The sequence below is a fragment of the Choristoneura fumiferana genome, chromosome 2 (genome assembly GCF_025370935.1).
Source record: "Choristoneura fumiferana chromosome 2, NRCan_CFum_1, whole genome shotgun sequence".
Classification (NCBI taxonomy): Eukaryota; Metazoa; Arthropoda; class Insecta; order Lepidoptera; family Tortricidae; genus Choristoneura; species Choristoneura fumiferana.
The window spans coordinates 22,725,114-22,795,872 of NC_133473.1; the positions used below are offsets into that span (position 1 = coordinate 22,725,114).

Sequence of the window (70,759 nt, forward strand, 5' to 3'; positions counted from 1 at the left end):
GCTATTAATTATAGATCCAGTCAAAATAGCATTGAAGTCTAGAAGGTCACAAGAAGAAGGATTCTAAACATTTTTTGTGAAGTAATAATGATGATGATGATGATGAATAAAAGAAGTAAACAAGATGAAGTCTAATTTTTGTTTATTTTTGTAAGTAGATTAATATGTAACACAATATTAGTAGCAATTTGCTACATAATATTAATTCGATTTATATTTATACATTTTAATAACTTGTTTCATGGACTTCATCCACTCTCATTCCCCGTTTAAAAATATTGTACTCATAGCTCCTTCTATGAAGTTCACCTTTTTTCCATTCCCAAATTTCATCAAATTTGTTGAAACTAAAAAATATTTATAAAACCTCCATTTTCTTGCCAGAAAGTTGTTTACCTCTGCCTCTTTATGTATATATTTATAGGAAGACTTTTCTGCGTTTGGCAAAATACAATGACAAGTCAAAAAAAACGTCCAGCGGCGGTGTAGCGGTATAGCACGCGGCACGGAATGCCGAGGACCTGGGTTCGATTCCAGCGCTGGTCTTTTTTCTGTTTTTCTATGAATTTATATTCAGTTGTATTTCTATATTGGGTTTTACGGGATGAAAAAATACACAAAGATTCCAAAAAACCAATCTTAAGTCAAAAAAGCAATTTCTTTTTCCCGCGTAAAGCGGTGCGCTCAAAGTTGCAACACTACATCGGTCTTTCTTTTGTGCAGAAATGCTTTACCCTTCATAAGGCCCCCAAACAAATTTTTATACGGCTCCGCCAAGGCACGCTAACGCCAATGTTCCAGTACCACCTGTGCGACATGCATGTTTTTAATTTTTATCACATTTGTGAGCAAGAGTTTATTAGGTACTATTTGTAATTCAAAATTGCCTATACGTTTGGCGCAGCTTGAGCAGACTCATAAATTTTCACAATAACTGAAATGGCTTTTTTGTTTGTATTCGCCAATCAAACACTGTATATCCCTCCTATTTTTCCAAATGTAATAACTTATTCCCTTTTCACTTCCAGTCATCTCCAGCAGTCTATTGCCTCTCACCATTTCTTCACCTGTGTCCAAGTACAAGCCAGCAGAAATGGAGGAAGAAGATATAGCCTCAAACGTGCCATCACCCGCCATGTAAGTAAGACTCCTTGGGCCTAGCTGTAACCTAATGTTGTTTACTAAAAACTATTGGAATGTTTTAGCTCTGTATAAAAACGACTTATCAATCATTGTGATGTCACATGACAGCTGTCAGTGTTTTTGACTTTTTGCATCTTGTTATTGGACGTCCTTCCGTCCGCCCTCTTGCTCTCTGACTCGCAACTCTCGCATCGTGATATTGTATTGTCATAAAACTTAATCTGTTTGTATATGGTTAATCCTTATAACATTATTAAACAGCAAGTTCATCTTTTTGATCTCCGTGATTTTACTTGCTGCCGCTACATCTTTTTTCGTTCCCTGGATCCACGTACTCTTGTAATAGGTTATGGGCCCAGACCTCGCGGTTAGAGAAGAAAGAAGCCCGCACTCATACACGAAGGATCATCATCAATCATGGATGAAAATGGTGAGCACATTTCTAATCATTCCAACACGAACGTGCAAAATTCCAACACGAACGTGCAAAATTCCAACACGAACGTGCAAAATTCCAACCCTAGTGGTGTGACTAGTATGGTGTATGGCGGTGTGCAGATTGATCGATTGGATGGCGTGTCTAACTTTACTTCTTGGAAATTCCAAATGAGGATGGCATTAACTTTGGAAGGCTTGTGGCCCTGTATCGATGGTACTGTGGATGATGCGGCACGTGACCAACGTGCTTTGGCACGCATCTGTTTGGGTGTAAAGCCGTGCTGTTTCCAGTATGTGCGTGACGCGAAAACTAGTAAGGAGGCTTGGTTAAAACTCAGTACCGTTTTCGAGGACAAAGGACTTTACCGACGAGTCCTATTGTTACGTCAGCTTCACCGAGTGGATTTCAGCAGCTATACCTCCATGACTAACTACATTGAGGCAGTTATGAATCTCGTTCATCAATTAGAAAGTATTGGGAAAACAGTGGATGACGAGGAAGTGGCTGAATTATTGCTTAGTAGCTTACCGCAAGATTATGATGCTTTAGTTTCTAACCTAGAAACAGCGTGTATGGCGAAGAAGTTGTCAAGTGAACTAGTTAGGACAAGATTGTTGCAAGAGGAGTTGAGGAAAGCTTCTTTGTGTGAAAATGTTCCTGTAGCTGGATCAGCATTTGTATCGAGAGACGGTTCCAAACGCTTGATTATATGCAATTACTGCAAGCGCCCCGGACACATCTCGGCCAAATGTTATCGCCGGAAGAGGGACAGCAAGAACAAAGAAAATAAAACGTCTACTTTCTTCGCTCCTGCCTTCTTGGCACATGACCAAGGATGGTATATTGACAGTGGTGCTTCTACCCATATGTGTAACAATAAGGACTTATTTCATAAATTGAATAAATGTAACAGTCATCATAAAATTACTATAGCAAATGACACCCAACTCCAGTGTGAGGGTGTGGGTGAAATAGAATTGAACACAGCGGTAAGAAAAATTAATGATGTATATTTTGTTCCTAAGCTATCAGCGAATTTACTGTCTGTTAGTAAATTGGTACAGATGGGGCTCACAGTTACTTTTAACAGAGAGGGTTGTTTTATCTTTAGAGAGTGCAGGGTGCTAGGTCAGCCTGTTGCTTCAGCCACTAATAATAGAGGTATTTACAAATTAGATCAGAATAGTGAATGTAATTTTTCGCATCAGGTACATTCTACGCTCCTGTGTCCTAGACAAGAGCAACAGAATGTCACAGATGCAGCTGTGCCAAAATTGCCTATTGAAATATGGCACAAAAGGCTAGGTCATCTTAATTTCAATGATATGAAAGTTTTGCAGAATGGAGCTGCTCATGGTGTTTGCTTTCAGAATGACAATCAGCAGCAGCTACGCGAGTGTGTGGCGTGCTTTGAGGGGAAGATGTCAGCGAAGCCGTATCCAGTGGGCAAGGCTAGGCGAGCCACGCAGCCTTTACAGCTCATCCATTCTGACGTGTGCGGACCCATGCCAGAGGCCAGCTGGGGGAGGCGAAAAGTTTTGTTACCTTCACTGATGACTTTACAAGAAAATCTTTTGGATACCTGATCAAGAATAAAACTGAGGTAATGTCATGTTTTATTACATTTAAAAAGATGGTTGAGAAGCAGCTGGGCTTACCTATCAAAGTGTTACGTTCAGATAATGGGGGAGAGTACTGTAATGCCAAATTTGAACAGTACCTAAAAGATGAAGGTATAATTCACCAAACTTCGGTTGTTTATTGTGCTCAACAGAACGCTGTCTCGGAACGTTTAAACCGAACGCTTGTTGAGAAGGCAAGATGTATGTTGCAGGAGGCAGGTCTCAGTAAGAGATATTGGGGTGAGGCTATAATGACTGCTATTTACATAAAAAATAGATGCCCAACTTCAGCTTTAGCAGGACTAACTCCGGAGGAGAAGTGGACCGGGTCAAAGCCAGACCTTAGTCATCTCCATGTCTTTGGCTGCATCGCATACTCTCTCGTGCCTGAGCAACGACGCCGTAAGTTTGACGCGAAAAGTAAGATGTACATTTTCGTTGGCTACAGTGAGACGTCTAAAGGTTTTAGGCTCATGAACCCCAGTAATCCCAGACAGGTCCTAGTTTCGAGGAACGTAGCTTTTATAGAGAATAAATATTTTAAAAATGTGAGAGATGTCAATCATTTTAATTTAAATGACAGTCATAATTTAGTATTTTATGAGTCTATTTGTGATAATGACATCAGTGATATTAATTCTAGGTTGAATAATATCAATAATGTAGGTTCTTCTGAATGCGCCAAGCTGGATTCTAGTCTTAGTGTTGAACCGAATCTTAGCGGCGGTTGCGTGCTGGATTCTAGTCTTAGTATTGAACAGAATCTTAGTAGTAATTGTGAGCTGAATTCTAGTTCTGGTAATGAGCTGAACTCGAATAGTTCTAGTCATACTTTAGAGCCGAATTCTAGTCCATTGGGTCAGGGATCGCCCAATTTAATTAAGGAGACCACTAATAATGATTTGTCTGTGATTTCAGATTCTGGAGAGGACTACTGCACAGGCAGTGAGAATGAGGCCGGCTCCGCCTGGTCGCCGCAGAGCGCGGGTTCGCATCATGTGTGCGTGACCTCCCCTGCTGGCTCGTTAGAGAAAGAGGACGCGTCACTTGGTACGTCAGCTGTTGACGCTCGTCCAGTCCGTAGTAGTCGCGGTAAACTACCACAGAGGTATGATGATTTTGATGTAGATTTTTCCCTTGCGGCGCAAAATTTTTTATTGGAGGAGCCGCTTACATTTGAGGAAGCTATGTCGAGTCAAAATGCGCAGCAATGGCAAACTGCTATGCAATCAGAATATGATTCTCTCATTAGTAACAAAGTATGGCAGTTAGTAGACAGACCACCTAGAGAGAATGTTGTAAAATGTAAATGGGTCTACAAAATTAAATACAATGCTGCTGGTGAATTAGATAAATTTAAGGCTAGATTAGTCGCTAGAGGTTTCACACAGGTTCCAGGTATAGATTACCATGAAACTTTTTCCCAGTGGTCCGCCACTCAACTATGAGAATTTTATTTTCATTGGCAAATGAAATGAATTTAGACATAAGTCATGTTGACGTCACAACTGCATTTTTGAATGGCGAACTCACTGAAACAATTTATATGGAGCAACCTCCAGGTTTTTTATAGGTGATAAAGTATGTTTATTATCAAAGGGTATATACGGGCTGAAGCAGGCTAGTAGGATATGGAATTCAAAAGTCCATGCTTTGCTTTCAGACAACAATTACAAACAAAGTAAATGTGAACCCTGTGTGTACACTAGTAGATTAGGTAATGATATATGTTTTATAGCGCTCTATGTTGATGATTTTTACATATTTTCTAGTCAAAATAGTTGTATTAAAAGTAAATTATTGAATTTATTGGAAAGTAATTTTAATGTAAAGAACTTGGGTGAATTGAAAAGCTGTTTAGGTATTAGAGTCACCCGTGATAGAACTAAATGTATTTAAAATTAGATCAATCCGAATATATAAATAAATTGCTTTCGAAATTTGGCATGCAAAATTGTAAGTCTGTGGCTACACCTATGCCTGTAAATTGTAAGTTATGTTTTTCTGAAGGTGAAAATTTATGTGATGAAAAATACAATTATAGGCAGTTGATAGGATGTCTTATGTACTTGTCAGTCTGTACAAGACCCGATATTTCCTATGCATGTAGCCAGTTAAGCCAGTATAATAACAGTTTTAGTAAATCTCATTGGCTCGCAGCAAAGAGAATATTGCGGTATTTAGCAGCAACAATTAATTATTGTTTATGTTATATAAAAAGTGATAAATTGTGTTTGACAGCATATACCGATGCCGATTGGGCCAATGATCCCGTTGATCGTAGATCATATACTGGGTTTGTTATAAAGCTGGGGAATAATGTCATTAATTGGGAGTCACGAAAGCAACGGTGCGTAGCTCTATCTTCTACTGAGGCGGAATACTTGGCAATCGGAGACGTATGTAAAGATTTGAGCTTTCTTAAAAATTTCTTAGCAGAGATTATAGTTAAACAATTTGATATGATTGTATTTAATGATAATCAAAGTGCGCAAAGAATCCTAGAGCTCAAAGAATATTGTCACAAACGTACAAAACATATAGATGTGAGGTATCACTATGTTAAAGATCTAATTAAAGATAATGTCATTTCTGTTAAGTATATGCCTACTGATAAGATGTTAGCTGACATATTGACCAAACCCCTTGGCTCTGTGAAACATAGAGACTTTATGAATGCAATGAATATTGTTAACATTTAATAGTTCTTTTGGTTGCATGTGTTCATTAATAGTTTGGATTGTAGTCATGTCTCTTTATACAGTTGATTTTGCACATTGTATTCTTGTGTGGTAGAGTCGTTTTTGAGACATAGAGGGGAAGTATTGGAATGTTTTAGCTCTGTATAAAAACGACTTATCAATCATTGTGATGTCACATGACAGCTGTCAATGTTTTTTGACTTTTTGCATCTTGTTATTGGACGTCCTTCCGTCCGCCCTCTTGCGCTCTGACTCTCGCAACTCTCGCATCGTGTTATTGTATTGTCATAAAACTTAATCTGTTTGTATATGGTTAATCCTTATAACATTATTAAACAGCAAGTTCATCTTTTTGATCTCCGTGATTTTATTTGCTGCCGCTACATCTTCTTTCGTTCCCTGGATCCACGTACTCTTGTAATAAAAACTAGTTTCTATTAAAGAGGTTTGAATTTGGAAACTGTTTTCTTTCAGGTTCACGGAATGTGACGGTAGTTCTGCAGGCGACAGAAGCAACTTTCGGCGTCCTACAAACGGCACCGATATTCGCGGCCTTTAACCTGGGTAATGTTCATTCCCTTATATAGTCAAATAATAATAAGACTTATTATTTGTTCGTAGGGTGATACTATTACCGGTCCGGATAATACCGACCTGATTTTCGTATACATACATGACATACATAGACGCCCATAAAAAACTCATGTCAGTTTGAGTTTGGCCGGTAAAAGTGTCACCCGATTTGAAGACGGTTAGTTTGTAAAATTCAGAATTTCATTTTTATTCTTATCCTTATTCTTATTATTTTTCCAGGTAGCGAGAGCGAAAGTGATGACGCGATGATGATGACGCAGTAGCCCTACCCGTCATCCCGAGAGTATTCAGGGCTACACTGGATACGTCAGAGAACGAGCCTATAGATACGATTCAGCTGCCGCAACAGTCCTCGTTGCCATATCCCACCTTCCCTGCCGAGTACCTTCGTCATCCACACCCTGTTCGAGCCAAACGTTTTTTTGATTTTAGGTGGAGTCCATTTCCAATCCTCCAATTCAAAGTGACTTGAGGAGGGAATTCTTCCAACATCAATGTTTGGTCCGACACTTACAAAACTGACCCGTATGAAATATTTGTTCACATTTGGGATCGGCAGTTTATGGAGCATATAGTCTCGGAAACTAATAAATATGCTCAGCAGTTGCGACCCAGTTTATCCTTAACAACAACATCCGTCCCTCTAGTCGCATATGCGACTGGAAGGACACTTCAGTCGATGAACTGTACGTATTCTTGGCTATAACTATAGCGATGGGTTGTAGCTAAGGGTCAGGTGGTGGATTACTGGAATAGCGATGAGAGTATATTTATTACGCCCGGGTTCCGCTGTACATGAGTTTAAGGCGATTTCAGCTCCTCCACAGATGCCTTCATTTTCGTGATAATAAAGATATGTACAAACAGAACCTGAGTCATTCCGAGGCCAAACTATTTAAGATCCAGCCCGTACTAGATCATTTGAACAGTGTCTTCCAGTTCATATATAACTTGCAACAGAACATTGCGCTTGATGACTCTGTTGCAGTGGAAAGGATGTTGGAGATCAATCAATTATCTCGAACAAAGCTGCAGCTTTAGGCATCAAAACCTACGAGATCTGTGAATCACAAACTGGCTACTTGTGCGGTTTGTGGTTCACGCACGTAAGCGTTCAGTAACAGCGGTTCCTGACTCGGATCCGCTACAAGCATTCATACCGAACCTTGTTTTGACGCTTGTACAAGGGCTCGAGAACAAGGGCCACACGTTATGGATGGATAATTCTATAATTCACCGGCTCTAGCCCGAAAGTTAAAATCGCTCGGTTTCGACTGCGTTGGAACACTACGTACCAATCGTCGGTTTGTACCAACAATGCTGGCAGATGTGACCAGGGCGAAAATGCACCCGGGTGAGATCATTGGCTTGACCTCAGGTGATGTCGATCTCTTGGTATGGAGAAATAAACAACCGAGTGGCGATGATCTCTACGTACCATGGGAACGCTACCGCCGAAATCAAGGGGATACCAAACCAGCTGTGTGCACGACTACAATTACATGATGGAGGCGTGGACAAGAAGGATCAGATGCTGGCTGCATTTCCCATCGAGAGGAAACGGACAAAGGTGTGGTACAAAAAATTGTTCCGCCGTCTCCTGAACGTCTCCGTCTTAAATGCATATGTAATATGTAAGCATAGCAAGCCATTTCTCATCGCTCCTTCCGAATGTCTCTCGTTCAATCTATGTTAAAACACCATCTCCCGGCACTTTCCTCCTGTAACTTTATTGCAAGGCCTGCGAAATGTCTATTCCGTCAGGGACCATCATCTGGCGGAATACGACTTGGACCCGAAGCTTAAAGGCCGAAAAACGGCGACTATGTGTGGTTTGCAAAAAACGGGTCACTACATACTGCGTTGGGTGCAATAAGGCTGCATGCCTGACTCGATGTTTTGTATCTATTCATTAGTCTATTTTTATATATATATTAATATACTCAGTCGCACAAATTTGGCCCACCCTTCATACAAAATTACCGATTTTGCATATACATTTGAGGGCCAGATTTTTTGCCGTTCAGATATTTTAATGTGACAACTTATTTTATTTTAAGTTTAATAAACGTCTTTGGTACGTAGGTACTTGCCTATTTTTATTACCCGACTGCCCGAAGGAGGGTAATGTTTTTCGAGCGTATGTATGTATGTATGTCCATTTCTTTGGTCCTCGCTGCAGCCTAAACGGCTAGACGGATTTTAACACATAATGTATCATTGGATTCGTCATATCTGTCGGAGTGACATAGGCTATATAATATTTCAATAGGGCGTCTGCAAAAAAAAATGGCGGACGAATAAAAAAATATATTGTATTGTAACAATATGGGTATCAAATGAAAGCTAATAATTAGCCCATTCTAAATATAGATGGGTTATAATACTTTGAATCTACCGTTTTCAAATAAATATCAAAAAAGTGTAAAATAAACATTAAACTTAAAAAATCAGAAAACCCGACTGCCAAAACTAAAAGGATGAAAATAACCTAGTGGTCTAGAACTCTGTTAAGTAGCTAATTTAAAGTTCAACAGTCGGGACCCATTTAAATCGTGACGCCCAAAAACTCTTAGTAATGGGTTCCGACTGTTGAACTTTAAATTAGCTACTTAACAGAGTTCCATACCACTAGGCTTATTTTCATCCTTTAGTTTTGGCAGTCGGGTTTTTTGATTTTTTTAATTTAATGTTTTTTGTATAGGTATTGAGTTTTTTCTCTAGTACTAGTGTATTCCTTACATGTCAACATGTCTTCATGAGGGGGCAGGAGAACATGTACGAGTAAACATGCACAATAAAACATTGAAATTTATTTATTTAAAATAACTTCTTCTCTTTTGTCGCAGAAAGATATATTAATTTTATTAAAATCAATGAGTAGAAAAAACCTATTGTTTTTTTACACGAAAAAGATCATACTAAGTATTTAACACTATTTACAAGGTTTATAATACAGTTTAAAATTTATTCACACTAGTCGAGCTTCTTATTATTTAATACACAACATAGGTACGAAGTCCGCCGAATTTCCCGCGAATGGACCGCGCTGACAGCTATTTTTTTTTGAGCCGCGCGCGGCGCGGTGCGGGCAATGGTTTCAGAAGCAAACAGCCAGAACCAAGGAGGATGAGAATTGTTTTTTATTCGAAATACTTGCACAAGTGCTTACATTTCGGCGATATTTTTAGAAGCTTTTCTTTAGCTTGCCCTGTTTGTTTATTTTTTTATTTATTGTTTGTTTGGGCAAATCTTGGAAGCTTCATTTGACCCACTTCCAGTGGTCGATCAACTTGAAATTTGGCATACTTAAGTATGTAAATTTGATTGACAATACAATAATCTGGCATTGACATCTTGGTGGTCTTGCCAGGTTCGTCTCTGCAGGAGGAACTCCTCAATAGTTAATAGCACTGACTTGAAATTTGGTACAGATATGTAGTTTAGACGACAATGCAAGTACAGTCAACAAAAAAGTACATTCGGCAAAAGGCTTGCCTTAAAAATGTATTTTTAACTAAAACTTATTACAATACTNATCGCGCAAATAAAATCAAAGCACTAATGCAAAAGACTACAGTATATATAGGGAGATAGACGGGTATCTCAGAACTTGTATTGGTTTGTATGGAAGAGGTGCCATCTAGTTCTCATTGTTAAAGCTCGCGCCTATGCATGTCTGCGTGCGTACGCTTACGTATACATAGCTATCTATACAATTAATGTTTAATGCTCAGTTATTGCTGGGTAATATAATGCATTACTTCTTTTGTTGAAATAAGTCTGATGAAATTTCCGGTTTCCATACATTGTTCATGATTTCGTATTTCAATAATGTATAGAAACCACAATTTTTTTTAGATTTATTTCAACAAAAGAGTAAATGCACTATACTACCCAGCGTTAACTGAGCATGAAACACAAATTTTATATTAAGTCCTAAATTTCATTCTGTAGATTATCAATATTACGCCTATAGATAAAATTATGTAAAAATGTATGAGATAGTGCAAAATAGAAGAAGACAACTAAGTTCACTGAACTCAGGAAATTTTACTATAAAAATCAGTACTTACCAAATGTTAATATACCACGTATTACTTTTAATGTTCTTACTACTATTTTGCTTAGATCTCTGCGCTATGACGGGTTGGGATAAAAAGCAAGGGAAGCAAAAGGTTTTAATTCAGTTTCATCAATCGCCATTTATTAATATATAAGTTTTTGCAATAGACTATGCATGTTAAGCACAGGTAAAATGTGACTAAGGCTATCCAGGTAAACAATATCACCACCAACATTCTGAACCCACGTTCGAAATCTGTTCATTTCCTTCGCCGGATCTGGGAATGCATGAAGACTTACACCTAAAAATAAAAATGTTATGTTATACTCTTTTTTCAGATTCATAAAAAGCACAAGTGCACACTTGTTCTTACATATAATGTGCAATTGTGCTTTATTCTCATAAAACAAATTTGAACTTGTGCCACAAAAGAAAAAAAAGGAACCCATAAATGATCACATATATGATCCCTTATAATATAGGTATATAAAGGCTTATATGATCTGTCTGTCTTTTAAGACCTTTTTTCTCTGAAAGCGTAGAGGTAGCCTCATCATCATTCCATCTGTTATCCTTAATCAGAGACATAGGGCTCTCAGCATATTTTTCGGCATAATAACGATGTGATACGATGGCTGTGGTGCCAAAAACATTGATCAAAATAAGAAACCCTATTTCAACAACGGTTAATGATTATTATTAACCTTTTAAATACAGTTAGAATGTATACCTAGCGATATCATTCGCCTTTGCCAAGCTTACTTCAATAGGTATTTTATGAGAGACTGAAAGCTCAACCTTACAATTGGTAAACTAATTTATTAGAATGGTTACCTTTCCACTTCTCGTCATGCATCCAGGCACGCAGCAAATGAGAAAAGACATAATATTTAACAATTACGTTCAGTAGATAATAGATACTAAAATCAGTCTATCTCGTCTCGACGCTAAATCAGAGGAGATTTAACGGAGGAGGAAGCACTAAAACACAAATGAAAACCAACTCACTAAAAAAAACGGCAAAAAAAGGTTGGAAAAACTGTAAAACCACAAGTTTTCTAAAACTTTGCAGACATACCGACATTTTGTTTTTTTACCTCGGAAAAGCAATGACAGATACAGCGGGGCTACTACGTAAATCGAAACTCGAAGTTCGTATCGTACGTCCCTCTCACTCTCGCATTAAGTAGTATAAGTGTCAGAGGGACCGCACGACACGAACTTCGAGTTTCGAGTTTCGTAGTAGCCCTGCAGGAGTGCTACCACGAAACTCGAAGTTGGAAACTTCGCCCGCAACGAAAGTTGAACGAAGTTCGTCTGCGAGTGCTACCACGAAGTAACTTCGTTTACGTGTCGTTTGTGTCGAAACCATAGACTACTTTCGAGTTGATCTTCGGGAGGCTTCGTGAATGGAAAAAAAATGGAAAGAACGAATGGATTAATAAAGCGCGTTTCACAATTTCATTTAAAAACCGGTAAAACACCGGTAAATGGATTATTAACTGAAAAAGGACCTAAAATTCCAATAAATAATTCAAATTATACATTTCCAACATTCTGCTTGCTCAAGATATGGTTTAAAGCAAGTTTTTATGCTGATTTCAAGAAAATTTTGTACTTTTCGTGTTCTCACACATTCGTCATACCTAAATGATACAAACCAAATGTCAAACTGCGTAGTTTTCTGAGGAAGTTTTGAAAACTTTTTAGCAAGAGAATTAAGTAATTTTTGTCCATATATAATAACAAGTAATGAATCGTGTGCGACGAGTATTGTTAGATGTAATGAGTTGATATGAGATTTCTCTTAAATATGTTTTATATATGGCGATTATTTATACGAAGTTTGAGGTCGATACCCAGGCGGGGCAGATATTTGTATGAAAAATATGAATGTTTACTCATAACATTAGCTTAGGTTACTTTCGGACTTGGTTAATTGGTGTGATCATCATCATCATCAGCCAGAAGACTTCCACTGCTGAACAAAGGCCTCCCTCTAGAACGCCAGAATATAAATCACAACTAGCCACAATCCACAGTTTTTTTTCCATACAATTGACCGTGATTGACCGCTATCTCACCTGATGTTAGGTACAGATGTCGCCCAAGGTATCTGTGTACTGGTTCAGTAACAGCCTATTCACTCTAGCCTGCAATTCTCACAATGTCCTCAGTCAACCTAGTGGGAGGGCTGCCAAACACTTGTCTTGCGGTTTATGATTGCCACTCGAGAACTTTTCTCCCCCAGCGGCTATCTGTTCTTCTGAGTGATGTGAGCCGCCCATTGCCACTTCAACTTGGATATTTTTGACCTATGTTGGTTGGTATATTAGTAAATTTATTATTATACATGGTCGGCTGTATCATTGCCTTTGCTTAGGTAGGTACTTTATTGATGGTAATGAGCAGAGAGCGGAATTTTTCATGGCATTTTTTGACCTCTCATAGTGATTTCTCACTTATTGACTCTACCTAAATGATGTTGATATATTAGTTTAAATTAGATTGTTTTAAACTTACTTGTATCATGTTATGTAGTTCAGTTGCATTCTTTTTCTGCATACAAATACAAATTGATATTTGGCTGTAAAAGAAGTAGTTTAAAACTGGAAAATATGAAAAAAAAAACATCTATTCCTTTATAGAGACATTAATGGAACAGTTGTTAACATTACAACAGAAGAATTTCAACATAAAATTGGAAAAAAACTGAACCTAAATTAGAAATTGTTATTGCTCAAGAGTTAATTTGAAGAGATTGCTCTTTAACTTAAGGCTGCCTATTGGCCTATTGTTTATAGGTGTACTTTTAATCTTCTTTAGTAGGTACCTGTGTTGTGTATCGATAGATATGTATATCAGAAAACGATAAGTGAGAAGTCACTATGACAGAACCAAAAGATGCCATGAAAATTCGACTCTTTGGTAATGAGTTTATTTTACTTCACATCTTTTTATGTGGCACAGCACATTCTAGCGTCATCAGCTTCCACCAAGCAAATGGAGGTGCTAATTGTTGGCTTACCGAGTCTGTGTTGGTAGATATCTTTAAATTCATACCATCTTTTGAATGGAATCTCCAATTTGAATAATTCAAAAAGTAATCTATAGGTATTGAAACACTCTTGAATATGAAATGATTTATTTGGCTAAGGATTAATACAGAGGTATCTATTAATAACATGGTCTGATATTGGGGCATTTCTATCAACTTTTAAGAAGTAGTTATATGGACATAATTATAATTACAATGGTTGGACATTAGATATTCCTAAGTTTTTTGTAGATATTGATATATACTTTAATATTATAGAACATTTTTTTGATTTATTATTAGAAGTTAGCATATGCAATGAAAGATATTTTGTCTTGAGTTATGGCAAATTTTTTACAAGCTTTTATTTAGTTTCACCTGTCCTGTTGTCTGTAGTCAAATCTTGCAAGTTAAATTTGACCAACTTCCAGTAGTTCCCGCGGGATAGCGATAAACGAATTGTACGCGGGCGGGAAGACGATCCTGGCCGGAACACCAGGATGTCACTACCAGATTATTGTATTGTCAGATTGCCAGATTATTGTTGTATCCGGATTGACTTGAAATTTGTAAATTGCGTGACAATACAATAATCGGGAAGCGACATCCTGGTGGTCCGGCCAGGATCGTCTCCCCGCCCACGTAGAATTCGTTTATCGGTATTCCGCGGGAACTATGCACTTTTGCGGGATAAAACTATCCTATGTTCTTTCCCGGGACGCCAAGACCCAACAAGGAATTTCGTCTAAATCAGTTCAGCGGTTAAAGCGTGAAAAGGTAACAGACAGACAGAGTTACTTTCACATTTAGGTATAATAATATATTTCACATTTAATGTGAAAATAACTCTGTCTGTCTGTAGATTGACTTGAAATTTGGAATACTTATGTAAATTGCGTGTAAATACAATAATCTGGTAGTGACATCCTGTTGGTCCGGCCAGGGTCGTCTCCCCCCCGCGTGAATTCGTTTATCGCTATTCCCGGGAACTATGCAATTTTCCGAGATAAAAACTATCCTATGTTCTTTCCCGGGACGCCAAGACCCAACAAGGAATTTCGTCTAAATCAGTTCAGCGGTTAAAGCGTGAAAAGGTAACAGACAGACAGAGTTACTTTCACATTTAGGTATAATAATATATTTCACATTTAATGTGAAAATAACTCTGTCTGTCTGTAGATTGACTTGAAATTTGGAATACTTATGTAAATTGCGTGAAAATACAATAATCTGGTAGTGACATCCTGTTGGTCCGGCCAGGGTCGTCTCCCCGCCCGCGTGAATTCGTTTATCGCTATTCCCGGGAACTATGCAATTTTCCGAGATAAAAACTATCCTATGTTCTTTCCCGGGACGCCAAGACCCAACAAGGAATTTCGTCTAAATCAGTTCAGCGGTTGAAGCGTGAAAAGGTAACAGACAGACAGAGTTACTTTCACATTTAGGTATAATAATATCATCATCATCCCAGCCTATATACGACCACGCGGGCCCAGTGCGGATTGGATGTTTCCCCACGATGTTTTCCTTCACCGTAAACCTCGTGGTATAATAATATATTTCACATTTAATGTGAAAATAACTCTGTCTGCCTGTTACCTATTAGTAGGAATATTATAGTATATACATATAAATCATTTCAGTGGTTTAAGCGTGAAGCGTGAAGAGGTAACAGATATGCAGACAGAGCTAAGGGTAGTATGGAATACAATTAATCAATCGATCAAAACAATCAATAATTTTAATGAACACATCCGGTCATTGGCTAACGGCGCTTTAAATCGCGTATGAGTCGGTCACGGTCCTCCCTTGCGCGCTGCAGAGCGTCGGCGGCGGCGGTGGCGGGGCCGGCGGGGGCTGCGGGCGCGGCGTCGGTCTTCGGCAGCGCCTTGCCCGCGAGCGGCTCGGCCCGTGAGCCCAACACTCGCCCGGCGCCGTCTCGGGCTCGCAGAGCAGCTGCCGCGCGCCCAGCAGACACCTCCAGCGCCCTGATAGATATAAAACGACACATTATGTACACGTACGTGTATGTCTGGTGGCGTGCCCACGTCAACACGCCGATCTCGTGCAGTGCTCTTATAGTTTACCTGTGTCTGTCTGTCCGTCCATTCGTTCACGACTTAAGTATCTTAGCGACTATAAGAGCTAGAAAGTTGTAATTTTGCATGGATTAACCCAAAAAAACTTTCTTCTTATTCTTTCCTTTTGTACCCAAATAAACATTAAAACGTTTCCGACCATTCGGCCTTATGTGGACACCCATACGCGTTTCATCTCCACTTATGGTGGAGGGTGACAGCCTTTATAATAGTACATTGTGTCTTAAGGGCGGTAAATAACGAATTACGAACGACTCTAATCTTTCGGATACAGTGGCCCTTTACTGGTGTGGAGAAACAGTCGTCGCCGCTCGTCGCCCTCTCCCTCGACGCTCGCACGCCTCACCGGCGCTGCTCTGACCGACTGTTGAGTCACTAGTGCTCTCTGCAGGCGGTGCCTTCTCTCTTACCCTTAACTCAACGGAGACTCCATATCCATCGGACAAGCTAAAGAATTCCGCGTTTTCCGTCTTAGTTGGTCTAAGTATATGACGATGTATTTCGTTACCACTAGCACCTGTTTTATTACAAGCCGTGCTACCTAATGTTGTTGATACTCAGTATTCAGTATTCATTAATTGGCAAAAACATAAGACTTATAAATACTAGTACTTACAGAAATTATGCACCCTGGTAGGGTATAGCCACAATTGTTATGTATGTAATTATAATCTAATTCTATTACACAAGTATGGCACGATAATAATTTGTTTCTACCTAAATGTGTATTAATTTAATATCACAACAAATTTATTTCTAAACAAACAAATAAAATATCTATATTTTTATTCATTTAAAAAGTCTGTGATAGAATAATAAAGTTTTTGTAAAAGGTCTGTTTTTAACTTAGCTATAAATAAGGTATTATTTTTGATATTTTTTGTATTTAAAGGCAATTTATTGTACACTTTTTTGTATACCTTTTCAGGTTGCCAATTTTGTCACTTTCAATAACTCCGATACCAATGTCTCCTACCCCCAGTATCAGTACCTATCCTATTTGTGCCCCCACTAGCCGCTGTATAATTTTGTTAGCTTTTAAAGACCTTAGCTTCCCTATCTGGCCTTAACACTTCCCATCGGGTCCGTAACCGCCCCATGAGCAGCACGGAAGAACTTTCTCCGGTATTGCAGTGTTATAAATATAATAAATCTGCGGTAATATAATAATAATGTGTTAAGTTATTTTAGAACACCATTTTTCTCAATGACCGCTTTTTAGGGTTTCGTAGCCAAAATGGCAAAAACGGAACCCTTATAGTTACGCCATGTCTGTCGGTCTGTCTGTCCGTCCGCGGCTTTGCTCAGGGACTATCAATGCTAGAAAGCTGTAATTTGGACGAATATATATGTAAACTATGCCGGCAAAATGGTACAATAAAAAATTCAAAAATATTTTTTTAGTGTACCTCCCATAGACGTAAAGTGGGGGTGACTTTTTCTCATCCAACCTTGCAGTGTGGGGTATCGTTGGATAGGCTTTTAAAACCATTAGGGGGTTGCTAAAACGATTTATCGATTCAGTGATTTGTTTGCAAAATATTCAACTTTAAAGTGCAAATTTTCATTAAAATCAAGCGTCCCCCCCTTCTAAAATCTAAACCGGTGGGTGGAAAAATTTCAAAAATTCAGGATGGTAGTAAGTAAGTATATCAAACTTACAAGGAAAACTATAACGGTGAAGTTTTCTTGAGAATTATTAGTAGTTTGAAAGTAAATAGCAGCCTAAGGTATAAAATATACCTAAACTTGGAATATTCCGTACAAAATACGAAATCCTTAGAAAAATATTACTTAATTTTTTTGTAATGGCTACGGAACCCTATTTTGGGCGTGTCCGACACGCTCTTGGGCGTTTTTTTTAATGGCTTTCTTAATAGTTTTTACATAATTTTCCGCGATCCCGTTAGAGGCGGCGGTAAATATGTATTCTACTCCATCTGCAAATTGTTTTACCGGGCCCATAATTCACTCAACGTGTCTATGGTAGCCGGCAGCGCGGCTCGTCGGCAGCCGCCCTCCTGGAGGGCGGCCCGCGGCCGGCAGCGCGGCGCGTCGGCTGCCGCGCGAGCGGGCCGCGGCCAGATTTTTCCTAATTTTAATAGACACACTAACAGTGTCGGTCGACGGAGCTCTGCAGTTTTTGTGTAGTTTTGGCCCTTCGGGCTGATGCAAACTTAAACATAACCTTAACTTACCTATGCGTCAATTTAAATTTTAACTACATCATTTTTTTTAAAGTCAAACTTAGGTTAGATTGGTAGTTACAGATGGTGCATGTCTTCCTCGATTATAGCGGCCACAGTAATACATACTTAATATGTGAAACTTTCAAGTGTCTAGCTATTACGGCTTAAGAGATAGAACCCTGTGACGGACGGACAGACAGATATACAGATAGACAGACAGCGGAGTCTCAGTAATAGGGTCCCGTTGAGTACAGAACCCTAAACTGCTATTTACTCTTAAACTACTAATAATTCTCAAGCAATCTTAGCTGCTATAATTTTCCTAGTAAATTTTGATATATTTACTACCATTCTGAATTTTTTCAAATTTTTTCACAACAGTTTAGATTTTAGAGGCGGCGGGGGACTCGATTTCAATGAAAATGTTCACTTTAAAGTTGAGTATTTCGCAAACAGACCACTGAATAGAAAAATTGTCTTAGCAACCCCCCAATGGATTTAAAAGACCTATCCAACAAGACCCCACAATATAGGGTTAGTCGAGAAAAAAAATCACTCCCACTTTACGTCGGTACTCTAAAAAATTTTTTTTAGTCTTTTTTATTGTACCACTTTGTCGGCGTGACTGATATATATACTCATGTCAAATTACAGCTTTCTAGTACTAACGGTCTCTGAGCTTACCCGCGGACAGACAGACAGACAGGCAGACAGACAAACGGACAGACACGGCAAAACTATAAGGGTTCCTAGTTGACTCATCCTCATCAAAAGACGAAAAGACGTCCATTGCTGGACATAGGCCTTGTTAGAAATGTGTAAACCATTCTTATAAGCTTGTCTATGGTTATTGCATGTTGTTTGACAACTGACAACACTAGCGTTTGTCTCTGGCTCTGTCTGTCTTCCTTCCTTATTGACACCGACCGCTCTCGTACGTGTTCTTGATTTAATCCGTTTATTTCCTGATATAATTCGATATTATAAATAATATTCATTTGTTGTATTTATGAAGAATACAGCGTTGAATGAACGAAGTGTGTTATTTATGCGCCACTGCCTCCGTTACCCTGTTTCCACGTCATCCTGCACTGCGCCACATCTCTTCAGGTTATGTTACCCAGATATAACGCGAGGTACGTGGTTTGCTAATATAATTCACAACAAGATTTCGCCTTATTCGCCGAGAAGATTTGAGATTGAGCGAGCGCTGATTGCGCATTTTTGTGAGCTCGTGCATCGTGGCAACTAACTTATAAATCATGCCGAACAACGAGGCTCGCGCTGATGCCGCATCTCGTGCTGCTGCTGGCGTTTCGCCTGGCACATCTTCAACCTTCGTTATTGGTGGTAATGCTTTTAACACCGAAAAATTGGAGGGCGTTGCAAATTATAACGCGTGGAAATTTACAATAAAAAATTCCCTAATACTTGAAGGACTGTGGGAATGTGTCACCGGTACGGAATTGGATACCGTCAAGATTTCAAAAGCACTTGCTCGTATCTCATTGAGCGTGAGGCCCTCTCTCTATCAATTACTTTACGGCATAGAAACAGCCAAAGAAGCTTGGGAAAAATTGAGATCCGTCTTTGAAGACAAAGGTTTATTCAGACGTGTCACTTTGTTAAGGCAGCTTCATCATGTGGACTACACTAAATGTGAGAGTATGACGGCATACATTGATTCAGTCTTCACTATAGTACAACAACTTGCTGACATTGGCAAAGTTATTGAAGATGCTGAAATTGCAGAAATTTTGCTCTCTGGTCTCCCACAAGAATTCGATACGCTTGTGTCGGCTTTGGAGACAGCGTCGATGACCAAAGTATTATCGTCAGAGCTGGTACGAGCTAGACTCATTCAAGAAGAGTTCAGAAGAGCTAACAGCATTGCAGAAGGTACTCCGACGAGTGCACTTGCAGCTGGCAACTCCTATACTAATAATAAGAAAAAGATAGTTTGTCATTTTTGCAAGAAACCTGGCCATACAAAGTCTCGCTGTTTTAAATTGAAACGACAGAAGAAGGAAAGCAAAGAAGAACAGACAGTGTTTGCTTCATCGTTTTTAGCGGCTGTACAAAATAAGAACTTTATTGTGGACAGTGGTTCTTCATCACACATGTGTAATGACATTAACTTAATGAAAAATGTGAGAAACAATAAAGTTTTAATCACATGTGCTGATAAGACAACTAAATTAGAAAGTTCAGGAGTTGGTGATGTACAAGTAAGCATTGATGGTTGTAGTAAAACTTTAAAAAATGTAATGTATGTTCCACAGTTGAGTGAAAATTTGCTTTCTGTTAGTAAGATGTGTGAGAGGGGCATGGTCGTGGTGTTTAAGGATGATGGATGTTTTATTTATGACAGATGTCATATACAGGGCAAGCCCATTATGTCTGCAAGTCTAAGTAAGAGTATTTACAAATTGAATTTTACCGTTGCAAAGGAGCAGTCAATGGCTATCCTACATCAAGTGCAGGAATCACAGACTGCAAAGTTAGCTGATTCTCATTGTGCAAATGCCAATTTGTGGCATTATAGGCTAGGGCATTTAGGTCTCAAAGGGATGTGTACTCTTAAGGAGAGTGCTGCGCGTAACATATCATTTCAGGTTGACAAAGGAGACATCAGTCCGTGTGTCGCTTGTCTTCAGGGGAAGCCTGTGGCCAAGGCTTATCCGAAGAGGTCTATGAAGCGTGCTAGCCAGCCTTTGGAGCTTATACACAGTGATGTTTGTGGCCCTATGAAGGAGATCAGCTGGGGAGGTGCAAGGTATTTATTGACTCTTACTGATGATTTTTCTAGGAAAACTTTTGGTTATTTATTGAAAAAGAAGTCTGAAGTACTAGCTTCATTTATAAATTTTAAAAATCTGGTAGAAAAGCAGACTGGGTTGCATATTAAATGCCTGCGTTCTGACAATGGTGGAGAATATGTTAACAATAACTTTAGGTCTTTCCTGGAGAAGGAAGGCATTGCTCACCAATTAACGGTACCATATTCAGCTCAGCAAAATGGAGTCAGTGAACGTCTAAACAGAATTTTAATTGAAAAAGGTAGATGTATGATGATTCATGCAGGTCTCTGTAACCGTTTTTGGGGGAGAAGCTGTACAAGCAGCTATCTATTTAAAAAATAGAAGCCCTACGGCGGCGTTAGCAGGACAGATACCCATGGAAGTCTGGTCCCAACACACAGTTGATCTTGGACACCTTCGTGTTTTTGGGTGCATGGCATATCATTTGATTCCTGAGCATATTCGTACAAGTAAGTTGAACGCTAAGGCAAAATTATGTATATTTGTTGGTTACTCTGAATTGACCAAAGGATACCGACTTATGGATCCAAATAATCCTAAGAAAATAATTTTATCTAGGAATGTTCATTTTATTGAGGATAAATTTTATAAAGATTTTAAATTTATTGACATGAATAATAATATTAATAATTTAGACTCTAATAATGATGATGAATTGTTGGTCTCATTTAAAGAATATAATAATGAATTGAATAGTATTAGTGATAATTATAATAATGAGATAAATAGCAATATTATTGACAATTCTAGTCAGTCAGATCACATTTCAAGTCCTAGTTTAAATTATACATCAAATTCCAATAAAGATATGAATCATACTTATGACTTTTCGTATGAATTTACAGATGCTGAGTCTGGCGCGGAGAGTGATGAGCACAGCGAGGCAGTGCAGGCCTCTGCTAATTGCGAGTCCTCTGCTGAGGAGCTGGAGAAGCAGCCGGAGCCTCGCAGGGACGCCGCGGCTCAACGGGAGTGTGCCACTAGTCCAGAGGACCCTGTGACCGTCGGCGACCGCCCCATGCGCAGTACCCGCGGTAAACCACCGCTTAGGTATGGCGATTATGAAATCGGTATGTACGCCAGCTCTATATTTGAAGAGCCTCAAACATATGAAGAGGCTACTGCATCATTAAATTCGTCTGAATGGCAAAATGCTATGAAGGTAGAGTATGAGTCACTCATTCAAAATAAAGTTTGGGAGTTAGTAGACAGACCTTCTAATACCAATATTATAAAATGTAAGTGGGTGTATAAATTGAAGCACGATGCATCTGGCAACTTTGATAGGTACAAGGCTCGCCTCGTTGCTCGCGGCTTTAGTCAGAAAGAGGGTGTAGACTACTCGGATACTTTTTCACCAGTCGTGCGTCATTCAACTATGCGTATACTTTTTTCGTTGGCACATCAATTAGATATGTCCATAGAGCACATAGATGTTACAACAGCGTTTTTAAATGGTGACCTGAATGAGAGGATCTTTATGGAACAACCAAAGGGTTTCGTTCATGATAACAGTAAAGTATGTATGCTTTTAAAGAGTCTTTATGGTTTGAAACAGGCGAGTCGCATGTGGAACCTGAAAGTGAATAATTTACTGTCGGAAAATGGATACATACAGAGTAGGTGTGAGCCTTGTGTTTACATTAAGAAAAAGGCTAAAGATCTCACTATTGTAGCTCTCTATGTTGATGATTTTTATATTTTTTCGACTTGTGATACTAAAGATTTGTATGAAATGTTAAATACTAATTTTTGTGTTAAGCATCTTGGTTCACTTACTAGTTGTCTAGGTATGCGTGTAACTAGAAGTAATAATGTTTTAATCTTAGACCAATCTGAGTATGTAAAACGGCTCTTAAAGCGATTTAAAATGTCTGATTGTAAGCATGTGTCCACACCAATGATTGTTAATAATAAACTTGAAAAATCAGACAATGAACCTTTGGATGATGATGTATACCAATACAGACAATTAATAGGCTGTCTAATGTATTTATCAGTTTGCACAAGGCCTGATATTGCTTTTAGCTGCAGTCAGCTTAGTCAATATTTAACTAATTTTAACAAGAGCCACTGGGTAGCTGCAAAACGTGTGCTTAGATATTTGGCAGGTACCATAAATTTGGGTCTTTGTTTCTATAAGTGTAGTAATTTAAATATAACTGCGTATGCAGATGCTGACTGGGGAAATGATTTAAATGATAGAAAATCATATACAGGCTTTGTTGTGAAACTGGGTGGCAATGTAATAAGCTGGGAAGCTCGTAAACAGCGTTGTGTGGCTTTGTCTAGCACTGAGGCAGAGTATTTGGCCATAAGTGATGTCGCTAAAGAATTGTGTTTTATTAAAAATTTCTTGATGGAATTTTTTGATAAACGCTGGGATATTGTTATCTTTAATGATAACCAAAGCGCTCATAAATTGTTGCTAGCAAAAGAATATTCGCATAAGCGGACCAAACACATTGACCTACGATATCACTTTGTTAAAGATCTTATATCTAAGCGTAGTGTTAATGTTAAATACTTGCCTACCACTAAAATGACAGCTGATGTGCTTACTAAACCCTTGTGCAAAAATAAACATCTTTATTTTGTTGAAGATCTGAATTTAAAATGTCTAAGTATGTCTGGATAAATATAAGACTTTTATCATGTTTCTTCAAAATTTAGTGTTGTAAAATGTTTGTTTATAGAGTCTGTATTGTACATAGAGTTTAATGTAGAGCATGAAAAAGTTTTTGCATAGAGTTCAATGTAGAGCATGTAGAATGTTTATGCATAAGTTTATACATAGAGTCTTAAGATAGAGCATGTATTGTATTGTATAAGTATGTAACTTTAGTGCTGTAAGTACATATTAAGCTCTTATAAGAATGAGGGGTGGTGTTAGAAATGTGTAAACCATTCTTATAAGCTTGTCTATGGTTATTGCATGTTGTTTGACAACTGACAACACTAGCGTTTGTCTCTGGCTCTGTCTGTCTTCCTTCCTTATTGACACCGACCGCTCTCGTACGTGTTCTTGATTTAATCCGTTTATTTCCTGATATAATTCGATATTATAAATAATATTCATTTGTTGTATTTATGAAGAATACAGCGTTGAATGAACGAAGTGTGTTATTTATGCGCCACTGCCTCCGTTACCCTGTTTCCACGTCATCCTGCACTGCGCCACATCTCTTCAGGCCTCCCAAGGCTCTCCACTCAGACCAGTCTTGTGTTTCCGCATCCACCGCGATCCCGCGGTCTTAACCAAGTCGTCGCTCCATCTTGTTGGAGGCCTACCGACAGCTCGTCTCCCGGTCCGTGGACGCCATTCGAGAACCTTTCGACACCATCGGCCATCAGTCCTGCGAGCAATGTGCCCCGCCCACTGCCACTTTAATTTCGCAATTCTTCGGGCTATGTCGGTAACCTTAGTTCTACTGCGGATATCATCGTTTCTAATTCTATCCCGCAGAGAAACCCCGAGCATAGTCCTCTCCATAGCCCTCTGAGTGACTTTGAGTTTTCTCATGAGGCCCATCGTTAGCGCCCACGTCTCAGATCCGTTATGTCATCACTGGCAACACACACAGCAGTAGTAGTAGTAGTTGACTACGGATCTTAAAGAAATATCTCGAGGTGAACATTACATACACTAATAACATAATTAATAATACAATAACTTTTAATATATCGGATAATCAACCGATACTTTTCGCGTGTAATCCTGAATATTGCAATAAAAAGGTCAAGAGTATTATGGTGGCTTTCAATTCAACCCACCCATGCTTTTATATTTATCCAAACCCTGTTGGAAGGATGTCCCATGCTCAAGTTTAATCGTAAGCTTAAGTATCGACTTCGAAACTGGCTGCCAGCCGAAGATACGCTGACGCGACGTTTCAGTACCACAGGTTTTCGTACTTCTGGCTTGGTGGCTAGCCGGGGTTCCTTTACAGCTTCTAATTATTACTCTTACAATCACATACCTACCCAACAAGGCGGCCCTTTCATGTGTGCTGCAGAGATTTTCAAAGTGCTTCCTGAAGTTCCTGAGCTCCCCATTCTGCCACATAAAAATGAATCATGCGTCGCTCCACTATATGACGCGTCCACATTTAAAATTGAGTTCATATCATCACATATCTGAAAAGCAGAGAAAATTTTGTGTGGTTTAAATTTTTATATAATACTAGCCTGTTACCCGCGAATCTGTCCGCTTAGAATTCGGTTCTCACTATCCCACTGAAACTATGAAATTTTCCAGGATAAAAACTATCCTATCTCCTTTCCCGGGACTCAAACTATCTGTGTACAGAATTTCATCTAAATCGGTTCAGCGGTTCAGACAAACAGACTTAAAAACCACTACACCTATCTTTTGGCTCTATCATCATGTATTATCCTAATCTAAGGCACTAAATTAGTTTATTGTAGCCCAGATTTGGAAAGTTTGAAATCAATATGAGTTAGAATTTAATTATTTTGACTTCTATGCTTTGTTTACACACATAGGTAGTTCAGAAAATGAGTTAAATTCAAAAGTTATTTATCCATAACCAATACAATTTAAAATCTATGTATTTACTTACCAAAGATTACCAAAATTCATTGCTGTACTACCTACCAACTCCCAGCGACACTAAATTACATGCTGTATCAAATAATTACCTTTTTGTGACAAGGCCTAGCACCTACAATATGATACACAAATTCCATGAAGACAAAAATCATGTTAAATATTGTATGAGAGTAAAGACACTATATGGGCTACTAAAAAAAAAAGGGTAAAAGTGCTTAACTACATATCACTTACCATTATTGTACATAAAGGGAGCAGTAATGGCCCGATAACTGCAATAATGTGGGTGCAATTAATGGCACCACACATCCAGGGCAAATTAAATTTATTGTAGAATCTGCAAAACATACAGAATAAGTAGTCAAAGTCAAAATATCTTTATTCAATTTAGGCTATAACAAGTACTTATGAAAGTAAATACATAAGTAGCATTTGCATGTCATATATATGTGCTTGTGATAAGATTTACTATGGAGATAGCCTGCAGTTAATTTGCATTCCAGAAGTTGTGGCCATAAATCTACTTTGGAATATACTTACATACTTAGTTTTATATATATACTTTGGAATAACTTTTTTAAAATATTTATACTAGCAGCTCATTGAACTAATACATTGTGGGACATTGGGACCCAATAGTCCCTCCCTACACATCCTTGATAATCTCTCCTACCATAAAGCTTCTAAGCTGAAAGAAATCTGGAAAAATATACAGTTGGTTTTTAGGTTGTTATTTCATCTTGCCATATTTCACTTTTAAATATACTCGCTGGCAAATCTAACCACCCTCCTTCCTTAGGAATATGTATGAAGAATGGGCAGTAGATTTGTCGGTGAGTATGTAATGACTCTTTGCTGGGAATCTTATTAATTTCATAAAACTTCTACAGTAAGTATTGTTCTCTTGTGTGGTATGTACAGGCTGCTGGATATAATTGTCTTTGTATTTTTTTTATATTTGTAACCATTTTTCTTGCTTATTAGATAATAGTGAGTGGTCCATATTTATATAATACTACCTGGTGCCCACTGCTCGATCTGCAAAGAATTTGCTTATTGCTATCACGCAGGAGCTATGAAATTTTCATGGATTAAAAACTATCCTATGTCCTTTCCCAGGACTCAAACTACTTTTACATCAAATTTTGTTTAAAATGGTTCAGTGGTTTAAGTGTGTGCATAGAGGTAACAGAAAGACAGACACTCTTTTGCATTTATAATACTAGCCACAGCAACAGCCCGCAACTCCATCTGCATAGAATTCCATGTCCTTTATGGTATTTCATCTAAAACAGGTCAAAAGTGCCACAAAAATTCTAGGCTCTGATAATATTAGTATGATTACTATGGATAAGGGCTTACCTTTATGGTAGGGTCGATTCCACGGCTATTTAGCTTAGGAGGAAGTAAGGGTACCACCTCCGCACAGAGGGCCTTAAACATCTCCTGAGTCAGCCAGAAGGGTCTTGGAAATAAATCAGTCACGGTCTTCGCGTATTTGCCTTTGGCGGTCAGTTGGATATTCAGGTAAAGCTTCTTCCATTAATAAAATCGTTTCATTAGTTCTAATAAAAAAAAGAAACGAATTTTCAAAAATCATTAAAAAAATTTGCTACAAACATGCAACTGCTGTGGAAAATTTCATTCTTGTAAATATCTACTGAGACCGTAAGTCTTCTATCAGTTGTATATTATTCTTTACACAACTGCCCGAAGAAAAACAAGAGTTTTGCCTAGTTTTACGAGACAATTTTACGAAATTTACTGCTTGCGTAGCTTTCTTTAGAAGTGTAATAAACAGGTATTTTAATAATTTCTCATATATTTTCGAGTCAAAGAAACTTCATTTATCTCAAAAGAAATAAGATAACTGTTTAACTAAGAAAATGCTGTTAAAACTGCCAAAGATTTGTATTAAATTAAATAAAAACACAATTACATTGAAAAAGCTGGATCACATCACACTGTCACTGTCACACACAAGTTCACATCAAAACATACAAAATCGTCCACAAGGTCGCTTTTTCTTGCAACATTCATTGAATCGAAGCCAAAACGACAACAATTAGTTATCGTGTGATTTTGACATTTCTACTCGAAAATCTTAACGTCAAAACTCGAAATCGTTGGCGTAGTTTGCTTTTCATGGTAGGCCAAATCCGTAACCAATCTCGAAGTTTGAGTTTCGTAGTAGACAAAACCGCTCGAAACTAGTCGAAACGAACTTCGGATCGAAAACGAAATCGAAGTAACTTCGTGGTAGAAAATCATCGAAACGAAGCCCGTAACTTCCAACTTCGAGTTTCGTGGTAGCACTCCAGTACGGTTGCCCACGCACCGGTACAACCGCCCCGCCCCACCGCCCGAGCAGAATAAAAAAAAACACGCTGTCAAAATTGGAATCGTATTTTTCTATAATAAAGTTAGGTTATGTTATCCCGGAAAATGTTTGGAATCGTCAAGTTTTCAAGACATTTAAAACAATCAAACTTACTGAAAAGAAGCTCTAGATTACTTAGTTCCATCGACTCCCAAAATGTAGACCAAAATCCAGAGAAATTACACAATGTTCCCGAAAAAGGTGGCTTTGCCAAAGCTTTTGACAAACAATCACAAATTCAAAATTCTCAGGAATCTGTGATAAACCACTCCTTTGCATCCCTTCTTCGGAATTCGAAACTTATGGACGTAAGTTCTTTTCTTTGCATCATCATTCCTTCAAAGGTTCATCTTGTGGTTTAGTGTTGTTTATTATTTATTAACAATCACTTGTTATTTTGCAGCTTGGAGATCCTAGTGGAAAAGTAGTCATCGGCAAGATTTTTCATGTTGTGGAAGACGACTTGTACATTGATTTTGGATGGAAGTTTCACTGCGTATGCACCCGCCCTTCTAACAGAGGCGACGAATATGTTAGAGGATCGAGAGTGAGGTTGCAGATCAAGAACCTAGAACTATCGTCTCGTTTCCTTGGATCAAACACTGACCTCACACTGTTAGAGGCAGACTGTAAATTACTAGGTTTAGTTTCCACACCATTACGAACTGTTGCAGCTGAGAAGGAACAGTGAGGTGAGTGTTGACTTGTAAAAATGAAGTTTCTGTAAGATATACAAATTTATGTAATATTATTTAGTTGTGTAATAAAGGCAATTGATTGTTTTAGTCATTTCATCTTTACTTTTGATTTTCATAATAGAATGGTATACAGTAGTGTCTGTACAAAGTAGAGCACAGGGCTAACTGCTATACCATATTCTCTTGCGTATTTTCATGTGTCTGTCCTTGCAGCCTGTGCATGTATACTAGTCTTCAGCCAGTGTGTGTTGCCAGAGATCACCTATGGCGCTTGAGATGTGGTTTTGGCTGTTGGCCTCTTGGTGAATTCAAGTGGCCAAATGGTGGATGCAAGTGGCGAGTTTCACTGTGGCATTCTAAAGGAGGCCTTTGATTAACAGTTGTTGGTATTGGTTGATGATGATGCTGTCCTGTAGCACTAGGATGCAGTAGAATAGTGAAATTCAGCCCACCCCAGCCTAACTATAGTTATTGAGATGATAGTAACAGTTATTCAATTTGGTGAGCCATATCTAATGGTCCATAAAATCAAAGATTTACCTTAAAACAAGAAAAGAAAGATATTTTCCAATAACAACTGTCTTACAAGGACAGGTTTTTTTTTTAAAACACACTGTGCTGTAAAAACATGCCAAGATTAGATTGAGATGGTTTGCTTACAAAAAGGTTTAATTGTCTAATTAACAGCCAAGTCTAGGTGATAAATGTAACACAACATTAGATGTTAGCAAAAAACAGCAAAAAATAATGTTTTTTGTATGGGAGCCCCTTTAAATATTTATTTTATTTTAATTTAGGTATTTATTTTTAAAGTTAATATATAACTAAATGTCTGAATATTACAAGCGTGCTGTTGCCGTTAATATCCAGCAAAAAACCGCAAAAAAATCATGTCTGTTGTTTATGGGAGCCATTAAATATTGACTTTATTCTGTTTTTAGTATTTGTTATAGCGGCAACTTCAGTGAAAATTCAATCTCCAGTGAAAATTTCAACTGTCTAGCTATTACGGTTCACAAGATACAGCCTGGTGACAGACAGACAGATGGACAGTGAAGTCTTAGTAATAGGGTCCCGTTTTTACCCTTTGGGTATGGAACCCTAAAAAATAGGTGATGAAGTAATTTTCTTTTCACAATCTGCCATTTAACTTCACCTAATTTGTTTTCTTCAAATCTTGCAAGTTGATTTTGAATCCACTTCCAGTGGTTGGATTGACTTGAAATGTGGTTTATTTGGTATACATATGTAGGTTGAATGACAATGCAAGTACAGTCCACAAAAAGTATGGTCTGAATAAAAAGCCTGTGTAAAAGTTTGTTACAACTAGACTAGAGTATATATATAGCACAAAAGAGTATTGAATTAAGTGTGGCTGACTCTTTCTTTATAATATTTTTGATGTAAATTGCTAGAACATGGCAACGGTTCATAGGTATAATTTTAGTTCCTTTTCAAATAAAAAGGAGGAGGTTCTGTTCCATGTTTGTATTTTTTTTTTATGTAAGTTCACCGATTACTCAGTCAATTGTGAACTGATTTTCAAAATCCTTTTTTTATTCGAAATAGTACTCTTCTGAGGTGGTCCCATTGTCACCAAGTCAAGATCTGATGATGGGATCCTAGGGAAACCGAGGGCAAACCTCAAATTTTATATGCACACCTATGGCGATTTTTGCATTTTTAGCATTAAGATAAGCATTTACCTACATTCAGAAAGTATCATTTGGTTTTTTTTTTTTTTTTTTATGCGACTGGATGGCAAACGAGCAAGTGGGTCTCCTGATGGTAAGAGATCACCACCGCCCATAAACATCTGCAAACCAGGAGAATTGCAGATGCGTTGCCAACCTAGAGGCCTAAGATGGGATACCTCAAGTGCCAGTAATTTCACCGGCTGTCTTACTCTCCACGCCGAAACACAACAGTGCAAGCACTGCTGCTTCACGGCAGGATTAGCGAGCAAGATGGTGGTAGCAATCCGGGCGGACCTTGCACAAGGTCCTACCACCTGCAAAACCTTGTAAACTTCCATAACTTAACACTTAACATCCTTGGTAAACTGGACCTGATGAAGAAGACTGTTGATGAATATTTTCTAGGTACCTACTAGCTCGAAGTCGGTGACTCAGCACAACCCACCAGGAGGGATTGAAACCCATAGTATGTAGGTGAGGTACAGTCACCAGCACCAATATCTGACGCAACAAGAGTGCATAAATATCTGATACGACTCTATTTCTAGGGCCGGAAGGATTTGTCGGATATTTTTGCACGGTCCGCTGTGACAGATATTAATGCTGGTGACTGTACTACGACTATTGTTCCACTCCTGCTGGCTCGTGCTGAGTCACCGACTTCTTGCTAGTAGGTATGTTCCTAGAAAAAAAAACCAGGGTTTTGTAGAAGGATCCATTTTTTATATTTTTTTTATTTCTTGGAGTCAGTTTTACTTTTTTGTTAAAAAATTTCATCAGCTTTATGTCATACTCAATACAGATTTTTGAAAAGAATGTATTTATCTATTATTTATGGCTGGTCAATTAATAAAGTAGCATAGATTTAAAATTCAACAATTTATTTAATTGACATTACATATTCAGACAACATCTTAAAGACATGTAGAACATTCCAATACTAATTTTCAAACATTTGAAATTCATCTATACTACATACATACTGTAAAATTATTTATTGTCTTTATCAAAGATAGACTTTCTATCATTTAGTTGGTAGTTACTTTTATGTGGATATATAATAGAGACAAGACACCTACTAAAGAGGTTCTCTATTTATCCAAGCTGTTTGAAATATGACATGTAAATGGTTACAAGGTTATGATTGGTTATTTGGAGTCTTTTTGTATTTTTTTTTTTTTTTTTTATTTCAACTCCAAATTTGTTACTTTTACGGGTATCCCGTGAAACCATATCGAAAATACAAACTGAGACATGGATGCACAGAAAAACCAGAAAAAGAGACCAGCGCTGGGAATCGAACCCAGGTCCTCAGCAATCCGTGCTGCGTGCTTTAACCCCTACACCACCGCTGGACAGGAATTTAGACATTTCGATTCGTGTCTAAATTCCTGTCCAGCGGTGGTGTAGGGGTTAAAGCACGCAGCACGGATTGCTGAGGACCTGGGTTCGATTCCCAGCGCTGGTCTCTTTTTCTGGTTTTCTGTGCATCCATGTCTCAGTTTGTATTTTCGATATGGTTTCACGGGATACCCGTAAAAGTAACAAATTTGGAGTTGAAATAAAAAAAAATACAAAAAGACTCCAAAAACCAATCATAATTGATTGCTTAGTAGCGACATCTCTTGTCTGGGTGAGCGGTTGTTCCGATAGAATGTGACGTCTCTCGTTGAGAGCGAAAAACATAGATGTCGCTAGTGCTGCTGCATAAGTAGCGTAGTAGAAATAAGCAACCTGAGATATGTATGCGTAGGAAAAATTCGTGTCTAAATTCCTGTCCAGCGGTGGTGTAGGGGTTAAAGCACGCAGCACGGATTGCTGAGGACCTGGGTTCGATTCCCAGCGCTGGTCTCTTTTTCTGGTTTTTCTGTGCATCCATGTCTCAGTTTGTATTTTTCGATATGGTTTCACGGGATACCCGTAAAAGTAACAAATTTGGAGTTGAAATAAAAAAAAAAATACAAAAAGACTCCAAATAACCAATCATAATTTGATTGCTTAGTAGCGACATCTCTTGTCTGGGTGAGCGGTTGGTTCCGATAGAATGTGACGTCTCTCGTTGAGAGCGAAAAACATAGATGTCGCTAGTGCTGCTGCATAAGTAGCGTAGTAGAAATAAGCAACCTGAGATATGTATGCGTAGGAAAAATTCGTGTCTAAATTCCTGTCCAGCGGTGGTGTAGGGGTTAAAGCACGCAGCACGGATTGCTGAGGACCTGGGTTCGATTCCCAGCGCTGGTCTCTTTTTCTGGTTTTTCTGTGCATCCATGTCTCAGTTTGTATTTTCGATATGGTTACAAGGTTCACAACAACAAATGGAATGTTAAAAATACATGAATATAAACTTGTTAAATTTATTCAAAAGTAACATGACTATAGTAATTTGGAAGTTTTGAAAAATACTGTTAAAATAAAAAATGCTTCATGAGAATTTGGCATAAAAGCATACAAATATTTATTCCTACTTACAATTATTCAACTCAATAATAAACTCAATTATTTCACCTAAAACATCTTAAATAGTTTTACCATAATATTAAATAATACTTGCATATAATCTACCTACCAATCATATCAATAGTAATGAGAACTACTATGGTTGTATGCCTTGATAATAAAATTATTAAGGTTGTCTTCCAATAGCCCTGCGGTCATTATAAAGCGTCGTCTATCGGAAGAACAAAGATAGAATCTGACAGTATCTATAGCACTGTATATTTTACCTTAACGCGATCGGAGACAGGTCTTTTATACGCTAGTATTATTAAGTATTCTTACGACAATTATGAGATCGACGGCAATAAATAAGCAACTGAGATTCTTTTACTGGACTTTATCGCCGTTTCTGGACACGATCTCTTGGATGCTGGGATCTTTGACAGCATCATTTGCATCTGGTGGCGCATCGAGAATCTCATCAACGGACGCTGCGGGTAGCGTCTTCTCCTTGGGATGTGTTTGCTCCCATTCCTTAAGGTATTGGACTACGGCTGTGTGCCCGAAGGTCTCAGCTTCATTGAGAGGGCGACTACCCCAGCGGTCGCGGGGGTCATGGTTAACCCCGCACTGAGCCAGTAAAAAGTCCACACAACCAAGATGACCTTCGGCAGCAGCCAAGTGTAGAGCTGTGCGTCCGTCGTAGTCGGACAATGTCATGTCCATACCAGAAAGATGATGCCTGGGAGCAGATAAACAGCATGCTTAATAAAATATTTTTTATGAAAGTGAAAGTAGCTTCTAGAAAGCCTCCTGATTAAATGGTTATGGGTGGTAATCTGGTAATTAATGAATAATGATATTACTGATGCTCTATCTACTCATCATATATTACACATCACATAGTATGAACTCTACAAAATTAGACATCTTATATCATAGGGTTAGGTACAAGCAAATCTCGTTGTCTTAATTTGCACACAACAGTCAACATGAAGTATCACTGGTACACTTAACTATACAACACTGTTCTACACTACCAACTTGCTTAAATTATATCTCAATATATATTGAATAGCAAGTATTTAGCCAAATTAGCGGTCCTACTTTTTCTACCGTCATAACGTAAAACCTGGTAGCGCTTATATATGTTTGAACTGGGCCGTCTGTATTGAAAATATTGAATAAGATAACCCAAGGTTCAATGCAAATAAAATTTGATAAAATGAATGCCAATTAAGTAGAAGTTCTAAAGCCAGGTGCACGATAACCTACGCCTGTCCAAGCAAACTTCGTTGCCACGTCAAACACCATTGAATATGTTCTTAAAAGTGATGCCCATCCTAGCACATGAGCTACTCTGTGTGCTTAATTAGATAGAATCATAGAGAAATTTGAAATTAATAATGTACCCACATCATATAGAAATACTGAGAGCTTATTTGTTCCAACAAAGGCAACACATCAGCAGTCCCAATGGTCAGCGTCGTCTTTAGCCCATGTAGCGCCCGTGTGCAATTATTACTTTAGCGCCATCTAGAAAAAGCGCGGTCAAAATGGAATAGGTACAAAGTGCCGCACCAGCGCCCCTAAGACCACTGCGCCCGTGTGCAACGCACACCCTGCACTATAGGTAAAGACGCCCCTGCCAATGGTACTAATGGAACATTAGTCAACTTTGAATTGCGTTTAAAAATCAATTTTAAGAAATGTTTGCCTGGTACACCCGGTAAAAAAAATAGAACCATTTATTTCGGACAACACGCCCATGTAAAATCCGATCTATGCTGTAAGTAGGTACATTATTTCGTTGCTTTTGATAATTCGAACCAGAAAAACAAATTAATCATAATCAATGCATCATCTTTACGAGTACTTATCTACATTTTTTTATCTTTCGGGTACAAACTATCATTGTAGCTGTTATGCACGAATATGGCTCTTGATCTTTATTTAACATGAGATGGGTTATCTAAAGAACTTAATCGATGACCTTGTGAATAATTAAGCGGTTCATACGTCGTACTGGCTTTACTTGTAAATCACAATTCAATTTGGAGACTCCGTCGGTAGTTGTGACTCCTCTGTAGGAGAACTGGTAAATATTACGGGATTAAGTATTATGGGAATGGGAAGTTTGTTTCAATTTTAGTTATTGTATGTAGGTACTAGGTATGTACTTTGTTTGCCAAGTTTTGTTTAATATTACCTACCTTCTGAGGGCACTAATGTCCCCACTTGCCGAAGAGAACAGCAAATTGACAATGCTAAGACCGGTTGTTTCAAATTTGTAGCGCCGCGGGTCCTTTTTGTGGCTGGCATAGCGGATGTTGTCGTACTTGTGGAAGTTGAAACGCTCTATCAACTCCTGAAAATAAAATAAATTACATTTGCAAATATATATTATTATTTGTCATTTTCTCTATTATAATTATATTAAAAGAGCTGATTTTGGATACGCACATCACAGAACTGAAGTCCTCTGCAACTATTGCCGAGAGGGTCAAGTGGTGGCGACCAGGTGCATATGCCCATAACATTGGGCACCACTATAAGCATTGCCCCCGACACTCCCGACTTCGCCGGTAGCCCCACTTTGAATGCAAACTGGCCCGAGTAGTCGTACATGCCGCAGCTGTGCATCAGTGACAAAACATTGCGCACTGAATCTGGACGCAGCACTTTCTCATCAGTGATCGGACAGATGCCACCATTTGCTAGAGTAGCTGCCATTATAGACATAATTTCGCAGTTGGCTTCCATCGAGCAACACTGTAAAGCAAAATAATATGACTCATAATTCATATGAATTACATGCCCATATGAGCATGGTAAATAATATGAGCATGGTCAGAACACTGAAGTGTTTTTAAATATTCCTGATCAACACACAATACCTGAAAATAGAAGTCCATGCATTCTCGAAGATTTGTTTTTTCCGGATAACATTTGTGCTCACGCATATAGAAGCCAAGTGCATAATTACGGTCGGCGGCCTCGCGCTCCGACAAAAATACTGCATTGTTGAAGCCCAAAACTTCGTTACCCGCAAGACGACTGAAGAAAGACATGACATAGTCGAATTTCTCTGCGAGTGTCATCTCGGGTTTGTCCAATTGCTTCAGTAGAGAGCATACTAATATCGCACCGGCGTTGATCATGGGATTGTGAGGTTTCACTGTAATCAAAGTAAGATAAATATTATTTCCGTTGCTTGCCAACATGTTTTGTTTATTCTGTCTATTTGTATAATTGGATCAGTAAATAGATGTAGGTGCAAATTCGTTTACGTACTATTGTAGTCCAAGACGAGCTCATTGAAGTTGCGACCGCTTGGTTCTGTGCCAACATACTTGTGGACCACGTCGGGCCCCAGCGTATCGAGCGCCATGGCGTATGTAAGCGGCTTGCTGCACGACTGCAGAGTGAACGGTACTGCCACATCACCTGTTCACAGGATCTAAGTTTTACTGAATGGCACACCTTTTTTTTTTTTATTCAACTGGATGGCAAACGAGCAAGTGTGTCTCCTGATGATAAGAGATCACCACCGCCCATAGACACCTGCAACACCAGGGGGATTGCAGATGCGTTGCCAACCTGGAGGCCTAAGATGGGATACTTCAAGTGCCAGTAATTTCACCGGCTGTCTTACTCTCCACGCCGAAACACAACAGTGCAAGCAATAGCGAGCAAGATGGTGGTAGCAATCCGGCCCCCTTAACAATTACAACAACTACAGAGAAAAACTTCGTACCTATAGAAAATCTTTGGCCGTCTATCGTGCAAACACTTACTCCCCAATTCTCTGAGCTTGCTCGAGCTAGCTGGGGTATGTAACTCGCAACTTTGCCGTCCGTGTTACTCTTCGCAGACCAGTACATTTCTTCTATATCCTTTATAAAGTCTTGGAAATCTGGAATAACGAATTGGCTACGAAACGCTCTTGTTATCAGCACAATGTTGGGGGCTATTACTTCCTTAAATACCTTCCTGTCTAGTTTGAGTGTTTCGGGAGAACCTCCTTCGTAGTTTGATTCTTTGTGCGTTTTGTATAAATTGTGCATGACTTCCTTCACGCGTGGATCATTCTTTCTAATTCCAGTCGTTCTTAAGGCCTGTAATATATTTGTCGGATTATTAAATTTGTCTTTGTGCAGTCACCAGCACCAATATTTGACAAAACAAAGCGTGTAGGGCGTGTCAGATATTTTTGCACGGGGTTCCCTTTATCTTGCATAATATCGATTTTCCGAAATACAGTTCGCATAACAGGTATCTCATAATTTTTTTTTAGCCGAATGATACTTTTGCATAATTATAGTTCGAATAATAGTCACTTCTCAGAATATTAAATAGCAGAATACTCTTATCGCCGAATATACTTCTGCAGAATATTAAATAGCGGATCATTAGTATCGCCGATTTTTATATGGCATAATGGCATAGCAAAATACTAGTTTGGACTATTGTTTTTTCACGGAATTTTAAATAGCGCTGACTTTAACATGACGTAATAACATAGTTAAAGGAACTAACAGCTACCATAAGAATGGGTTAAGGCCAGCAAAGTAAGCGTGCTGTAACAGCAGCAGGCAAAGCGCCAGAACAGTACAGCAGTTACATAGTAGGTTGGGCTGGGTTAAAACTGCGACCACAACAGCATGGGAGCCGAGCGAGCGAAGCGAGCGTGCCGCGGTAGCGGCCGGCGAAGCACCAAAATCTTACTGCTGCCAATAAAGGTTAGGTTAATATATAACTACACTCTAACTACAATTAATTTAATTGCAATCATGTTTAGTAAAATTTTATTCTGCTTTTTATTATTCTTATGCAAAGTAATATTATCAGATATGTCTTTCTGCGTAAATAGCAACTATTCGAACATATAAATATTATTCTCATCGATATTATGTGATGTTAATATTCTGCTTTACAAAATTATGAGAAATCATAGTATGAGTAAAAATATATGCGAAAATTAATTCGGTGATATGATGATTCTGCTCAAAGTTTTTATGAGAAACGAAATTATGAGATTCGATTTTATGCAACATATTATTAGTGAACCTTTTGCACGCTCCGCTGTGCGTACAACGTGGGTATGACGCGTGACGTGTGCGTATGACGCGAAATCACTTACGGCCAAAAACTTCCCGACAGGAAGAAGTCCCGTGTCTTCATTCTTGAACATATCAAATAGGACATCGTCTGCATTCTTATGTGATCCCTCTTGAACTCTAGTGAAAATAAAAGGGATCAATTAGTTGTATAGCCTAAAAAAAATCTTTCACAAATAATGCAACTAAAGTATATTCTAGAGAAAGTGGTGGCGGGTGTGAACATTAAGGAAAACGGCACTAATGTGAGACTAATGACTTTGGCAAATACAGTAGTCGTGTATTTGAAGATGTGCAATAACAAGTGGTCGTCACGCGCGGGCTCGTTATAGACTCTGACGTCGACAGTCCGCGGGTGTGGCTACCACGTAGCATCTCCTTATTTTTAGCTGGTTAGCTGAAGTTTTTTCAATGTCAGATCCATCATTTTTGCGTAGGAAATCCAGTTGCTAACGCGGAAAAATCAAATATTTTCAAACAAAACAAAAAATAGCCAAAATATTGTATTGATTTTGGTTTGACATTACTAAATGTATTAAAAAACTTAATTATAAAAACAAGTAATATACTGTACAATCTAAGCATTACCCGATGGTTGGATGAAACAGCGTTAAATCAAAACTATAATACTAAAATAAATTTAAAAAATTCTATGCCATACAATGGGTTTATTGTTTCGTAAAGCAATAGAAGCAATAAACCACAATTTCTTATCAAAATGAATTTGCTGAATGCTGGCCCTCACATTGGTCTGCGTTCCGATAGGAATCAAAGTCCACTTACGTAAGCAATAATTACCAATGTAACAATGTTTCTGCTCCGAAATATTTCGAATTAAAATATTTGCGGATTTTTACAATAAGAATGAATGATAAGAACAATAACTACCAATAAGAATGTGAGGGCGTAATTAAAATAGGAGCTTTCAAATCTAAAACCAGTCTACACGAGCATGCAAAGCCAACACACGGTCTGAAAGAATCCAGCCTTTACTCACGACGTGGAATCGAGGTTATGCACGAATGAGTACTGTCTGCTCCTTGCCATGAAAACAATACAATACATTGAGTAAATTGTTAACAGACACTTTAGACGTTGATTGATTGCATTTTACATGCTTTCTTAATACTAAGCCAGATATGCAATTCTACGCTTTCAATCGCTTAGGCCCGGCACAGACGGTTGATAAAGTTTTTTATGTCTGTTTTTTAACCCCTGACGCAAAAAGAGGGGTGTTATTAATTTGACCGCTATGTGTGGCGGTCTGTCTGTGGAACCGTAGCTCTTAAACGGGTTTACCGATTTGAATGCGGTTTTTTTTATTTGAAATCAGGTTTTCTAGCGATGGTTCTTAGACATGTTTCCTCAAAATCGGTTTAGCCGTTTGGGACATATTGAACATTGAAGTGACAAAGTCGGGGGTTTTCCAACTTTTTGTTGGTTAGGTTATTCTGTTGAGCAAATAAATTTTATGGATCAAAATAAATGTATAGTTCCCTACACTCTCATAAGTCTTGAAAAAGTGAAGGTTCTATTTCAAGAATTTTAAGAAACTGTTATAAAATCTGTTATTTAATTAACTTGAGTCATCGTCTTCTTTAAATAGGTACAGTATAGTGTTAATTGTACTGTAACAGTCACAAAATGTCAGGGGTGAATTGAAGGCCAATCGTACATGGCGCCGGCAAGTTAATACAGATCAATAGGAGTTGATGTTGGTTATTGAAACAATTTATTTCTAGCAACAGCCACACCCGCACATGTAGGTAGGTAGCTGTTCTAACTAGAAGAATTGCGTCTGTTGGTGACACTGTTTATAAATGAGACTTGATCATTGCGCGACAGATGGGTGCACTGCTGTTTAGGTACAGATTGATATTCCTTTGAATTATCGTCTTAACTTCTTGAATAATAGGTAGGGAAATGTGCTCTGCTTACCTCATGTCTATAGATTGAGCTGCATAAAAATTAGGCGCCGAGTTTCGCCACTTCTGCAACAATTAAATTACTTAATTGAGAAAAAGTTTTCCTATAGAAAGCGTTTAGCTAATGAATATCTTAGAAGAAAAAATTTTAAACAAAAAGCACGCCTATGGCTATGGCAACAAAGTTTTGTCGATTTTCACGACTTAGCTGTCAACGACCGGACGAAAGTGCCGTTTAAATTACATCCACTCCCTAGTCGTATGTATGATAAATAAGATGATCCAAGGTGTTAAGCAAAGTGGACACTCACAGCGGGTCTGTCTATAACATAGACGGGGATTACTTGGCTATATTTCCGATAGCATCTGCATGTCGAGCGTTGGGTGAGTAGGGGTCGGGCCGCAGCCGAGACCCGGCGGAGCTGGCGGGTGCTCATGGCGACGGGCGAAGGAGGACAGGCGCCACGGAGACCCGCACTCGCGCCGTGCGAGATGCAGCAACGCGCAGGCGCCAACTGACGGAAGGCCCCTATCGCGAATTCTCACTATCAGCTCTGTCACTGTTTACCTGTGACGCAACGCGTAGGTAGTTATGGGTTTTACAAAAACGTGTCACGCACGTTATCACATTATCTACTCTTCTGATTTATACAACTGATCTTGACACCTCTGCCTTGTCTATTTTTAGGGTTCCGGAGCCAAAATGGCAAAAACGAACCCTATAAGTTTCGCCATGTCTGTCTGTGTGTCCGTCCGTCCACGGCTTTGCTCAGGGACTATCAATGCTAGAAAGCTGTAATTTTGCACTGATGTATATGTAAACTATGCCGAGAAAAAGGTACAATAAAAAACTAAAAAAAAAACTGTGGGTACCTCCCATAGACGTAAAGTGGGGGTGATTTTTTTTTTCTGATCCAACCCTATAGTGTGGGGTATCGTTGGATAGGTCTTTTAAAACCATTAAGGGTTTGCTAAGACGGTTTTTGCGACATATTCAACTTTAAAGTGCAAATTTTCATTAAAATTGAGCGTCCCACCCCTCTAAAATCTAAACCGGTGGGTGGAAAATTTTTAAAAAATTCAGGATAGTAGTTTGGGTAAGTACTTATATCAAACTTTCAAGGGAAACTACAACGGCTAAGTTTGCTTGAGAACTATTAGTAGCCTAAGGTATAAAATATATATACTTTAATATACTTAAACTTGGAAGATTTCGTATAAAATACGAAATCCTTCGAAAAATATTACTTATTTTTTTCGTAATGGCTACGGAACCCTATTTCGGCGTGTCCGACACGCTCTTGGCCGGTTTATTTTAACCGACTTCAAAAAAGGAGGAAGTTCTCAATTCGAGTGTATGGTTTTTTTTGTATGTTTGTTACGCGATAACTCCACCAATTGTGGGCCGAATTTCAAAATTCTTTTTTAGTTCTAAAGGACTTACTTCCGAGGTGGTGCCATTGGCACCAAGTCAGGATCTGATGATGGGATCTTAGAGAAATCGAGGGCAACCCTCGAATTTTTAAAGCACATCTATAGCGATTTTGGCATTTTTAACATCAAGTCAAGTATTTACATTCAGAAAGTATCATTTGGTGAACTGGACCCTGATAAAGAAGACCGTAGGTACCGGTACTCTGTCATAAAATGATATAACTATGCTGTGTTTGAGCTTAATGGAATAATGGAACCTTGAAAATAATGTTCTACTAGTTTGAAGTCGGTGCCTCAGCACGAGCCAGCAGGAGTGATTGAAGCCCAATATATAGTATGTAGGTGAGGTAGACGACTATAGTTCCACTCCTACTGGCTCGTGCTGAGGCACCGACTTCAAACGGGTTAGTCTCACTTCGTCTAAAAAGCAACTGGTCTATGTAGCATGTGGTCTAAAAAGCAGCTGGTCTAAGTAGCCAGTGGTCTATAAGGCAACTGGTCTAAGTAGCAAGTGGTCTAAAAGCAACTGGTCTAAGTAGCAAGTGGTCTATAAGAAAGCTGGTCCAATTAGCAAGTGGTCTATAAAGCAGCTAGTCTAAGTAGTAAGTGGTCTATACGGCAACTGGTCTAATTATCAAGTGGTCTATAAAGCAGCTGGTCTAAGTAGCAAGTAGTCTATAAAGCAGCTGGTCTAAGTGGATACTTGTTTAATTCATTATTATTTTTTTATTATCTTACTATATTTTCATTAGTAACTAAGTAATTATTAATTTATATCATATTCATAATACATTATAATTCTGTAAATTTATTTTCCTCACAGTCGAAATGAAAAGTAGAATGTTTAACTCGGGTAAAATTAAGTATACCCATTTTACCCTCGAACTATTTGCGCCAGAAATATCTCAGGTGGGATGGTTCACCTTCCACCCTGGTTATCAAACTAAAAACGAAAACTGCAGGATTTATTAGAAATCATATTTCGAGTAAAAGCTATCCTATCAGACTATCACACATAAGTATGCATGCCAGCAAGCAATCTAAAATTCAAACTATTACGTGTATTTTATTGTTTATTCCGCCTGCAGTTTGACTCCCATTGATTTTTGATGTTATAAGTTAATTTAATTTTATCCCAACAACACTTTACCGGGATAAAAATATTCTATGTCCTATCCTAGAAGACACACACTGAAATTTTGCACCGACCTACCTGCGTGCAAATTTTAGCAAATTCCGTTCAGCTGTTTACGCGTGATTGTAACGAACAAACAAAGTTCGCATTTATAATATTAGTGTGAAGTCGTAATGAAACCTACTCAAAAGATTTCGTACGTATGGTAGTGAGTATAGGGAGACTAATTTGTGTTTAGACCAGTTGCATTTTAGACGAGAAGCGTTTTAGACGAGTAGCGTTATAGACGAGTTGTATTTTTAGACCAGTTGCGTTTTAGGCGAAAAGCGTTTAAGACCAGCTTCCAGTTGCGTTTTAGACCACTTGCTACTTAGACCAGTACCTTATAGACCACTTGCTCTTAGACCAGTTGCCTTATAGACCACTAGCTACTTAGACCAGCTGCTTTTTAGACCACATGCTACATAGACCAGTTGCTTTTTAGACGAAGTGAGACTAACCCCTACTAGTAGAAAATTATTTTCAAGGTTTTTGAAGTCGGTTCCATTTTTTGTTAAAAAAAAATTTGTTGGTTTTATCCGAACTGCTCGAAAGAGTTTACAGGTGAACGCGATATGGGTTTAGGCATATTCTTTACAAATTTGCTTATGAAAATATAATTTAGCTTATCCATATCCAATTAATATTTTTGGTACGGCTTCAATGCCGACAATGTCGAGACTACCTAAGCCCCTTCATTCGTATACGAATCATTATAATGATTAATTTATCAACAACATGCTTGTGTTACCTATCCTGGGATCAAATATTCATTCAACACAGTGTGGTGCATATAGTACTGTCGAGTTCGTAAACTTCTGAGCATAAATTTGATCAAAAATATCTGAACACGCTTCTACGCCGTTAACAATAGAGTCGTGTTCACATATTTTTGATGAAATTTATGCTCAGAAGTTTAAGAACTCGAGTACGTGCTAGCGGTACACCCCGAAATTCAGTAACAAGCTGCAAATGGAGTTAAAAGTATGTAAATCCATACGAATCAATTTGACCCGTAGCACGAAAAAAAAAACAAAAAGGAACTCCTCTCCTTTTTTGTTTTTTTTTATCGTGCTACGATGACGTCATCTTTTTTCGTATGGGAAAAAATTGTTCTGAAACCTATCGTGTATGGTATCTAATGAAAGGGCTTACTAAGCCGATTCTAAAAATATATCACGTCATTATATATCAGTCACTAGTTTGGGCTCCTCCAGATATGATACGTTCAATCATTATTTGTAAAATATACCTAAAATCCTCCTCTCCTTTTTGTTCTTTTTTTTCGTGCTACGGGCCAAATTGATTCGTATGGCCTAATTAATGCTTTTAACACCATTTGCAGCTTTTTTTTGCCTTCCCGCTAGGCTAGCACTAATATTGATCACATTTCTGGTCTAGGTATAACTTGGTTTTGGAAAAACCATTATGCTTTACACCATGCGACATCATAAAATTCTACTCGACATTGCTACTAAACTGAAGTTAACCTGCTATCTAGGATCCTGTATCCGTCTATCAGAAGAGAACATGAAGATTTTATTTGCTCTACGATATTTCGAAACGTTGATGACAAGTTTTATTTCTCAATAACCAAGTCAATTACTTTTTTAACAACTTTGTTTCGCACATATTTCTTTATTTAATTATATTTTTGCTCCCAATCTTGGAACAAAACATAGATTTACTAAAATTTCGGTCCAATTTACTTGAACATTTGCTACATGAGCTCCGATGATTATGAAATAATCAAGTTCTTACCACCACTGGTAAAAACTCCAATTAAAAATTAATTGCTTAGCAAGACATCTTAGGCATATTTTTATATACTGAGCGGCAAAAAATCTGGCCCTCAAATGTATGCAAAATAGGTAACTTATTTTGTATAAAGAGTGGGCCAAATTTTGTGCCGCTGAGTATATTATAAATAAGTTCATAGTTTCAAACAAATACGAAATTAAGAATTAGATAAGTACGTCCTAAGCCTAACTGTCACAAAGAAATCTACTGTGGTAACTAAGCAAAAACCAACAACACAAAAACTTTTCACCTCAAAATCATTTCCATATTCCATAACGAAATCGTCGTATCCACAGTTAGACAAGGTCCGCATAACAATCCGTGAACCGAGAGGCTGCGCCTGCGACTCCCGCGAACACTGCCGCCAGCCGCGTATTCGCACACTCCTCGCGCACGCGCAAAACTGCGACATAATTCTCTTCTGCTTGTACTTTATAAATACACGTAATACCGGGAGCACAGTGCTACAGACTGGGAACGAAATTATATTTAGAATTCCATGGTCACGACGTATATGAGAAGTCTTTCAAAAAAAGTCTCATTCAAACTCAAAAACAATTTAATTACTGAATTACTATCTTTTGTCGGATCAGATTAAAACTTGAAACAATTCCAGGAGCCCTATAACGTTTTGTTTCTCTTTGCGAACGTGACGTATACTGGGTCCTTATTTCTCAGCACTAGGTCGGCCACGAATTTGAGGTCTTCCGGGCGAGTGACAGGCTGTAGTTCGAACTTCCGTAGAACTTCCGCTAGCACTAACTTCATCTCGAGCATCGCAAATTTCTGACCTAAATAATAAAAGATTGGATATGGTAATTAATGAGGTTTTTTAGATTCATTTCTGAGCATAGCAGAGCTCCCAATTTTTATTGGCTTAAGTATAGGCCTTTTTTCAGTTGTATATTTACTCATTTTTAACTACTATAACTTTTGAAGTAGGTACCTAACACACTTCTTCTTGGAAACTATTGAAATCTTGCAGGTTCTGACTGGCGAATTCATTAGTTAGAATGTTAGGAAGTTCTAACATAGGTATTGACGTAAATTGCTTAACTTAGTGATTACCGATGCAGTTTCTGGGTCCCGCGCTGAAGGGTATGTAAGAGTAAGGGTGTCGTCCGATGCAGTTCTCAGGTAAGAAACGATCCGGATCGAACACTGAAGGGTTAGGAAACAAATCCTCGCGATGATGCAAGTCGTAGATTGATATGTGACACTGCACTCCAGCGGGAACGTGGTAATTGCCTAAAAAATATAATGGTCTTCATTTACTCAGGGATTCAGGAAAATTAAAATAGGAGTCTTATCTTAACTACAAGTTAGTACCTATAATTATAAGGCGGCAATTACACTGCGTCGTTCACCTAATGCGGTCGCCGAATTTGTTTCAAACTACTTCGGCGAACGACCGTCGCCTTTAAATTTGTCTGTCCGTCTACTGCGGCGGCCATATTAAGGCGGTGGCAGCTGTCGCTCGCCGAATGCGGCCGACTACCGTGTTCTTTACACTTTTGCGGTCGCCGCATGCAGCATGCGGCGAACGACTCAGTGTAATTGCCGCTTTAGTAGCATGGCCGAATCATAGCAGCGGCTGTGTAATCGGTAGTAGGGCTTGCAATCCGGATAACCGGATATCCATATTATCCGGATATCCGCCCATTTTCAAATCCGGATAGGTAGCTCTTCATTATCCGGATAATTTGGATAATTCGAATATCTGATATTAAGCGCGCGCTCGCGCATTGTGAGAGGTTAGTGTAGTGTATGCATACACACAGATACATTTATTTTTGTATTAGGAAAGTTTACATGCAATACTTATTAGTTAGGTTCATTCTTAACATCTTGTTTGGTGATGGTAGTGGCGATGATGAATTTTGGTAAATGTGTATGTAAGTAATGTATGTGTTTATTTTATTAATATTATTATATTTTATGTTATTTTTTCAATCTTTATATATTTTTTACCTTACATTACACACACCTGCTTTGATCACCTTTTTTCTTGATTCTATGTTAATAACATCGTCAGGTCGAATAAGAAGGTAGAAGAAGAGATCGCTTTTTAGCGATTAGACCCCTGTTTTCTCGTCTCCTACCCTACCATTTATGTTCTGATTTCATTTTATAATGAATGTTTTTTGGTGTTCAATACAATACGCTTTGTATTGTATTGTGTTATTTATTCTTATAATAGAGTAAGAGCCCGCAAGAGCCAGACCTTCGTTATAGTATCGTTATAATCCTTCGTTATAGTCCGACTACAGGACCAGAGCACGAAGCCTATTCCTTTGCAGCGGGGAGTCAGACAAGGAGATGTGATCTCTCCGAAACTGTTCACCGCTGGATTGGAAGATGATTTTAAGGTTCTGGACTGGAAAGGACGAGGCATTAACAATAATGGGGAGTACTTCACTCACCTTCGATTCGCCGACGATATTGTAGTCATGGCTGAGACTATGGAGGACCTCAGTGCTATGCTCGCTGACCTCAGCAGAGTTGTTTCCGACCGAGTTAGCTTAAAAATAAACATGGACAAGACGAAAGTCATGTCTAATGTTGTGCCAGCTCCCGTAATAGTCGGAGGCTCTGCGCTCGAAGTTGTTGACGACTATGTATACCTGGGACAAACGATCCAGTTAGGTAGGTCTAACTTCGAGAAAGAGATCACTCGTCGAATCCGACTCGGCTGGGCAGCATTCGGGAAGCTTTGCAGTGTCTTTTCGGCCAAATTACCGCAGTGTTTGAAGTCAAAAGTCTTTGACCAGTGTGTGTTGCCAGTGATGACATACGGATCTGAGACGTGGGCGCCAACGATGGGCCTCATTAGGAAGCTCAAAGTCACTCAAAGGGCTATGGAGAGGTCTATGCTCGGAGTTTCTCTACGGGGTAGAGTCAGAAATGATGATATCCGCAGTAGAACTAAGGTTACCGAAGTAGCCCAAAGAATTGCGAAACTGAAGTGGCAGTGAGCGTGCTCGCAGGACTGATAGCCAATGGGGTTGGAAGGTTCTCAAATGTCGTCCGCGGAGCGGGAGACGAGCCGTCGGTAGGCCTCCAATAAGATGGAGCGACGACCTGGTTAAGATCGCTGAATTGCGTTGGATGCGGAAAGCACAAGACTGGTCTGATTGGAGAGCCTTGAGCGAGGCCTAAGTCCAGCAGTGGACGTCTTTCGGCTGACATGATGAATCGAATCTACTCTCGATTCTGAATATTTCTGAGCAAAGTGCTTTCCGGTTTTCAGTTATATTAAAAATTAACACCTTGCATAAAAAAAAACTTTCAGCCTTTAAAATATAACGATGGTCTGGCTGTCGTGGGCTCTTGGTCCGTACCGTAAGGCAAAATAACAACAAGCAGGAGACAGAGAAATTATAAAGTGTTTTTAAGTTATATCACTCATTAAAGTGACAAATTATAAGTTATTTCACTCATTAAAGTGACGTATAAGACAGTCAGTGATTAAGTTAATTAACACGATTTGTCTGATGAAACAAATTTAAATTTGTTTTTAGCGTTTTTTTTAATATTTGGAAAATTATTCAAATTATTCAAAATAACCGGATATCCGGATACTGAGATTTCAAATATCCGAAATATCCGGATAATAAAAAGTTACCGGATAGTGCAAGCCCTAATCGGTAGTTAATATGCTAAAAATTTTATCACCATCTATGGCTCTTTTACTCGGTTCCTTCTCGGTTCATATTACGTCTGTCTGTTACATACATACATTTTGAATAGTTCAATCAAATTTCTGTGTGGCTGCGTAACACTGAGTGTGTTTAATTATACCTTCGTCAGATTGTAAATAATTTTGCTGTGAGGACTTACTTAATGTCACATCCTCTGTCAAGCTTCTGCCGATAAATGGCACCGGTGGATACATGCGAAGAGACTCCTTAATACAGCATTCTAGATAACGCATATTTCGCAGATCTTCCATTTCAATGGGCCGGTTAGGATCACCTATTAACTCATTTATTTCTTTTGCAGCTTTGTCCTGTAAATTGGAAAACGCAAAATAAATTCATATGAGTTGAGCTGAATGCACAGCACATAAAAAAACTTTTTAAATGAGGTAAGGCTACGGAAATAATTCTCGAACCCCTAGGGATTGTTATCGTGTTAACATTGCTAATTTCTATCAACATGTTTCATCATCATCAAGAAATCCTCTCACTGTGACAATGTTCCATGTTAGCTCATCTATAAAAGTACTTAGTACCTACCTACCTGTATGTGCTTATTGTTGGCTAGCACTTGCATGCAGAACGTTAATCCAGACGCTGTAGTGTCGTGGCCCTGTTAACAATATCAATTGACAGGTTATTTCTCAATACAATCGTACCTAATTTTTATTGTTTAGTTTAACTTTCAATAGCTGGTCAAGTTCAAAAGATCGTACCTCAAACATGAAGGTATCGACTTCTTCCTGAATGCCAGCTTGATCGATCAAACCTTCTTTTTCAGCTGATATCAATAAATCCAACATGGCTACTTTTTTGCTTTTCTTCATAAAGATGTCCTCATTGGCGTCGTTGTGTTCCCCAATATTTGTTAAATCCGTGTTCCTAAGTAATTCCTTCCTTTCGCGGATCACTTTCGTAGTAAACTTACGAATGATCTCCAGTACTTTCTTCTGCGCACTTCCCATTTGTGTTAGGTTAAATATGGAATCCATGAATAAATATATCCTAGTGAAGCGATAAGTGACTATACTGCCAATTTTATAAATTGCTTCTTTATAAGTTTTTCCGGCTTCAGTATCATTTTTGTTCAATTGAGTACCCATAGCAGTTTCTAAAATAAATTTAGGATTACAGGTCAGCTTGAGCAATACAGGAGGTCTTCAAATTCATCCGAAATATTTTAGTAGGTTATACCAACACAAATACAAACTGTTCCGTTTGACTGAACCCCCTTTAAAAGGTATCTCATCGAAATTTTAGACTCAAAAATGTGGTCACACTTTGATGCGGACTCTGTTAACATCGATAAATATAGATATGGAAACAGTTGTTGACCATTACAAAAGTCTACTAAAGCTACCTGCGCAAAATATTCCGGATGAATTGAAAGATGCTTTGTATAAACAATTGTCAGTGCGATTTTTGTTTAAATGAAAGGCTTGAAGAAATATATGGACAATACGGGACCAAGTGCTGCATTAGTTAATTGCTTGTTTAATTTAAACATGTTTACGTATTTACCACAAATAGAGCTAAGCGTGAACTCTGATATAATGGGCACAACATCAATGGGCCTCTCTGCTGTTGCCTCCAAGGTATCTAACAACCGCTGAGCGTTCTCCTGCAGAATCTTGCTGAATTGGCGCAGAATGTTAAAATGGAAAGTTGGCGTCAAAATTTTCCGCCGTGTTTGCCATTTTTCATCTGTGGATTTATCACGGGTATAAATTAAGCCCTAGCCTGTTCGTAAACAAAAGTGACTCTTCCTCCTCCTACGTGCATATACCTACCCATACAAAGTCGAAAATAAATAACAATAATAGGTCAAACAGTATAGGTAAAGCTGTCTCTCCCACATAGGTAGTTTCATGTTCTTTGTGGTGTAAATCTACCTGATACATGTACACGTGTCACGGGGTGGTGTCCGGGGAAGTTGTTCGGATGAAGGAAGAAGACAGGAATAGGGCAGACAGTGATATTTATTTAGGATAATAATAAAAGGGCACCTGCGGACAAACAGACGCGGTCTTAAGTATCTAAAAGGTATGCTTTGACACTGCATCAACAATTATAAAAATACATAGTTAATCAACTTACGTTTCCGTGCCCAGTTCTTTATTTATATAAATCAATGGCACTGAAGTCCAGCAGTATTACGATCTAATGATCTTATGAAACTTCACAAAATGCACTGTACAATTATAAAACCTTCCTTCGTATAGGAGTAGTAAATTATGAGCTTATTATGGAGTTTTAAGAGATTTATAGGATCTAGGATAAAAGGAAAGGTAAGTGTTCAGCTCGGAGGCTCTGAATAGAATGGCTACTTGACGTAAATTGAACAGGTGTGGAATTTAGAAAAGGAAATTTGAATTTAAATGTTATTTTTTCGAATATGTTTTAAACCAGACAGTACAAAGAGTTAGGATGAAACGAGCTGTATGACACCTCGTTACAATACCCGGCCTGCCCTGGAAGAAAAAATCCTGAGGGATGTTAAGTCCTGATGGGATTTTTTCGTTGTATTAAAAAGAGTATAGTTAAGGTAATTAAAATGAGTGATGTGAATGATTGTAATTTGGAGAGTGCGTAATTATATTTACAATATGTGTATCTTACATGAGAAACGATTCGAGGAAACACTCTGCATTCATTCATTCATCTATCATTCATAATTATTTTGGTTAGTATTGACGGTAATTAACCAAAATATCTTGTGTAGGAGTATCCATTGATATTTAATGGTATACTCGTTAAATCGTTCTCGAATGGTATTAAGGCTTATTACAGTAACCACCCGCTGATGTGTGAAGGTGAACTTAACTAGAGTAAAATAAGAGTATTACATACTCGAACTCATACACTTAAAGTACATACTTTAAGTGTATGAGTTCGAGTATGTATGCAAGAAAAAATAATTCAAATACATCTTAAACGTAGTTGAATAATAAGACATCGATAACAATAAACAATTGAATCCAAGTATGGCTCAACACCTAGTAGTTCTTAGATATCAGTTGACGCACTTGGTGTCAAACTGTTCCATCGGAACTACTATGACTTGGTAATTATCCTTTGTATTTATCAAAGGTAAAGTAATATTGATTAGACTAGGTCAACAATGTATTTTATTAATGAAGAATCGAAAAGAGTAATGAAATGAGAAAAAGGTGAATGAATAAATTATATACAGTATATACATAGGTACGTTTTTTTTTTAAAAGTAATGCTAGGAGAAAAGTAATAATGATTTTTATGGAAAAAATATTGCCGAATGTGAATGAACTCTTCATTTTAATTTTTAATTTTGGGAATCGGCTTTAGGTCTCTAACGTGCCATCGTCCCAGTGGTTTGTTAGACATGTCCGTTAATTCATAAACTAGTGGTGATATTTTTTGGGTAACCTTGCATTTAATAAATTTAGGAGCGAGTTTGGCCGAGTGATATTTACCTGCGTTGCTGATGGTATAGTTATGTTTCCAGACAATATCACCGACATTGAATTCTATATGTTGATGATGTTTATTATATGATGTTGAGTTTATTTGATGTGCTTTCCACAACCTGGCCTGAACTTCTGAGAAAATAGAGTGAAGGTGTCCCAAATTCTCGGCAAGTTCGTTTCTTGGCGCGAAGATAATGTCATCTGTGAGATCAGTGTTATTGTATACCGACTACCGACCCACATGTGACCAATTCACGACCAAAGACTAAGAAAGCTGGCGTGTATTTGGTTACCTCATTTACGGCTGTGTTTATGGCGAATTGAATCTTGTGGATGTTTACGTCCCAAGTTCTGTGGTCGTTTTCAACAAATGAGGATATAGCGGTAATTATTGATTTATTGAACCTTTCGACTAAATTTACTTGTGGACAGTACCGTGGTGTATAATGAACCTTAGGTACTTGATAGGCTTGGAATAAATCAGTAATTTCTTGGCTTGTGAATTGAGCAGCATTGTCTAGAATAACAGTTTCTGGGACTCCGTAGGAGAGAAAGACTAAGTGTTCTAGTATATGTACAATTACGGAAGTGGTAGCTCGTTTAATTGGAAAAATAAGGCAGTATTTGGAAAAACAGCATGTTATAACGAAGATATATTTATTATGTTTGTATGTTGTGGGCTCAGATTAAATAAAAAAGTAAAGATGGAGAGCGGTAAACAGCCAAGTGAGGCCTGTTTTATAAACATGTGTTCGTAGGCCGGTGTTGCCATAATAATTCTCAGTACCCCACAACTACAAAAATATCGTTATCGTTAATAACGTTTTTATTTATTGCTTTATATTCATAAACCAGCCTAAAACAACTACATTAAAATACGTTAGTAAACGTTTACAGGAAACAAATAACTTTAAATAACTTTACGTTGCGTGTCACGTTAAACGTTGATGAACTATTACAAGAACCAAATAACTTTACGTTACGTGTCACGTTCTCGTTAAAGCCAAATAAAAATAAAAAATAAAGATTGTATTACCTAGGCGACTTTTACCCAATAATAGGGGTAACTACAATTATTATCAATGGCAACACTAGTATTGACGTTTTTGTGTTCAAAGCAAAATTCAAACAAAATTAATTTCGATTTTTATGAAAATATTGGTTTTCGGGTTTACTAGCGTGTGAAAAGTGATTCCATCCCTGCTTTTATTTTTGGATGGATAGTTTTTACATCCTTTCACGACACAATCTTGCATTAGTATTATATTTGTCGAAGTTTAAGATACGTCATGCTCCACGGAATGCGTTGCTAAAGTGATAAGGTTTTGGTTGTAGTTTGTTGCAAAGTGTGTGCGTGCCACTATGTAAGCACACGGATTGGTGTAGTTTGATCGGCCTCACTCGGCTGTTCACCGCCCTCCATCTTTACTTTTTTATTTAATCTGAGTTAAATCGATAGAGATGCACTGGAATGGACGTGAGCACACTTTAGGTTTACCCAATACCCATGAGTCCGAATTTTATTTGGTTTTGATGTTTGTAGGCTAAACATGTTTCGCATTTCGAAATAAAGTTTGAAATGTCTTTGTACATTCCTGGCCAGAAATATTTCATCTTTATTCTTTGGTATGTTTTAAATATACCAAAGTGTGCACAAGTGGGGGTGAAGTGATTTTCGGCGATGATTGGTGTTCTATATTCAAGTGGAACTACTTCTTTCCAATTATATTCAGAATGGAGTAATGAAGTAGTTTGTTCGAATCTATATAATTTATCATTATTGATGATGTAATTGGGGGTAGTGTTAGGGTTAATGCTACATTTAGAATAAATATTGTTATACCAATCGTCATTTGTATCTGAACTATTGTAGTTTATGATACTTATAGGGACTGAGCGTGATAAAGCATCTGGAACCAAGTGATCTTTGCCACGTTTATGTTTTATTTCGAAGTTAAAGGTGGAAAGGCGAATACTCCAGCGAGCTAAACGTCCTGTAGGATTATCTAGATGTAAGAACCATTGGAGTGCAGAGTGATCTGTATAAATAGTGAATTTGAGGCCGTTGTCAAGGTAGCAACGCCAATGTTCTAAGGATAAGATGACGCTTAACAATTCTCTTTCTGTGATAGAGTAATTTTTCTGGGGACCTGTGACGGATTTACTCATATAGGCTATGGGTTTTTCTATTCCGTCAACTTCTTGAGTAAGCATTGAGCCAATACCGAAGCTGGAAGCATCTCAGTGGACTGCGAAGGGGTTTGTAAAATCTGGACAAGCGAGAATAGGAGTTGGGACTAGGGCTTCTTTAATGTTTCTGAAGGCATTGTCTGCTTCAGAGGTCCATTTGAAAGGTGGGGCCTTTTTGGAAGTAGAAGTTAGTTTGGTAAGAGGCGCAACCTTAGTGCTGAAATCTGGAATAAATCGTCTATACCAGCTTGCTGTACCTAAAAATCTCTTAACTTCACGAGGATTGTTGGGGGCGAGTATATCGAGAATCGCTCGGACTTCACTTGGATCAGTTTGGAGTCCTGACTCATTGACTATGTAACCTAAATATTTGAGTTCTTTTTTGAAGAATGAGCATTTAGGGAAATTTACTGTTATGTTATCTTGCGCTAGTTTCTGTTGGACCTTATTTAGTAATGCTATATGTTCTTCAAATGTATTACTGATGATAATTATGCCATCTAAATAAGTGAATACTGAATTATCTAGATTCTCTGATGGAAATAATGTATCCATGAAACGTTGCTGTGTAGCAGGTGCATTTGAAAGACCAAATGGCATTACGCGGAACATGAACATTCCACGGCCTGGCACGTGAAAAGCAGTCTTGGGTCTATCTGACGGGCGTAAAGGAATTTCCCAAAAAGCTTTGGCAATATCAATGGAGGAGAGATATTTAGCATTTTTTTACTTATCAAGGATATCTGAGATAAAGGGAAGTTTATAAGCATCTTTGCGTGTGATTGAATTTAATTTTCTGCTATCGATGCAAAAACGTCACGTTTGGTCCTTCTTGGGGGTGATAATGACTGGATTTAACCATGGACTTTCACAGGGTTCGATGACGTTTAGTTTTAGCATTTCGTCGACTTCATGACATAGGGCCTTTTGTTTTTCCGGTTAAAGTCTATAGAATCGCTGTCTGATGGGTGGATGATCTCCAGTATCGATGTGGTGTTCGACGAGATGTGTTTTACCTATGGGTTTGGATTCAGTTGAAATATCTTTATACCGTTGGATAATGGTATCTGATATTAGACGTTGAGTATCGGTAAGCGTATCATAATTACTGATATGATCAGAAGGTGCATTAACGACAAACGTGTCGATATGTTGATTCGTAAATGATGTTAATGTATGAAGAATGTCAGGTGCTAAATTAAACATTTTCCAGAAATCGATGCCGAGGATAAAAGATTGTTTTACGGAAGGTATGACGTGTTATGATTGCAACTTTCTCTTTAAAGAGTATAGTTAGGTAGTTCTATGGTACCAATGGATCGTATCGTTTGGCCATTAGCGACAGATCCTGTGATCGTTTGTTTATGGTTAAGCTTATAGCCATGAGATAATAGTATTTCGTGTGAATTATTTCCTAAAATGGTTATGGCACTACCACTATCTAAAAGGCCACATTATGTTAAGTTGTTGGACTTAACGTTTAAGAACTAAAATAATTTCCTTGCTCACCCGCGACCTTACGATAGCTAAGCTTATGCAAAATATGCGTGTTCATGCAGTTCCTCCACCTCCACACTGTAAGAACACACACAAATCAAATAACCCATCTATCACCACAACCACACTACACTGGACGGCGTTTCGAACTCAACCAGAGCTCATCTTCAGAGTGACACAACCGTACACCATGCTACCATGTTTAGGACTAACAAACCATAACCACCGTATTTAACTTGTCACTGTAACTCCCAAGATTCGTATGAAGTGTTACATTATTGTGGCAAGGTTTCGTTCTCGAGTTTTAGAATGCGTGGAGATAATTAGAAGATACAACAGTATGGGGACTATTATTAATGAGCAGGTAAATTTAGTTTCATCTTCCTGCTACGGCTTGGTTCTAATTTCAGCAGTGGTGTTAATAAAAAACATGCTTGACAGTAAATAAATAAATAAAAATTCAAGTTAGTTTTGAATGGACAGTATTATTAGTAATTGTGGGTAGTTTTGTTTTGTATCATAAAACGTATGTTGGTACTTGGGGAGTTACAGTGACAGTTAAAACGGTGGTTGTGGTTCGTTAGTCTAAACAACTGGTAGCATTGTGTACGGTTGTATCACTCTGAAGTATTGAGCTCTGGTTGAGTCGAAACGCGTCAGTGTAAAGTTGTGGTGGCTGGTGATAGATGGGTTTATGTGATTTGTGTTGTTCTTTACAGTGTGGAGGTGGAGGAACTGCATGGAACACGCATATTTTGCATAAGTTAGCTATTCGTAAAGGTCGCGGTGTGAGCAAGGAAATATTTTAGTTCATTGATATGGACCTCCGCAAAGTAACGCCTGATTTAAATAAATTATTTAACGTTTAAGTATGGTCTTTCGTCATTAGAATTCTTTTTGAATAAAATTGATGTAGTTTTATATGATGACATGAATATTCTAATTGTATTTAGCCATAGATTCCATTCCTGAGTTGTGGTTTTTGATATATTACTTTTCTCCTTTATGCGTTTTTTGAATGTTTATGACAATTATTACATTTTGGGTATGTGACATTTTCCTTGCCACAGCGAAAACATACTATCTTTTTACTGGTACAAGTTTGTAATTGGTGATCGTTGTTTCGACAACGAGGGCAGGAGAAACGTAATATCGTCCCGGTCGGGGGGGTGACAGTGTGAATTGGGACTTCGTTTTTGTACGGAAATGGTGGTATATGGAGTGTGGTACGAGTTGATGAATAGTATTCTGAAGGGTTCTGTTGATCGCTGACGTTTTGATTAAATATATTGTTTTGTCTTAAACCGTTACAGCTCTCATACCATTTGCATGCTTGAAAAAGCTGATCGATCGACGTCATGTCAGTGGGCAACAGTTTTGAACTATAAATTGGGTTCATATTTCTGCGCAAGATATCAATCTTTGATCGCTCTGAAAGTGGTTCATGTAATTTGGAAAAGAGTGCTTCCATCGCGGAAAAGTACATAATTATTCTCTCGTTTGTTTTTTGTTTGCGAGAGTTTATAGTTTGAGATAAGTAATAGTCGTGGTCGTGGATTTCGAAATCTCGGATAAATTGTGTTTTAAATGTTTTCCAATCAGTAAGCGTTGTTTTTTTAGCTCTATACCAATCTAAAGGGGTTCCCGATAATAGGTCATAAATGCAATTATGTAACCTTTTATGGTCGATATTGCGAGAGATTGCGAATTCTTCTACTTTTTGAATAAAATCGCGTGGGCATCCGTCTCCTTTGTAATTAAATCGTTTAAAGTCGGTTTGACGATTGTCGGTAAGGTTTGATAGTTTTTGTGCTAATAAATCGAAATCTGTACGGGGTTGAAGCAAAGAGGTCGCGGACTCGTAATTAGACGGTGATGTTGACGTTCGAGAATAATTGATTTTTTTCTGACAATCTGTCAGTTGTTCGCAAATCTGTTTATATTTTAGTAATAATGTGTTAGAAATATCAGTTGTTATAGAAATACGATTAATTCTTGCGCATAAATGTTCTAAATATGTCGCGATACGATCGTTGTGAATGTTGGTGGTTGATGACAGGAGAAGACGAGATGAAACCATGGTGAGGCATTTGGTGACCTCTTCCATGTCCTGTTCCAGAGTATAAGGGCTCGTTTCGATGCAGCATGGCTGTTCTAAAAGTGGATTTAGAAGTTGGCGTAAGTCATCAGCTGTAGCGGAAGAAGGAAATTGGACGGCGCGGAGCTTGAGCTCGTACAGGAGTTCCGGTTTATTTAGAAGAGCCGTCTGCATTGTGTTTAAAACGATTATCTTAAAGTGATACTAATAAAAAAGTGATTGTTAAGAGAGTGATTGTAATTATTATATCGGATTAGATGTCTCTAAAGCGTAAGTTTGGTAATTCAGTACAAGTAAAAGGTATGTTGAATAAGGTTCGGTTTAAATATGAACGTAATCGAATATTAGTTATAAAATAATGCGTTAAGTAACTACTTAAGATCACTTTCATAACTACGAAAGTGATCTTCATAATATCGGATTAAATGTTTTTGAAACTTAAGTCTTGATTATTTAACTAGGTTTTTGGCCTCAGTTCGGATAAAATATAATAAGAAAGTTCTATATTAAAAAGTGTGTGTAATACCATGAACCAGTCCGGAGACCTCTAGATAAGCGACCTCGAAGGTCCTAGGAAGGTCTCTTTTCCAGTGTAGGTATTGTGATGGATACACTGAGGGTATTCCCCAACAGCACTGCCGTAAGTGGTTAATGACACATCTCCAGGTGACTCAGACGAGTTTTAAGAACACCCGAAGTTATGTCATTATTATGTTGGTTTCTATGGAAACCGCGTTTAGTGTTATTGTCTGTGAATGTTTTGTGTATTTTTTTTGTGCAGTGTATTGTTAGTGTACTGGGACTAACAGGACGACGACACGTTGAATGCTTAATTAAGGGCTCGAAAGCTGGTTAAATAGAAAGTATTATATTTTGATTTTAGTAGGTTAGGGCGGTAAACTGAATGTTGGCCAAAAGTAGGGTTCGAAATTTATGAGAGGGTTGATATTGGGTCTTCGGGTCTTGGGTGGGTTCTACCACGTTGGTGCGCCAGTGTCACGGGGTGGTGTCCGGGGAAGTTGTTCGGATGAAGGAAGAAGACAGGAATAGGGCAGACAGTGATATTTATTTAGCATAATAATAAAAGGGCACCTGCGGACAAACAGACGCGGTCTTAAGTATCTAAAAGGTATGCTTTGACACTGCATCAACAATTATAAAAATACATAGTTAATCAACTTACGTTTCCGTGCCCAGTTCTTTATTTATATAAATCAATGGCACTGAAGTCCAGCAGTATTACGATCTAATGATCTTATGAAACTTCACAAAATGCACTGTACAATTAAGTATAAAACCTTCCTTCGTATAGGAGTAGTAAATTATAAGCTTATTATGGAGTTTTAAGAGATTTATAGGATCTAGGATAAAAGGACAGGTAAGTGTCCAGCTCGGAGTCTCTGAATAGAATGGCTAGTACTTGACGTAAATTGAACAGGTGTGGAATTTAGAAAAGGAAATTTGAATTTAAATGTTATTTTTTCGAATATGTGCTAAACCGGACAGTACAAAGAGTTAGGATGAAACGAGCTGTATGACACCTCGTTACACACGTATTTATATAATCAATAGATATTATCATAATGTAAACTCATGGCTCTACATAGTTATATTATGATAATTAGCGCTTCGCTTTATTCTTATTAATAGTATAAACGCGGAACTACCTCTGTCTGTCTTGTTGTTACCTTTTCACGCTTAAACCATTGAACTAGTTTAGATGAAATTTGGTATGCAGTACTTTGAGACCCTAGGAAGGTCACAGGATAGTTTTTATCCCAGAAAATTGCATAATTCCTGCGGGTTAGCGATAAACGAATTGATAGCAGATGAAGTCCCGGGCAAAGCTAACGGTCAGATTAAAAGTACAATCAACAAATAGTACCTACAGACAGCATAAATCAATATCTCTAAAATAGCTGAATTTTATTTGAAAAAAACCGCATCAAAATGTGTCCATCCGTATGGGTGCTATAATGCCACACACTCATACAGTCAAACTATGACACCCTTATTGCGATATAGGTGTTCAATCTTACTCTTGCTTAAAAGTAGTCCTTCTTGCAGCCATGGTTTTAAAAATGTATATCCCATACTTTTCTCACTGTGTTTCATAGTTGAAGTTACAATCTGAAAAAAATATAAGGTATTGCCAATAAGAAAAGGCAAAAGGAAAGATAACTAGGTAAACAGCTAATTTTGTAGAATTAAGCACGGAATTATTAAAATTTTCTTGTTAATATTATTCATATTTACCTCTATATCTTCTGGATTATATATTACGACTACGGCGACAGGAAAGCACCAAAATCGATGTATATTGGGAAATTTTTTGGCAAATCCCCGTGCGAGATCCATCAATTCATCTATCCATAAAAACACATTAATCTTATAGATGGACATTATTGTGGATTATCAGCGTTTATTTATCACAATAAAGTACATAAAAAATTTGGAGCTACAGAGGAAGAGAAAGAAGAAAATTTAATTATTTTTAACCAAGTTATGGAAAACGTTAGCGCCGGGTCTTATCAAAAAGTCAGAACGCTGTCGGATGAAAGGGTTTAGGGAAAATTACTTGACCGACAACAAACGACTCTTAATTGATGATGATGATGAAAGTACGTACCTGGTGAAACCATAACTTGTAACGCATTGCCAACTATAAAGTAACCATCTGGTCCTTGTATTTTCCTCATTAGCCTCGCGAAACTGTTGTAATTAAATAAAACATGAATAACACATAATATAATCACGGTTGATAATAAAAACACCCACATTCTGCTACGATTGTATAGATACAATTCAGTCGTTTTAGTGCAATTAGACTCATTTATATTGTCTCAATTATCTGCTGTGTTCTGTGATAGGTAGATATACTGATAATGATGCACTGTGCAACACTGTGCGAATACGTACTTTGGTACATTAAATCGAGATAGTCTCTGACAAATATATAGATAGACACTTTTACTAAAAGGAGACTTTATTTTGATTTTAAAAATAATTTTAACTGCATTCAAAGATATTTGAATAATTGCCTGTCTGAACCGGGAATCGAACCCGCCATATGGTAAAAAACACACCCGTAATTTAACTACACGGATCGAAAGGCTCAATCAGAAGGATTTTTTTTTTCCAAGTAACAGAATCTTAAATAAAAGGAAGACCATGAAATTTTACATTTACAATTTCAGGAAAATTAAGAAGTTTTGAACATGAAACTACCGTGAGACACACTATACATATTAAATGATATTGTAACGCATAAGTCACGTCTTAAACCGAGTTTAGCTCGACATGTTTCGGGCTATTTCGTAGCCCTTCTTCTCAGCGGCTGCCGAATGAATAAGTACTTACCTTTTCTTTGACTTTGGTGTGCTTCTAAATACTAATTTTATCTTTTTAAAGTATTACTAAGAAGTACCTTCTTGAGAAATAAATACATACATATCATTTCCCTATTAAAAGGACACGATAAGATAGTAATTCCTGCATGGAACACATTTTCAATTTATTTAAACGGCTCGCCGTATTGTGATTGTAAGGAGACTAAAGAGTTGCGTGCAACTAGGTAGGTACTACAATTTATTTATCACATTATTATTTAATCGTGTACTTTACAAAAGGATCAAAAGGAATCAAACACGACATATTTGCTATTATTTTTTCAAGAGTATATACTGGTGTGCTGGATGTGGATATCCTGGCTGCAACATCAGCTCGTCGTGTTGCCACCACTGCATTGTATGTAGAATCAATTACTGATCAAAACGAATCCAAACACGACATATGTGCTTTTATTTTTTACAGAGTGTACTAGTGTGCTGGATATCCTGGTTGCAGCATCAGGTCATCGTGTTGACACCATTGCATTGTATGTAGAATCAAATACTGATAAAAAGGAATCAAACACGACATATATGCTATTATTTTTTCAAGAGTATACTGGTGTGCTGGATATTCTGGCTGTAGCATCAGCTTATCCTGTTGCCACCATTGCATTGTATGTAGAATCAAATATTGATCAAAGCGAATCCAAACACGATGCATCTGCTATAGTTTTATCAAGAGTGTACCAATTAGTGTTTTGGATATCCTGGCTGCAGCATCAGGCCGAGAATTCCATAATCTTGCATAGTTATATAGCATACAGCATGGGTGTTTCAAATTTTAGGTCCCAAATATGTTTGAAAGTAAAGTAAATACCCCTTATGCGTCTAAGATTCCTTCCGCAGCGAACAAAAAAGCTAATGATCTTGAAACGGCTGAACTGATTTCGATAAAACATGACGCAATAAGAAGGGTGTTATAAGTTTCACCGCTATGTGTGTGTGTCTGTCTGTGGCACCGTAGCTCTTAAACAGGTGGACCGATTTGAATGTGGTTCTTTTTATTTAAAAGCTGTTTTTTTAGTGATGGTTCTTAGACATGTTATATTATTAATACCAAAATAAAAAACATTTCTTTACATTTTGTTCTATTACATAAGTTTTTTCGTCTTTAGTCACAAAAAATAATGACAAATAAGTGGATAGATAGGTATGTCGTGTTTGTATTCGTTTTGATCAGTTATTGATTCTTCATACAATGCAGTGGTGGCAACACGACGAGCTGATGCTACAGCCAGGATATCCAGCACACTATTACACTTTTACAAATAATAATATATCAAAGTTTAAAAAACATGAAATAAAAAAACTTAAATTAAAATTTTTAAACTCCGGGTCCCGACATAAAATAAACGCCAGCAAAAATAGAAATAAAAATGCCCGAAAAAAAACGCCGCTAAAAAAGACAACTAAAAAGTAAAAAATAATTATGCACTACCTAGCTGTTGCCAGCGACTTCATCTGCGAAGAATTCGTTTATCCCTATCCCGCGGGGACTATGCTGATTCTCCGCAAAATTAGCCTAAGTTAATTTAGTATAAATACCTAGTAATATTTTTTTGTCTAAGCGTCGTCGGTGTCGGGGGACCGCTAAGGTTAACAGGAAACTAAAGTACATATATTGTATTATAAGTATCTAGTATTTTTTTCACTTGTACTTTAGTTTCCTTGTAACCTTAGCGGTCTCCCGACACCGACGACGCTTAGATAAAAAAATATTACTGCCAAAAATAATGCTGACACTCAAATAATGGCTGGGTTCATCATTCATTAGCCAAACTATATTTCTTTTGTATTAGCTATATTTATTGAAATAAAGTAGTTTGTATAATATCCTAATAAATACCTAATTGTTGAAATTTGTCACTTTTATTTATTTCCATGGATATTGACGCTTGATTATTTACAGTCGATTCTTCCTAAAATTGTTTTTAAGCGGGCGTTATACTTAATTTAATAAACAGTTTACTTATGCGCCCACTTGTCAGGTTTATTTGTTTAGAGGGTAATCATACTAAAAAAAAAAAACAATAAAATAACTGGAGGAGATGGCCCTCCTGATTACGTTCCTGCATTTGCATTAGTGTGTGTGTAATAGAGATGTGTTAGTTTTTGGCACGATTTGGACTCGGTATGTTATGTCTGCTCCTAGTATTTCAAGTGTGTGCATGCATAGCCCGAAGAATTGCGAAACTGAAATGGCAGTGGGCGGGGCACATTGCTCGCAGGATTGATGGCCGATGGGGTCAGAAGGTTCTCGAATGGTGTCCAATCCAAAAAGATGGAGCGACGAAGTTAAGATCGCGGGATCGCGGTGGATGCGGAAAGCACAAGACCGGTCTGAGTGGAGAGCCTTGGGGGAGGCCTATGTCCAGCAGTGGACGTCTTTCGGCTGACATGATGATGATGATGAACACTTATTTCAAACATGACCCAATGAAATGATTTATTGAATTTGAAATAGAAAAATGACAATAACATTGATCCAAAACTAACACAGTATATATATAATCATAACTAAACTGACAAAATAGCAACTAAAAATTTAACACATTAAGTTACAAATATTAATAAAAAAGTAGGAGAATAAAACTAATTTAAAAATACAAAATATCGCAGTTGATCCGCGGCAAGGATCCCAGGATACTGGCAGCATTGCCACGCTGGATCGCGAGACTTAGCCGTTGGGCAAAGTAGGAGCCAGCCCTGAGATCACCAGTGGCATGGACCAACCTTGTGGACAACTCCTTGCACAGTTTTTTTGTTTGAGACGACCACTTATTTACAAAAGTTTCACAAAAAATAACGACAAATAGGTAGACAGGTATGTGGTCAATTTCAGAACGTACCGGAGGGAAAAAAGTTTACACTGTCAATTAATTATTTCAACTTTTAATAAGTTTAGAGAGCTACTTGCATAGTTAAATTTAAAAAGTTCTGGCTAACTAACTTATCAACGTCCAACTCAATCCTGGATCTAAAAAGCTGAACTTTTACTTGGACTTGGAAATTCCCTCTTTTTATGAAGACAAGAACGTGAATGTATTTTGAGAAATTTCTATGGGGTGAAAATTCTGGGATTGAGAAAAAGCCGCGGGCAGGCTAGCAAGCATAACCTGAGACTGATTTATAAGAGTGTTCAATTTATTTTCTTCCATCTACCTACTATTTTTCTCGCTGTCGTGAGATGAAAAATTGTGTGTTTCGCTCGGCTGTAAAGTTGTTAAGCATCCGTGCCTTTGAAACCCTCGACTACGCTCACGGTTCTTCTTTTGAACAACTCGCTTCGCTCGTTGTTCAATCCTACAATCCTTCGCTTGCTCGGGTTTCAATATAAGCACTCGTGCCAAACAGTCACTTTCCAGCCTTGTATAACAAATAACTATTTTGTTGTGTTTCTTATTTATCTGTGGCAGTCTATAAGGATGAACTTCGTGTACTATGTTTGCGACAGTTAGGCGGACATTTCCAACCGTATTGGAGAAAAAATCATTCATCACAAAACAAACAATAACAATCCAAAGACTGCGTTGCTCCCGCCGATTTTAGTTTTTCTTTTGTGACATAATAATTATTTTTTCTCAAAAAGACCGTAAAAAGTTGACATTATTCTTTACATATCAGAAGGTGAAGTGCATAGTTTATGGTCAGCGAAAAATTAAAAGTTAAAACGATTGCAGGCGCGCTAGCTCGACAATAATGAATTAGCGCGCCTGCAATCAGTCACATTTTTTAAAGTTAAAAGGCCATGGCAATATTGGCACAGTCGTATACATACAGCCAAGTCTAATGGCCGGTATAGATATTTTGTTGGAACTCCGGACTTTTTTCTATGGGTCTGAAATGCTTTGGGTGTTTTCGGTGGAAAAATACACCTGCAGTTTATTTTTTAATGAAAAAGGCGGGAAAGCATAAGAAAAATATTGGAATAAAATTAAATTTTTACAATAATTTTGAGAAAAGTTTATTCTATTTCAAATTATTCACCATTTTTGAGAAAAGCTTATATTAGTCTCGGCTGGAATAGCAATTGCTGGCTTCGTATTAGTAAACGACTCGCAAGCTCGTCCGTTTAATACTCATACTCAGCCAGCAATTGCCTACTTCCAGGCCACGACAATAATCTACTATTAAAACGAGTCCGTTCTTAGTGGCCAGTACCCACCATCCTCGTATCGCCGTCCAACCTGCTGCGATGCCCCAGCGTTATTCATACTTCAAAAAAAAAATTAAAGCATTTTCTGTGCATATTATTCGTTTAAGAAAAAAAAACACCTCATAAAAGTCATAAATGACGCATTCTCATTGGTCAAATTTAATTTTACAAACGCAGCAGACGATTACTTTTGATTGGTCCGATTGTCGTTTTCAGCTCGCCGGGAAAAATATTTTCGTCGTGTATAGCCATAAATAAGTCAGCAGTTTTGGGTCCTGGATTTAGGTTATCTATGGCCACATTTTGGAGCAGTGTCGTGAAAAATAACTTTTCTCTCAAACATGACATGAAAATTTGACGTTGTGTACAAATAATAGGCCGAGAAGTATCGCGCTGCAGGCGCTGTGGCTCAGCTGCGTGCGCGCGGTCACTCTAGCGGCCTGCAAAGAGATTTCATACAACCTGCAGGCCGCTGGCCGGCAACGCGACCGTCTTTTGTTTCAACGCGCGCTCTGCGACACGCACGCGGCCACGCACAGCCACAGCACGCACAGCAGCGCCGCTAGCAGACAGCGCGACACGCGCGTACACAACACCGCGACCAGACTAGCGTCCCGCCAGCTTCATTTATTGTTTTTTTTTTAATTTTATTTCATGTAATGTTTGAGAAAAGCACTATACAAGCCTCGGCCGGAACCTGGGGTTGCCGGCCTCGCATCCCTATCCGGCCTCGCTACGCTCTCGCTACGCTCTCGCTCGCTACGCTACGGCCTCTACAGTAATGTACTATTTCAGCCAAATCATTTTTTTTACCTAAATAGGAAAATCAGATGCGGGTAATTGAAAAAACTCGCGCGCCTATACCACAATACAAGTAACCTTTATTAGGTACTTGTATTGTGCCTATACGAACGCATACCTACCCTACACTTTGACCATGGCCGCTGCAATGTGGTTGTTATTTCGAGGTAATTTTAATCTATATTAATAATTTCATCAAGGGGTACGGTAGACTCGAACGAAATGCACATCAAATTGAAGAGCGTAAAATATTAGTCAATCCGAGTCGACAACTTGTAGGCGGAAAATTCGGATTATCGAGTATTTTCAATATAAACTTGAATAAAATGGCGTTGCGAAGTAAACATGTCAAAGTCATCACATCAAAGTGGCGTTAGTGTCACGTCATCACGTGTCACAGGTGTCACAGGTTTGCATTTCGTTCTCCATTGTGACCTTTAAAGGGCCCCACACACGGTACGATTCGTCGATTTTCATCAGATCGATCGTACAGGACGAATCGTACGTATATGGGGCCCTTTAGGTCTAATTTCTTTGATTATGAGACAGAGACATCATAGTTATTTGGGCAAATAAGATTTAGGAGAACTATCTACTGGTGAAATACTGATACGTAGGTTAGCTGTGAAAGTACGTTTGTGATAATATTAAGGCTGGGATCATATACTTCAGATTTTTCGATAAGTACGACAGTCTTTACAGTGGCAAAAAATTTTTTTCAAACATATTATGACTCTACATTTTACCCGAGCGAAGCCGGGTTTTCATCTAGTAATAAATAAAGCAGTCGTTATTAAGTCCCGAAATATAATAGTTAGGCATTACATTAAAATTTAGAGTTTTCCCAAAGTCTCGGTGAAAATTCTCAAAAATTACATCGTGGTCTTCATTAACATTCTTCATGTCCCAAAATTTTGTGTTGTTCCAGAGACCCAGCATTTGCAGATCAGAAGTTTCCCGGCTAAAGCATTGACGACTTATTTGTAAATACGCGCCCCGCTTTCGCGCGGTTGTAGTTTTGGAAAATGGCGGTAAAAATTGTGAAATGTCTCGATTATATACACCTTTATTTTTCATCTCTTTTTTCAAAGTTGCACCCGTACGATGCCGCGGCGGGTAGCCAGTTAAAAGTACAAAGTTTAATTCCGGTCTAAAATCTTGTGTTGTTTCTTTTTGCAAATGTGACGTAAACTGCAGACTTATTCCTCAGCACAAGGTCGGCTACAAATTTGAGGTCCACCGGGCGAGTGACAGGCTGCAGTTCGAACTTCCGCAGAACTTCCGCCATCAATAACTTCATTTCGAGCATCGCAAATTTTTGACCTGTGAATGCAAGGTTTAGAATGTAACTTAAATTTGTAGCATATTTCTATACGCCTTAGCTTTTGTATCATCCTTTGATTAATTATCTATTGATAAATATTGATACGGTTAAGCTACTATTTTTACAGATTTAAAACCCGCCAAGTCATTACCTAACCTCCCACAGTGTAAGTGTATGTAGGTTCCGTAATAGGTTGTACCTAGGCGGCAATTTTCTAATATGAAATTTTGATCAACAAGGTGTTTGTCGTTACCTTCTGAACCCATCGTATTAGTAATTTTACTGGAATAGGTACGACCCAAATACTTATATTACCTACCGATGCAATTTCTTGGTCCCGCGCTAAAAGGGATGTAGGCATAAGGGTGTCTTCCAACGCAGTTCTCCGGCAGAAAGCGATCCGGATCGAATACTGAAGGATTAGGAAATAGATCCTCGCGGTGGTGCAAGTCGAAGATCGAAATGTGGCACTCCACTCCAGCGGGAACGTGGTAATTGCCTGAAAAATATGTAGAATTTCTTGTTGCGTTGACGGTTTTGATTGGTGTGGTGACCCCAGTGATGTTTGTTGCCATTTAATAAGTAGTCGCCTCAATTTAATCTATCCGCTTATTCAATCGAATATTTATTTCTGGAATTAACCTTTCAACCGCCAATGGTTTAAAAATAAAACAAGGCGGTCAGTTTAATAGCAACCGACGTACTTATACGCAAGTTCCAAATTGACTGTACGACTAAAACACTCATCGAGCTTATAACGCTAATTTACCAAAGGCGCCTGTTTAATAGCCGTGTGACTCAAAGCGATCCTAAATCTTGCGGTCGTGTTTAACAAGCTTCATATGAAAATATTGTATCTTACTCAATGTCACATCTTCTGATAGTCTTCTACTGATAAAGTGCACTGGTGGATAAATACGCAAGGACTCCTTGATGCAACATTCCAAATAACGTAAATTTGCCAGATCTTCCATCTCAATGGGTCGATCGGTGTCACCAAAGTAATTCATTAATTTCTTTTGCAGCTTTGTCCTGAAAATGCCGATAAAATTATGAAGCACCTTACACGCTTACTAATAAATATTTAATTCTTTTTTAGATACCTGTATGTGCTTGTTGTTGGCCATCAATAGCATGCAGAAAGTTAATCCAGATGCAGTGGTGTCATGACCCTGTTAAAAACACGAAATACTGATTATTCACAGTATCAAGTTAAACGTTGATTCACTGACGTACTTAGATATGCTTTGTACAAAATTATATAGGCTGGGATGATGAATATGATGATTTTCAAATAAAAATATATAGTTCGTACTTCAAACATAAAGGTGTCAACTTCTTCCTGAATACCAGCATGATCAATCAAACCATCTTTTTCTGCAGATATCAACAAATCCAACATGCTACTTTTTTACTTCTCTTCATAAAGATATCATCATTGGTATCGCTTTTTTCGCCAATGCTTGTTAAATCCATATCCCTAAGTAATTCTTTTCTTTCGCGGATCACTTTACTAGTGAACCTATGAATTGTGTCTAGAACCTTCTTCTGAGCTTTTCCCCAAGATGTTAGGTTTAATATGAAATCTACTATTAAGTATATTCTAACAAAGCGATGGGTGACTATACTGCCAATTTGATAAATTGCTTCTTTATAAGATTTTCCTTCTGCAATGTTATCTTTGTTTAACTGAGTTCCCATAGCAGTTTCTGAAATAAAATTTAATTGTTAAAATTAACAAATACCAAAATGCCTTAAATAAAGTGTCGCTTACAGTCATACAAGCTTACACCAGCAGCGGCTTCACCTTCATTGCTGAATTCCCTGTCCTGTGAGAATTTAGTAAAATTCGTCCTTATTCTTTGCCTACATCGAATTTAGTATTCGGGTCCAACGGTTGAGCTTGGCATGTTGAGTTGATCAATATCTAACTAAGACAGTCAATTAAAGACTTAAATCCAATTTTATTTACATTGAAAAGACATGAAAATATTACATACCAATTAAAATAAACTAACCTAAACTTAAAATACCTACATAAAGAGGCAAATAATAATAATAATAAAACTAAAACAAATGGTTTAAAACCAGACCCCTTAGGGAAGGTTCCGAAGATGCTATAGCAGCGTTCCGTCAATTAAATGTATGATATATCGCTAAAACACATATTTTTACCACAAATGGAGCTAAGCGTGAACTCTGATATAACGGGCACAACATCAATGGGTCGCTCTGCTGTGTTGTATAGGATGTCCAACAATCGCTGCGAGTTTTCCTGCAAAATCTTGCTGAACTGGCGTAGAATGTTGAAATGAAAGGTTGGCGTTAAAAATTTTCCGTCTTGTTTGCCATTTTTCACCTGCGGGTGTCGTAATATAGGTCTTATATTAAAACGTACTTTCTAACATACATTACCTGTATTGGAGGTATTATAGGAGTTTTTGAGATTAACGATCTTTTGTACGAGTACTAACTAGTGCAAGGGATCTATTTTTGTTTTAATATTATATTTACTCGTAGGTCGATTCACAAGTTCTGGCACGAATTAATTGAACGAATGGTTATGAGAAGAGATTATATTAAACGGTTAGGTATCTCTCATCATATAATTTATCATTGAATCAACATGTAGGTAGGTACTTATTTAATCATTTTGAGATGCACACATGGACACTGTCACTGATTAATTTCATTCTATATGTACTCTGTGTTGCCAGCTCTTGTGAAACGGCCTGCAGTAAAGATTAAGATTTATTAAAAACAATAAAGTTTTTTAAATATGTATCTCAAATTTCGTCCAACAAACGGTCTGTCTGCTAATAAAAAACAAATAGGTAATATTTACTTGCTTAATTGTTTGTGTTATGTTTTTGTCTATTTATTATTTTAGTTCAATTGAGAATAAGGTATTTAATTTTTTAATTTTACCTTTGCTTAAAAGCAATCCTTCCTGCAACCATGGCTTTAAAAATAAATATATTCTACTCTTCTCACTGTGTTTCATAGTTGAAGTTACAATCTGAAAAAAAAAACATAGCTTAATAGCTATTCATGATCATGACATGAGGAACGACTGTAAATATTTGACAAGTATATAGATTAAATACTTGGATAAAATAATTTATCTATTATCGCTACTACTGAAATTAAGCGTCAACAGGTCAAATCAAGTAACGATTAAGTACCTCTATGTCTTCTGGACTGTATATCGTCACTGTTCCGATAGGGTAGCACCAAAATCGGTAAATATTTGGAAATTTTTTGGCCAATTGTCTTCCTAGGTCCATTAAGTCATCTATCGATAAAAACATAATAATTATTAATATTCTTCATCTTGTAACAGGAGAGACACTGTCAATTAAATACCATGATTAACGTACCTGGTGAAACTATAAATTGAAACGCATTACCTACTATAAAGTGACCATTTGGTCCTTGTATCTTTCTCATTTTCCTCGCTAAAAACTTTGTAATTCAACAAAACATGAACAACACATAGAATTATCACAGTTAACAATAAAAGGACCCACATTCTGATACGATAGCGATACCTAATAACGAAACTGTTCTCAGTTGCAAAACAACTCAACTAATTTACATCGGCTGTGAAATTATCGACTAAAAGCAAAGAGAAGTGGGAGGTTATTCATAAGATAACGCGTAATAGGTACAATCAACGCCAATTTAATCTATAACAGCCCTTATAGCGCCCGTCTTCGGACATAGGCCTCCTCTCTACTTTTCCAGTCTTGCCTATTCATTGCCACTCGCATCCAGTTTACGCCAGCTTGCTGCCGGATATCATCTGAAACATAATATGCTTACACAATATGTCCTATAAATATCTACACATATGCCTACACGTTAAAAATATTTATCCATAGCTAAGCATAGCTCTTCTTCTGTCCGTTAAAGGCGGCCACTAGGCTTATGAAAATGGTCAGTAATGATGTGTTTAACAAAATGACCATATAAAAAAATTATAACAAAAATTGAACTGACTACAAAAACCATGAATAGTTATTTATGTGGCTGGTGCATAATGAAGGCATTAAAGTACGAGTGTAATAAGATCACACGAGTGTTTTAATGCCTAATTATGTATAGCCGCATACATAACTTTATCTACATTCATATCATAAGTTTTCTATAATATGTTCAGATATGGCCCTGTATTTTGACTTTGACTTTGACTTTGAATAATAAT

The 70,759-nt window shown here is 37.9% G+C and overlaps 3 protein-coding genes, 1 long non-coding RNA gene and 1 pseudogene across 13 annotated transcripts; 1 reads left to right on the forward strand and 4 right to left on the reverse strand.

Annotated features, from left to right (window-relative positions):
- Positions 1-15,149: 15,149 nt before the first annotated feature.
- Positions 15,150-27,311, reverse strand: LOC141445355 (uncharacterized). Of its 5 annotated transcripts, none has more exons than XM_074111195.1 (5): positions 27,226-27,311; positions 26,649-26,851; positions 25,521-25,623; positions 24,698-24,770; positions 15,150-15,591 (listed from the first exon to the last, which is right to left on the reverse strand). In XM_074111195.1, exons 3-5 carry the CDS (start codon positions 25,593-25,595, stop codon positions 15,380-15,382), a joined length of 360 nt encoding a protein of 119 aa, XP_073967296.1. In that variant the 5' UTR covers positions 25,596-25,623; positions 26,649-26,851; positions 27,226-27,311; the 3' UTR covers positions 15,150-15,379. The 5 variants fall into 5 exon arrangements, with proteins under 5 accessions (XP_073967296.1, XP_073967295.1, XP_073967298.1 ...); XM_074111194.1 differs by having other exon boundaries at positions 24,694-24,770; XM_074111197.1 differs by having other exon boundaries at positions 24,698-24,850.
- A 69-nt stretch (positions 27,312-27,380) lies between these two features.
- On the forward strand, positions 27,381-28,455 carry LOC141445590 (uncharacterized). Its single transcript, XR_012453335.1, has 2 exons — positions 27,381-27,974; positions 28,070-28,455. It is a non-coding gene; the product is annotated as an uncharacterized lncRNA (long non-coding RNA).
- A 3,979-nt stretch (positions 28,456-32,434) lies between these two features.
- LOC141445356 (glutaminase kidney isoform, mitochondrial-like) lies at positions 32,435-44,297 on the reverse strand. Of its 6 annotated transcripts, none has more exons than XM_074111202.1 (10): positions 44,201-44,297; positions 39,556-39,608; positions 38,615-38,650; positions 37,641-37,737; positions 36,255-36,615; positions 35,792-35,944; positions 35,395-35,675; positions 34,961-35,269; positions 34,711-34,865; positions 32,435-33,239 (listed from the first exon to the last, which is right to left on the reverse strand). In XM_074111202.1, the coding sequence occupies exons 1-10, from the start codon at positions 44,261-44,263 to the stop codon at positions 32,885-32,887; spliced, it is 1,863 nt and encodes a 620-aa protein (XP_073967303.1). In that variant the 5' UTR covers positions 44,264-44,297; the 3' UTR covers positions 32,435-32,884. The 6 variants fall into 6 exon arrangements, with proteins under 6 accessions (XP_073967303.1, XP_073967302.1, XP_073967300.1 ...); XM_074111201.1 differs by having other exon boundaries at positions 38,615-38,656; XM_074111199.1 differs by lacking the exon at positions 44,201-44,297 and adding an exon at positions 39,854-40,109.
- Positions 44,298-44,571: 274 nt separating this feature from the next.
- LOC141445359 (cytochrome P450 4C1-like) lies at positions 44,572-59,706 on the reverse strand. Its single transcript, XM_074111205.1, has 9 exons — positions 59,509-59,706; positions 59,136-59,245; positions 58,919-59,009; positions 49,170-49,352; positions 48,365-48,759; positions 48,193-48,261; positions 47,791-47,959; positions 45,019-45,198; positions 44,572-44,741 (listed from the first exon to the last, which is right to left on the reverse strand). The coding sequence occupies exons 1-9, from the start codon at positions 59,657-59,659 to the stop codon at positions 44,572-44,574; spliced, it is 1,518 nt and encodes a 505-aa protein (XP_073967306.1). The 5' UTR covers positions 59,660-59,706.
- A 6,572-nt stretch (positions 59,707-66,278) lies between these two features.
- LOC141445358 (cytochrome P450 4C1-like) lies at positions 66,279-70,175 on the reverse strand (annotated as a pseudogene).
- Between the last annotated feature and the right edge of the window lie 584 nt (positions 70,176-70,759).

Bases quoted from the DNA above. Each gene is read 5' to 3' on its own strand.
- LOC141445355 (XM_074111193.1), bottom strand. From the start codon at position 25,595: ATGTGTGGTGCCATTAATTGCACCCACATTATTGCAGTTATCGGGCCA. The intron at 24,851-25,520 runs GTAAGTGATATG...TCTGCTTTTCAG, and splicing joins TCCCTTTATGTACAATAATG to ATATGTGATGATATGAACTC. The intron at 15,592-24,693 runs GTATGTGATTGT...TATATCTATCAG, and splicing joins AGGGCCGCCTTGTTGGGTAG to GGCGCTGGAGGTGTCTGCTG.
- LOC141445356 (XM_074111198.1), bottom strand. From the start codon at position 39,979: ATGAGCACCCGCCAGCTCCGCCGGGTCTCGGCTGCGGCCCGACCCCTA. The intron at 35,945-36,254 runs GTACGAAGTTTT...TCCTGTGAACAG, and splicing joins CGGCCAAAGATTTTCTATAG to GTGATGTGGCAGTACCGTTC. The intron at 35,270-35,394 runs GTATTGTGTGTT...TTTGCTTTACAG, and splicing joins GCATGGACTTCTATTTTCAG to TGTTGCTCGATGGAAGCCAA.
- LOC141445359 (XM_074111205.1), bottom strand. From the start codon at position 59,659: ATGTGGGTGTTTTTATTATCAACCGTGATTATATTATGTGTTATTCAT. The intron at 59,246-59,508 runs GTACGTACTTTC...TTTTATGGATAG, and splicing joins ACAAGTTATGGTTTCACCAG to ATGAATTGATGGATCTCGCA. The intron at 45,199-47,790 runs GTAAGTCCTCAC...TATATTTTTTAG, and splicing joins GACAGAGGATGTGACATTAA to GCAATTACCACGTTCCCGCT.